Source organism: Nesoenas mayeri (genome assembly GCF_963082525.1).
Source record: "Nesoenas mayeri genome assembly, chromosome: 9".
NCBI lineage: Eukaryota > Metazoa > Chordata > Aves > Columbiformes > Columbidae > Nesoenas > Nesoenas mayeri.
In genome coordinates, this window is record NC_137557.1 from 21,387,253 (window position 1) to 21,459,341 (window position 72,089).

Consider the following 72,089-nt stretch of genomic DNA (forward strand, 5'->3'; position numbering starts at 1 on the left):
CTGACTCAGCCACATATCTGCACGTAAAATTAAGATGTAAAGGACATAGGCCAGATGGGAAATGAAATAAACAAAGAGAATCTGTGTCATGTAAAGTAAGTAGATCAGGAAAGAAAAAAGTTACACACATTCAGGTATTGTTTGGTTTGGCTGTGTGGTTTTTGTTCTTCCCCTTTTGAGCCCAAATAACACACTTCCAAACATACTGACTGCCTGCCCGCTTTGGGAAAATGGATTCCCGCAGTGCTGGCAATACCAAGGGAATTCTCAAGCATTATCTTCCTCCTTGAATACATTAGATGCCATGTAAATTACTTTTATATCTTGTATACACAAACAGGTGGACTCTTCAGTCTGGTAATCCTTCTGCTAAGGACTTTTACAATACAGCATATGCAGACAGTCACTACATGGTCATTCAACACACTGAATCACCTGTGACAAACAGGTACTTGTCACAGGATGACAGCGATGGTTGGCCAAGTATGAACTAAGGGATTTAGCTGCAGATCCCAGTTCGTTTCTCCACTTCTAGGAAAACCTATCAGTTTGTAGGGAATTCTCCAGCTAAGTGTGTTGCCTTCACCTTTCCTTCATTTCTTACTGATGAGAAACCAAAACAAAACTGTTGCTCACAGTACATTTCCCCTAGAAATGCAACAGAATCCTACAACGTAATGGGGAGGATTCAGCCTTCTGGCCCAAATTAGAAGACTTTGACATCTGGTCTTTTCCATTGTTGAATCACATCAGGGTTCAGCCTTGCTTCATTTCCTGTTAGAATCCCACTAATGGGCAGAGAAATCAGGACTGCTGGAAAATAGAGGGTGAGCCTACCTGGTACCACTAGTTTGTTTTCTGTAGCACTTGTAACTATGGCATCTGAGCAGCAAGAAATAAAAAACACATACCTTCAAAAGCGGAAGGGCTTCCACTTCCCCCGTCCTTCCCCTGAAACAAAAGAGTAATTTTTTTACATGTTTTGTACCTACTTGTTTTGGCTCTAGAGAACAATTAATATTAATAAACTGTTTAGAGAAAGTCATTTTATACATTGCTCTGAATAAAGCCATAGATAGATTCCAGTGGCCCAATTACGTATTTTTGGTTTGGTTTTCAGAGACAGCAAAATCTGAAGTGCATGGAAACATAATTTTGATTTGACTCAGTTTCTAAACATATCCTTAGAGTTCAGATCTGCTCTGAGACTCTGATGGTTCAGGAATGTAGCTTATCAGAGAACCCAGGTGAACATGGCCCTTTGTGGGTCTGGTTCTGCAGCTGGAGCTTCCTTTGCCTAAAGCTCTAAACATCAATTTTATCTCCTCCTCATTTTTTCCTTATTTTTGTCTAGACACTGAGCAATTCCAGCCTTGCCTGTTCTGACAATTTTCTCATTTGTTATGGTCACAGCTCATGGAGACACACAGATTTAAGTGCCTTCCTTTTGTGTCTCTATTTTAACAGCTCCTTATCACCATTCAACTAAACTGTTTGTACAGCTCCAAGTATCCACAACTCATGAGACATTTGTCTTCATCTCGTTCTCAAATTCTCTCTGACAAGGAAACGCTACATCTCACTCAGAGAAAGATAAAATTGTCTTTTAGCTGTTGATAAAACTATTTTTAAAAGGGTAGCATTAGGCGATTTCAAAGAAAAAGCAGTGCCCTTTGGAACTGTGCTATTATCGTCTTCCTACAATTCTTTCACGAAAGTCACAAACCAGAGTGCAACTACCCAAATGTTTCCAGAGCAGCAAACTGTCACCTTCTATATATAACCCAGGTGTCATGGTTCAACCCCAGTCTTATCTGTCAGGCTTAGAGGTATGGCAACACACAATGTTTGTAAGGCTGTGGATACATTTAATTACAGCTATTTACTCACAGTAAGCTTTGGCAATCGCTTCAAGTCACTACTATGTGTGTTGATGGAGTCTGTGAAGTTTGGGGAAGGCTGTTAGCATCCATACTCCTGGGAACTCTGCTGCAGAATAAATAATACAGATTTCTCTCCCACACACTCTCCTCTCAACTGAAAAACAGATTTTATAGCTAAAAGTCTTAAAAATCATCTTTGGAAACGCTTGAATAAGTTAGGCTGTATAAAACAACTAGGTGATAAATACCTTCTCAATTTATCGACACTTCTTACAACACACTAGATCGATCGCACTGCTGCTCCTCCTGGACCTAATTTACTGCTGTCTCATTCAGACACATGGAGAATTTACATTACGCTGGCCAAGACATCGTCATGTTCCCTCGCGTTACTTCAGTTTGTCCCCTCAGAAGGCACTATGGGCACCGTCACCATTCAACAACTTGTGAGCATTTGGACCCTTTGTTCCTGTCAAATACATTCAAGAAGACTCTACCTGTAAAGCCACTGTTGTCAGCCTAATGAGTAAAAGTTAACACCCTGAACTTCACAGGCCTATGAACAGATAATTAGGTGACAAAGGCAGCCATATTATCACTTAAACTAATTCTGTCATGGAGCGAAATCTGTAAAACCACTTACATTATGCAGTCTAGTTCAATCATTCTGCTGGGAAATCAAGACTATAAAGAGTTTGCTCAGATTAGGATACAGACCCCTTTATTTTGCTAATCGGTTAGCTAATAGACTAGCAGACAAAATTTTTAATTAAAAGAAAAGCACAACACACCAACACTCCCCCCACTCCCCCACAAACACACCCACAATAAAAACCAAACAAACCCCACAAACACCCAACCAAACAGATTTTCCTCAAAAATCCAAACCAGAAATCCCTGAAAATTACATTATTTAAATTTAAGACTTCAGCATCACCTCACAGTGGCAGAGTACATCCAGGGAACGGACTTTAGGTGGACTGGTAGGCCTAATAAAACAATGTTGTGCCCAACTGCTTTCATAATAAGGTCTTTATATTTGATCTCATTTAAATTCACTGCGCATGTAAGGCAAAGGTAATTATTATTAAAATAACATTAAATACACTGCCTGACTACATCCAAAGCTTTAGAAGCCTCCATTTGAAGCAGTTTGTAACCATCTTTTCATATGTGCATAGCTGAAGACAATGGGAGCATAATTTCCCAGTTATTTACATTATGTGAGAATCCTTCACTGTTGCCATGTGATTTTGGCAGTTACAAATTTCAATACAATTCTAAAATATGCATATTTATATTTGGATTTGTCTTTGAAAGGAGGGGAGGCGAAAGAACTTCAAGGGATTCAGTGAACAAAAGCCTTCCAGCTTTCAGTAGCAGGTGGGGTTTAGGGAGAGGTATGCACCTGCCTGGCAATGGGATCCCAGCAAAGGCACTCCTCCTCATCCTCCTCAGCCTCCCCTGCACAGAGCAGCTGGGACAAAGCCTTCACTACGCACAAGCAGGCAGAAGCTCTTCCAAACACAAAAAAAGGAGGGGCTTGTAAAGACAACTGCATATGGGCACTAGAAATAACTCCTGAACACCACGTTCTTTGCATTGTCACACCACATGCTTTTTTAAATGCACAAATCACAATAGTTAAGATGCTGCTTTTGGCTGCAGGCTGGTAGCAGGGTCTCTGTACAAAGGCCTGAAGGCACCGGCGGAGCAGCCCCAGAGCTGGGGGAGCTCTGTTTGAGGGCTGGGGCTGTTACCTTTCAGGTCTCTCTTGGGTTTTCAATACCCTGATGCAGACACATTTTTCTTCCACTTGCTTATTTCTTGGAGAGAGATTTTTTTTTTTTTTTTAAGTAATTTAAGATCTCATTTAGCCCAAACAGGAAGAGAAACAACTCTAGCAGATAGTTATTACATTGTTGTATTATTTTATTGTGCAAAGTTCACTTAAAACCACCTGATACTAAACTATACTGATTGGTACAGTAAACTACATTTGCCACTGCAAGAGAAAATGTTATTTCTTAGAATTCCGTATTGGTGCAGAACCAAACTACATATTTTAGGACTCTTGAAGCAATAGTACCTCAGCTTTGCAGCTATTGCGACAACTTAGAAGTTCATCTGCAATCTAATTAATCTTTTTCATCATGAACTCACAGTTTTAGCAAATCTAGAAATGCAACTGAAACAACAGTTTTCCAAAATATGGGAAAATAGATTTGTCAGTATACAAAATTCAAACTGAAAGGGAGGCAGGAATTTATTAACACAGGAACAGGACAAGCACTGAGCCCAGTTTATACATTGGCTTCAGTCTTTACATGCTCCAGTAATTTTGTACATGGCTCTCAAAAAAAGTGCAAACACCTAAAGGCCGGACAGATGTGGTCAGCAGGAACCCAAATCACAGCATAGAGAACGGCCTGACAGTTCAGAGAAAGTCATCAGGACAAATGCCTGTGTGCAACCACACCGTGGATGCAGCTCTTACCTGGGAAGCTGAAGGAACAGAGTCTGTCTCAGCAGGACTCGGCAGAACTCAGCCACATCAGTCCCAGCGCCCGGCTGACTCGGAGCAGAGGTAAGCACAAGCCACCCAACCCTTCTGCTTCCTGCAGCTAAGAAAACTGAACATTTGTGTTTGATCAATTTATCCAGAACTTCTGTGATTGGGTTGCTGGGTTTTCTGGTTTGCAGGTTTGGTTTTCTTTTGTTTCCCCTATGCAAAAAGGCCACAGGAGATTTCAAAGGGAGTCAGCTGGTGACAACAGAAGGGAGGGCAGTAGACCTTACCTTAGACAAGCAATGGCTAAATACATTGAAAAAAATACAGCAAATACTTTCTTGGAGAAAAGTAGAGATTTGAATTTGACAATACAACAGCAACATAAGCAGTTTACTTTCAGATCATTATAACAATTTAAAGAGTCTAATAAATTATATTTTGTCTTACTGTATTAATGCACAGGCTATAGAAGTACACCTTGACATATCCTGGACTACAAGGAAATTTTAATCCATCCTTACATGTGTCTCCTTTTACCTAGTTAAAACAAATTAAGTGCAAAGCAGTATGGCCCCTAAGGCTGATGGTGTGGCGCCTCCCCCATCAAGCCACCTACCCAGCTGCAGCAGGTGCTTGAGAACCATCTCACTACTATTTGCACTTGTATTACACAGAAATCATTGTACCCACCACTGAAAATGCATCACAGCCACACCACAGCACCTGCTCACCTTGGTTAATCCAGTGCTGACAACAGGCTTGGGGTTTGTTTGGTTGGGGTTTTATTCCCCTTTTCTTTAACAGGTGTAAACACATGCCCTGTGAGTTACACAAGTAACACCAGAAGCAAAGGGCAGCCACCTGAACTGCACATTCATGGTGCCTTGGGACATTTGACCTCTTTCATGATGTGTTCTTCAGCTAAAAAGCATTCTCTTTATTAGTGAATAGCAAATGTTTTCATACCTTCATATTGTTCACTAAAGTTAAACAGTAACTGTGTGCTGCAACAGCAGCTTCTTTTTGTCTACAACTACTAGATATAATCCAGAGCCAGAAACACTAGAATGAAACCCCATCACACACACTGCTATTGCACGTGGCAGCCTGACCTACCTCACCTTTCAGCAGATGCCAACAGAAATATGCATGATTAAGAGTTCAGTTGCCTCAGTTTCTACCCAGTTTTATACTTCTTTTTCACTTAGGAAACCTGGCAGAAACTGGTTTCGGTTGATTTTCTTGTTGATTCCCTCCCAGCCCCAAGTTGCACCAGTGAAGCCAGAATTTACTGAACACCTCATATACCACCCCTAACAATGCTGCCCTCATCCCCAGCCCCTAAGAAAAAGGAGCTGATGAGCTGTTCATTACCTTGTTCAACAGATCGAATATATTTCTCAAGCTCCTAAGCACTCATGAGCAAATAAACACTGGAATTTCCAGAAATTACACCTGTCAACATTATTCTATGTTCAAGTCGTCCGTTTGCCACTTTGCCAGAAGCACACAACTCATTTCATCATGTTCTTTCAGTCAGAGGTTTATCAATGCAGTAGGTTCTTTCCACTCTTGTTAGAAAGACAAAAGAACAATCAAGGATCTTAATTCTCAGTAAGTAAAGCACTTTTTTTCCCCTCCAAAGTCATGATGGCTATTAAATAGACTAAAAATCTGAGTATGTATCTATTTTCCAAGCATGAAGTTTGTATTTGCATCCACCATGTGCCAACAGCTCATCATTATGAGTTTTTTCATCATCTTATTTGAAATTCAAGTCACGGATCTTTCCCTTTACATCACACAATGTCATAGCAAACTCAATAGCCCTAAAATACAAACAGCTGAATAGAGGCAAGACAGGAGTGGCAAAACTGCCAGACATAATCGCAGGACAGCAGTGACGCCTAGGGGCTACTGGGCTGGGAGAAGCTCTCTGACAAAGGCTGTTCCACACAGTTCTGCAGTGTAACGCCAGCCATGATCTACGAGTGCTGACAGAAGGCACATCACCAAGGTGGAGCACAGGAATACCTGAAGCCACGTTTATCTTATACTCTTATTCCAATTCCAAAAATTTAACAGAATCAGAAATAACGGAAACATTATCTGGCAATTTATTGCTTAAAGTTCTCCCAACGTTATATATCAGTTGTCAAAACTTGCACCCAAAGGCTAGCACGACACCTCTACTGAGTTGCACAGATACTCCGTACACGTGCACACTGCTCACATTTTCAGTTCTGTAAAAGGCTTCATCAATACATCTCTCCTCTGCAGATTTAGCTGAGCAAGGAACCAAGGTGCTATTAAGACAAGAGTGTTTTCAGACTTCACATACATAGAACTGCTCCTGAATTGACCCTAAATACATAAGACTTCAAAGGCACTCGGGTGATGTGTTGAACAATCGCACTTTCATATGCATGTCTGGGAATAAAGTGCACAACACTACAAATTCTGCTGTTGGTGTGAAGGTAATTCACCTGTGTGGTGAACGGTTTTGTGATACAGAGACACCTTGATTTTGCAGCTCACAGACATATCCGGGTCTGTCCTGACCAAACTAGGGCTTGCAGTAGATTGTTGTGTTTTAAAAAAAACAAACCTCTCAAAACAGTGGTCCAAAGCAGCATCCCACACCCACTACAGTACATCACTGCTCGAAGCGAGAAAACAGAAATCTTCACACCTCCACTACTTTCTCCTCTCAGAGTATAAAACAAGAACATCAACAGGAAAGTATGCTAGGTTGGCAAGTTTTGGCAATCTGCAGAAGACACAACACTTCATGACAGAAGATAACATCACTGTACAAAGCAAATTGAAGCGGCATAACTGGAGTTCTCTACCTCTAAGCTACCAGCATAACACCATAGAGGGCTGCGGGAAAAAAGGTATCCACAGCTGGCATTAAACAAAGCAAAAAGGACAACAATGACTTGGAACAAACACACAGAACCCGGCTGCACACACTCTTCCAGACAGTAAATTCATACACCTTCAGAATGACTAGTCAATACAAAGATTCAGTCTTCCATTTGTCCAGTGAACTTACAGGTCAGACAAGCTGGCAACAATTTTACTTCAGGACAGTAAGCCACAACTAACTTTAGCTTACAAGTTCCTCAGTTTGAGTATCAGTTCACACACTATCAGAAATGTATATATTTTTGCTTTTTACATGGAGTAGAAGGCTCAAGGAACAAAAAGGCAACTAAAAATATATCTATTTTATTTACCAGTTTTCTAAAAAGCGAAGTCATAAAAATTAGTCACAAGTGGCAAAACCAAAATATATTGCACAGTGTACAGAAAACATCGTTGACATGTTGACAAAGTGTCATCACAAATAAATCATCTTACAACAGTTTGGAAAAACTACAGCTTCAGAATCTTATCTATAAATGGAGGCATGTAGATTTAAAGTTATAGGGAAGTATTTATATACCACCCTGTAAATGCAAACACTTTTAAGGATGCAAGATTAAGTCCATAAGAAAGCACATCCACAAAATGCTCTAAATATACTTTTCTCTTCCTTTCACTAAGTTATGGTTACAAGATGGTAATTGGAAAAAAAAAAAGAATAAGAAAAAAAGAAAGAAGCAAAAAAAAAAAAGCATGCTAAAGCAAATTTCAAAGTGGTTTAGAAGTCCCTGAAAATAATTTGTATAATTATGATGCACTCCTTTTACATAAAGCTTTTTTTTCCAAAACCCTGGTCCAATTGAAACTATTTGTGTTCACATGTAAAAATGGAATATATTTAACATGTTGGTATAGCTGCACTGTTCCATTTATGGTTAAAACATTTAATACATCAGACTCAAACACCAACATTTAAAAATTTCTCATTCAGTTTATATTTACACATATTTAAGTTTGACCTTACTAAACTATTAAAGACAGGAACCAGATCTTGCTAGGTAGTGCTTTGCACTACATGTAAGATATTTTTTAAATTGTGATTCTACTTGTTTCACAAGTTCACACACTCTGCTATCTGTAGAACCTGTCCCCAGTGCAAGTTTCCTCATGACACTGTCCAATTAATAACAAATTACTTGACACAAATACCAGTCACTTCCGCATGTTTCGGTGGTGTCAGATCTAACTTCACATCCTCTTCATATGTGAAGATAAAGATTTTTATAGAATGAACATAACCTTAACATTTTGGTGAACAGAAATGTTATCTGAATAAAAAAGAAAATGTGTTCCATGAAAAATATTTTGAGACAAACATATCAAAGTAAATGGAATTTCTCCATGTTTTCCGCCCAAAGACCGGCAGCTGACACCTAGCAATACAACTAAATGTCCTTTAACTAACTAATATATTAAAGTTGCTCTTTTGTGATCTCTTCCAACATCCAACAGGTATAAACAGCACAAGAACATAAAGTACACATATTCAAGTCCATACAATCTCAGAGGCATTAAAATTAAATCCTTGACAAAGGATTCCAGCCATGTTAAATTTTAGATAATGCAATTCAAATATAGTGAAAGTCAATGCTATTCTCGAAATCACTCTTGTTATAAGAACTATCTTCGAATGACAAGAAATGTCTAATTCCCTCTTGCCACATACAAGTTTGATGTTGGTTTAGCCACACCAGAAAAACTGATGGCCAACCTCCTGACAGAACGAATCAGAAATAAAGGTTAAATTTATACCAAGCTTTGTCTAACAGTCACTGGAGCACACGCAGTCATCCTCTGTGGTCTTAGTTTTTAAAAGCTTTAAGCATAAAGGTTTCTTGTGTATAAATTCTCAGAAATTATGTTTCAAGGTAATAAACAGTCCAAAGTATTGTAGTGTCCATTTAAATAAAAGGCTACAAACTTGTCAGCACTCATCTATACGTTCTTACACATTCACAGAAATATTTTAACCCAAGACCATCTTACAAAATTAGTTCAACATTTCTCTTAGACAAAAAAGGCTCCTACATTCAAAACTACAAGAAACAAAGAGGATGGGATCAACTGGTATGAGAAGGGCAAGTGTGAATTGATTTGCTTGAAGGTTTTATCTTCTTAGTATTTGAAGTGGTCCAGAATACTAGAACAATGATAAAGAGCCTTTAAGCAAAATTTTAAAACAATTTATAATGCTGAATCATTACCAAAAGAAGATTTCAAGGACCGTATGTACATAAGGGGATTTTCAGTACTCATTAACCCACTCTACAAAAAACAGTAGGCATCAATGAAATTTTCTATAGTTTATAAAGAAATAGTTGAGGCATATAAGTGCAAAATGAGTCTTTCTTTTTTAAAGAAAAGCTATACCATCTTCAACAATGTCCTTATTGGGAAGAGATTGCCACCATTTAAAAAGAGATTCATTCACAAATGACTCTTCTAGAGCAAGAAAAACACATTTGTTTTTTTGAACTGCATTCATCTTGCTGATACAAGATTAAAACCTTCATGGATCATCACTGTAGTTTTGAAGCAGCTTTGAAAACAACAGGCTCAAAGGCTATGTTTGTTCTTCACTGACTTGGCTCAGGGAAACCAAGTTGTTTTCCCCACTGTCTTCAATCATTTCATTAAGGTCCATTTCATGGATTTCTTCACCATATGATGTATAAAAATTGCTCTGTATATTGTCCTCACAAAAAATACATTCCTAAAAATAAAAAAAAATGAAGTTATAGAAACACTCATAAGGAAAAAACAAAACACACATGCTTTTCTAAACAGTCCGTTTGCATGTGATCCCTGATTTCAAGGGAACCTTTACATCTGTGCTGCAAATATCAGAAATATTCCACTCTCCAACTTTCCCCCATATAATAATTTTATAATGAGTTTTCAAATACTTGTATTGATTTACTACACTACTGGAAGCTGTTATGTCTGAGATCATTTATAATGCTGACATTTTACATACACTTCCAATCACCTTTTCCTCCATCTGATTGCTAACCCTGCAGTAATATATTGATGTCAGCTGCAGTGCTTAAGAAACTGAAGCAACGTACGCTTACACAAGTTGGATGCTGTAGTGTTAATGCTGCACTAACGTTAACTTCAGGATTAGGATTTCACTGCAGTGCTGTTACACTAACTTTGGAAACTCATCTGCAAAGTTCCTCTGCATTTGATAACGTCTGTGCAAATAAGCTACAGATGATAGAAAGCTTAGGGAAAAGAGAATGCCATCAGGTATTTGTGTGTGCAAAAGTAAAACAGACTGCAAGGATGCTCTGTTTTGTGTGGTGGTTTGTTATTGTTGTGGTTTTTCTTTTTTTAAGCCATTAATCCACTCATGGAATCAATGCAAGAGAGGGTCCTCTCTGAGAAGTCTGGTAGAAAAAAAGAACAGTGTAGTCCCATTAATTTTGTACTTTCCAGAAAGCAATGAGCATAAATTTCTGCACACAAAATGGAGATTTTTATGTAGTGAAGTTTCTGACTGTGTTGATAAAGGATTTCAAGCAGATACACAGAAATTTAGAAATAGGAAGGAAATTTCTTCTACTACTGTATTCACCAGTACTTTGGCTTTCCCATTGGAAAGATGACTTATGATAAATTAAATCAAGCTGGAAACCACTGCATGGAAGTTTGAATTAACATTTTTCTGTGTGTAACTGGCCAAGCTTCCCTAGGAACAGCAATGGGAAAGTAACATAGGCAGCTAGTAATTTAAGCATTGTTATACATGCAAAAGTAACTAACTCATTTAAACTTACAGAATTAGCAACAGTTTTTGGCAGTCCACCTTGCTGGATCCACGGATGAACTTCAATAAGCTCTTTTTTTTGTTCTTCTGTAAATTTTGGCTGTAGTTTCTGCATTTGCTTTAACTTCTGCTTATCTTCTTTTAACACTGTTTCCAAATCTCTAAAATAAAATGTATTTAAGAAACTGAGCTTAAACAGTTTCTGGGCTTCATGCCTATATAAGGTTATGCAGACAAATACTAACATTTTTAAATACTATTTTTGTTCTGGAATGTTAAGCTTACAAATCTTATACTGGAAGAAAACTAAATGTGATTATTTCAGCAGCTTTCTACATTTGCAGACAACCTTTGTATATCTCTGCCAGCTCATTGTTTTTTCAAATCTCATCACAGTGAAAAGTGTTTTCTTAAAGCTATTCAGGCACCAACAGTGAAACCACCAAGAACTCCAGTTTCCCACTGCTGCGGGAAGTTCCAAGTTCTCCTTCACTGGGAAACAACTCAAAACAGACACTAGATTCATGTATGAGTTACTAAAGCAGAAGTAGTAAGACATGTTTAAGAAGGTTATCAAGAATGGATTAAACTTCAGGACTGAGAGGAAGAAGACTTAGAAAACACCGCCCTATTTCAGTAGCCAAAGTTCTCTCTCCCCTCAATGTCTCAACTTGATTCAGAAACCTATTATAAAAACCCTGCACCACAGGAAACATTAACAAGCTATATATCTCTATAAAAGATGACAATAGCAAGCAAGTTCTAAGAAACCCAGTACTATTTCTGTTCCTTACAGCATTACCTAAGAACAGGTTGGCTTTACACATCTCTTCCTGGGCATCACACTCTCACAGTGAGCTTAACTCTTCTTATCACAGTATCCTATTTCATACTATGTTCTCTCTGGCAGGCTCTGCTACTCTTACAGTCTACAGGAATTCTCAGCTATAGTTATCAGCCTTCAGGCTAAAAAAAACCAAGAAATGCCAAGGCATTTTTAAATCTAGGCAAAAATTCTGAAGTTCTTAGGATGTGTTCTCTATTCCCATGCCCATCATCCCTGCACTTCTCTATTTTGAAAGCTTGTCTTCTTCCTTTCAAAGGACTTGTCTTCACTGAAACTTCCTATGCCTTTCAAAATACCATCCACTGCTCCCAAGAAATAAAAACAAGATGATAAAAAAAAAAATCTGGAGACTTGTCACCCTCTATCCCCCTATATCTGCTTTCTGCTAGCGAAGCAGGGCAGCATTTGATTTCTTTTTTTGGTAAAGATTTTTCTGTTAGAAACCTTATTATTTTTACCTTCTACTTCCTTGTCCTATTTGAATGGGAATTTATGGAGAGTAACAAACATGTGGAAGTTAACAACCCAGGAAAAAAAAAACACAAGACAGAAAGCAGTGTATCACAGAACATGTCATCACAGGGACAACAGCCAGGGAGTACAGATTCTTCCATGCTACCGACCATCAAGAGATTTAAGAATACTTGCCAGGATCTATTAATCAGACCACAAAGACTCCTAGGTAAATAGTTACAAGTCGCTAACTATAAAACACCTTCAAAAAATAAACAGTTAATTTCAACCTAGGTAATTGATCTAAAAATACAGGTAAACCTAAATAAAATGATTTTTACTTTTTGAGAACTTCTTGTGTAGTATACAAAAGACATAAAGGAAGCAACAACTCCTCTTGACATTGAGCTAAACATTAAAACCAATTTACTTCTATTGAGACAGAGATCCATATATATCTTTCCTTCCTATCTTTCCTTTCTCTCCCAACATAGAGACACAGTTCACGAAAGACTATGACATTGGAATTACCGTGAAGGTATCTGGTAAGTCATCATGACAGTGTCATCCGTGTTTGCCATCAATAGCCAAATAGGATCCTGAAGGACATATTTAATGAAGTGCTCACTTTCTTCTATTTCTGCCTTCATTTTGGTTTTATGATGATTTTCTGAGGAATCAATACTCCCGAAGTATTTGCTGGTATGACTAGTTTCACTACTACCTTTAAAAAGAAATTCAAAGTTTCATTATCAATTGTCAAATATAGAGGTTATCTGAATGCTTTTTAAAACAGAAAAAATTAAGGAGAACTGGAAGTATAAATACAACCACTATCTTATTTCATTCCTTAAAGAGAGGGAACTTCCACCCTTAGGTAATTGCATTAACATTTAAAAACCTTAAATTCCAACAGAATAATTAGCTTGCTTAAATTAAAACCCCTGAAATTAAACACAAAGGGTATGCTATTTTCTCTTCATTATTCCATCATACCTATATAATATCTTAACTGCTATTTTATACACACTTAAAAAAGGTTCTATACTGTAAATCAAGCACAATAGAAACTTTCACGTTATGTAATAAAAAAAGAAATAAAGAATAAACAATGTGATGAGTATTGAAGACAATAAAGATTTTTTCATAAAGCACTTGATGTTCAAGTGGTGTCTGCAATCCCTCCCACTCCTCTGAAATGCTCACAGAGCACTTGCTGCCAGTGTTACCTGTTCTGCTCCCTGACATGCCGCAGCCATTGGATCCAGACCCCAGGGACTCAGCAGCTGCAGATACACCACTCCCTGAAGAAGCTGAACCAGTGCCTGAACATGCATCTTCTTGAAGTAAAATGTCAAGCAGGACACTAGACATGGAGAGTGCATCACTATTTTGAGCATCCATCAGAGATTCAGCCTAGCGATAAGAAGGGGAGGGGAAAACACAAAATTAACAAAGCCAAACCCAAACAACAAGGCTATTTCATTACTAATCATTTACATTTAATATTAATCGATCTCACTTTATATTCTAATACATTTAAACAGTTATTCAAAGAGAGACAACCAACAATAACATATGCCAAGATGAAACGAAGAATAATAAAGTGGCCTGATAGGCAGACAAGTGGTCCATCAGTAACATAGATTTTAACTCAGCTTCTCTTTAAAATCATATATACTTTAGTAAGGAAGTAAAGGAAGGCATTTGCTATTCACTTTTGACTGCCCCTACTGTTCTGGGCAAGTCCAAATTTACCCAAGTCACCTAAGACACACTAGCAGTTGCTCCTACTATAATCTACTTCAGAAAGATTTATATCAACAGTCCATCACTGTTACTACTCTCTGCATGATGAGAAGGAGGAAGGTGTTCCCAGAAGCAAGCTTGCTAGGCGAGATCATTTATTTGTATGTTTTTAAGGGAAAGAGCACTGACTACGCTTATATCTAACATTAGCAAAACCTCACTGCAAGTCAGCTTGAAGATTAAATATTAGAAATTATCGTTGATGGAACTTAACAAAATACATAAGAGTGGAAATAAATAGCTTTATCCTTAACACATTCCTGCACAAATGCCTCTATTGTCCTCATTTTCCAGTAAGTGAGGAGGAAGTTACAGAAAATTACATTTTGCAGGTTTCTAAATAACAGTACGTAACAGTTCAGGGAAATTCAAAAGAATTTGCCAGCAAAATTGTTACTAAGTTTTTCTTAAAATCAAGCTTCTTTGAATTCGGCAGAGGCATCTCAGAGCACACAGTAGGTTACAGGCTGTCACAGATGCACTGTTATACCACAGCAGCCAGAAGTACTTGTAAGATTTCAGAGATATTATACAGTGCACAGAATATGCTAGCCAAAATATGGCATTGGATGCATACATCCCTGAAAATGTATCCATAAGTGGCATTCCCACAAATATGATAGAGAATCTTTTCATGAAAACCAAATGTATTTGTCCTCATGATCATGAATTAACAAGCATGTAACAACAGAATGTGACAAGTTTATGCACTTGTATCAAATCAATTTTGGAAGTTTCTCTAGAAAAACAGAGATAAAATACCATTTTCTGTGGTCTCCTTCCACTCGTCCCTCTTAAGGATCAGTATCAAGAATATTAGGTAAAATAAATCATCTGGAAACCAGCCATATTCATATTAAAAAAAAAAAGTGGAACAAAACTGTTTCAGGATGTATTTTCAAGCTTCCCAGTGTAAATTTAGAAGAACAACAAGGTGGTTTTAATTGTTAGAGGTTAAGACTATTCTAATGATAGGACTTCATGTTTTATTCAGTCTGCTGAAGTTTGATTTTACTAACTACAATTGTGAGTCCATCTCCTGGTATTTTATTGATTGATCACTCTCTATCACTAAAAAATAGGTTCCACAAGTGAAAGGACTGAAAACGATGTAGCAGAGATGGGAAAACAGAAAGAGGGAAAAAAACAAGCATTTTGGGTATCCCTACATATTAACAGCTTCAGATACGTTCAAGAACGCAAAGACTTAAAAGTAACCAACATCAGCATACTTACTGGTAAGGATCCCTTTCTACTACAGTTATCAGTTGTCATGATTTGGCCTATGGCTCCTTCCTCACTTAAACCTCCATGTAAACCCGCAGGAGCTCCAGTTTCAGCGGTTTTTGTGGTTTCTTCCAGCTGTAGAAGATTCAGAGGAGAACTGCACCTTGACTGGAACAGAGGTGGGGAAGCCTGGTCTTGAGGACCCACTGACTGCGGAGTGCAGGAACGGGATGGCTCATTTCGTGGCTCTGTGACAGGAACCTTTTCACTCTCTGCTGGTGGATTGTAATGGAATGGCTGCGTTGGAAAAAATGCCTGTTGTGGGAAAGGGCTGGGTGTAGTGAATGGTGGCTGTGTGGGAAATACTGTCTGCGAAGGGAAAGTGGAATGGGCAGGGAAGTTGGGTTGGCTGTGGTAAAGTGTTTGAGGTACATTATTGTTCATCTCCGGGTAGACATAGTTGGGGAGCACAAGAGCTACGACAGGTGTCATGAGGGGTGTGGAGAACTGGGACGGCTGCATAGGGCAACTACTTCCAGAGTCTGGCAACTGATTAAAACCAGAGAGTGAAGTCTCAGGAGCTGGTGGCACGGTCCCTGCTGCTGGAAAAACAGGAAGAGGATATGCAGGCATAACAGCAGGAAAAGACATTGCTGAATAGCTTGCTTGTGAAGTGTCTGATGGTGACCAAGCGGTAGTATTTAAACCTTGAAGAGGGAACCGATGGGGGAATTTAGTTCCAGAAGTTGTACTGTCCGAAGACTCCTGTGGTTTCATGCGCTTTGATTTCCTGTTCTTTCCATTTTTCTTCCAAGATTGATCCATTCCAGAAGTGCCATTTCTTTGTCCACGGCCACCTGCAAAAAATAAAAAAAGTCAAGAAGGATCCTATTTGCAATCTGATGGATCTCTTTCACCTTGTCACCCCTACAAGTCACTCAAAACCCAGCTCTGGACTTTGTCTACCCACATGGAAGCATTCGGTAATGGGTCAGGTTGACTTTTACCTCTAGCACAAGAGCTAACTGGGTAATAAAAACCATACTGACACACCATCAAGAGAGCAGCAGTAGATCAGTTCAGGCTCAAATGTGTATCACCCAAACAGCACAAAACTGCGAAACAGTGGCTCCCAGAGGAGCTAACTTCTAATTACTCCAGCAATTACAATTAAAGCAATATGGGACATGACTGAAAGCATTTCTAGACAGTTAAGGTCATGCAGATTACTAATTGAAAAGGTAAGAAGCAAAAAAACCACCAACAACACAAAAACAAAAAACCAAAACCAAACAAAAAACCAAAACCAAACAAAAAAGCTAAACACATGAGGAGAGGAAGTAGACATAAAAATAATTTCCTGAGGGAGGGGGAAAAAGCATGCTACCTTTATGACCTTATTTTAGGAGAAATCTGCACCAAGTCACTCTTCCCTAGGTAAAGGCTGTCAGGTTCATCTGATTACAGACAGGAGGAAATCCATAAAAAAATCTTCTGGCACTAAAAGCTGCTCAAACCTTCAGTTTGTCTAAAGCTTATTTAGATAGGTAAAAACTTAGAGTACAAAGGTCACAAGGGTACTAAAGGGTTCCAGAACAGGTTTCCTAAATCAAGGACCTGCACAACTATTTAAATAAAATATGAAAGATAAGAATCTGCAAAAAAATGCTTTACAGTGCCTGACTTCTGTTCCAAGTCAAGTCAGGAAAGACACAGGAACAAAGTCAGATCAGTATCAAGCACTTCTGAAAATGCCATCCGGAGTTCCTAGTCTTAATAAACAAAACAATCTCACTATTGGAGCTAGTCTGTGCCAGTTCCACCCCACTGATCATATTATTAGCTTAAAGATAACCAAGCAATTATCAGACTGTTTCACTGATTACACAATAGTGGCGTGGTGGAAACTGGATGTAAAGCAAAAGGGGCTGGAAAAAAACCCAAAACCACAAACATGAAAAAGAGATAGATGGAAAGACAGAAAGAAAAGGGAATACAGGCACAGATACAGTAGCTAAAGCATATTTTTTGTCCCTTGAAAGTAGCTGCATGACAGTAATATTACAGTGAACTGATATAAATGAAAATATTAGTTACTAAAATGTCGCTTATAACATTAAAAGCTATATTCCATTCTCAATTTTCAACCAAGACTTACCAGAACGAATTTTTCTGTGGGACTTTAAAAATAGCATGCAATTGTCACTATTCACAGTGGCCCCAAAATACAGCTAAAAATGGAAGTGTCCTCGCAACAGGATTTACTTTCTATATAAATACAAATTTTATCACGAAAATCATTCCCATACCACGTTCGCCAGGCCGTCCTTTTGGTTTATCTTGTAAGTAGTGATTGCAGTGGGACTGAAAGATATTAAATCTCTTGATTTCTTTAAACTTATTCAAAAAGCTCTGCTCCTCTTTTTGCGTATGCACTGCAAGGACTTCCTTTGTAAGTCCCAGTTTTTTAAATGGCTCCTTTTCTTGATTTACGTGTGCAGAGCTGGATGGAGGAGCAAGAAGTTGGCCATCTAACAGTTCTGCTCCACTTGGACCATCTTCTATCATTTCTACAGAAACAGGAGGAAAAATATAAATCAAGAGGAAGCAAAAAAAAACAACAAACAACTCTATGTGCATTTTAAACTATTACGGTTCTGTAATAATTTTGCTGTAAGTTTAAGATAGAAATTATGTTCTTATTTATTCCATAGGAACATTATAGCTGTAAAAAAATATCAAGTCACAAATAGATATGAGCTGTTCACATATCTGAGGATTCTGAGGATTGCCATTTTGGAGAAAATTTATTAGAAAAATCATACCTAATTCAGGTTGCGGTTTTTTGTCTCCAACATGAACAATGGTGCTACTGTAGCTGCACTGACTTGTGAGAGACACAACACTTTCAGGCTTGCCAGGTAAAGCCAAAGATGTTAAGTGTGCACCAACCACTGGGGGACCGTTTGATTTACCAGATGCCTTCAACATAGCAGGATCTATCAAATAAATAAATAAATAAATAAATAAAAAATAAAAAAGATTTATACTTTACTGAACATAAACAAAAGCAAATACAAGCTTTATGCTCCTACAGTTGCAAAACAATAGAGGCTAAACTGTGCTTTACAAGACACAAAATGAACTGTTTACTTTATGCATTCCACCAAGAACATTTTAGGAACAGAACAATTTCTGAGCAACCAAAACCAATCCTCTGCTTTCACACAGAGCCATGACAGATCTTTTCAATGAAGGACTTTCTGCTCTTTCCTGGTCTTACCTCTTCCTTCACGGCACAATTTTGGAAGAAACTTTCTGGCCTCTTCCAGCCTAAGATTAAGTCTCACCCAGCTCCCATACTGTTGCACACTCATCACTGTCATTAGCTGGTTATCCTTAGAGCTTTGCTCTGAGCATCCACCTATTTAAATTTTCACAGCTGAAAGCTATACACAATAATCCAGCAGAAATCATACCAGTGCCTCATAAAACAGCATTTAAACATTCATTCTCTAGTAAGCATGCTTGGCATAACACATAAGACCTGAAGTTTGCCTTTTTCTGACTAGAGTACATTGGTGGCTTCATTGTTCCCAGCCATCAGTGCACCAAAAAGCTACCAAACCCACATCATCTCCTGTCAACAAGAACTGCATAAACTCCAAATGACAGAAGAAATTGTGTTCTTAATTGCATGGTGCTAGTTCCATAATTTCTTCCTCTCTAGTTCTCAAGGCATTTCAATTCCTTCTACAGGACACTATGTTCCCATGTATACTGAAACCTTCTAATTTGATTCTAAAAGCTGCATTAGATCTTCTTTTTGAAGCTTATCCAAAGGAAATACAGACAAGATCATTCCCAAGACCAATTTCTGAGATATTGCACCAGAAACTCCCCCTTCAGCCTCATAACAATAAGGCTGAATCAGCAAGTATCTTAACTTACGCATAGTTCTTCATCAATCTTACAAATTTCATACTAACCAAACAGTTATGTCCTTCACTTTAGCTCCCCATGCAAACAGGGACCATATCAAGTGCTGGACTTACATCCTAACTAAGTTAAAGATTTTGCCTATAGCCGACATTTTAGATAGCTATCCTCAATAATTCCCATCTCTTCTTTTAATGGCTAGACATTGCCTTCAAATTGGTTCTTGTGCCTCACACAACACTGAGAGCAGCCCGATGCAGTATTTTACCCTCTTGGTTTTTTGTGGGTTTTGTTTTGGTTTTTTAATGTGCACAACGAAGAAATGGAAGTGTTAGATGCATATTTTTGTTGCAATTAATTAACTGCCAGGTTCTTCAGCTGGTTATTCTTAAACGTTACAACTCAAACACACTTTGTACATTTGATAATGATTCAAATCCTAAAACTCAAAATCCTGAAGTATTTTGTACAGTATAAATAAGCTTATTGCATCTACAATCCAAATATTCAATCAACTACTCAGTGTTTTGGTTGTAAGGAAGATTTTCATGCTAAAGTTAGATCACCAACATGTAACACTGAGAAAACAGCTATGAGGTCATGCTTAAGCTACACTCATCATTATTCTGCAAAGAGGTAACATCCAACTGGCTGCTAGCAGAAGTCAATCAAGAAGCAGCTGTGATGTAGAGATACCTTCCAAGGGCCGTATAGCATTATCAGCTGTTTTTTGTTCATGAACTCCAGAATTCAGTGATGCAACGCTTGATGAAGGTTCACATTTTCTTTTTGCTGTACCAGGCACATTACAACTCTCCAAGTACCTAAAATACAATGTTTTAATAATATTAGATATACAAGACTTAACTCTGGAAGTCAAGAGTAATTTACAAGCTGGCTGGTTACCTGATGACACTGTCCAAACAGCTAATTTGTTGATAAGAATATACAGGTTGTTCTTTCCAAGCCAGCTCTTCAGTAGTCACATTTTTGGGAGCAGCTGTTACTGCAGTATCCTTTCCCACTACATCTTTCACCTGACCACCAGGACCATTTTGTTTTTCTGTGAAGAGAGATATCACTATTATGCAATTACAGCATTAAATTCTTGCAAATTCCTCTAAAAGCTTATAAGTTATAACCAATTATTAGAAGAATAACCTATTAACATATGCAGAATTTCAATCTCATTAGTAAGATTTTCTTTTATCAACTTAAAAATTCCTGAGGTTACAGCACAAACAGGAAAGACAACCACCATAACACTTTCATCCACCTCACACAAAAGAAGTTTGACTTGTATGAAAAATTGAGCTACAATTAAAGTACTTCAAAACAACAGCTCTAGAACATGCTTTCACTGTGTGTTACGCTATTTTAAATCGAGATACAGCTGAACACAATATTTGCCTGAACACAGTGGAGATACACAGCATAATATAATTTTAATTTATAAAAATGCTGCATTTGTTAGAACTAAACTAGAAAAAAATCCTACCATCATACTATATGAGGCACCAGTGCAATAGACTAATACTCAACTTGCTAATGTCTTACCTGCAAAAGGCTCTCTCTTATATCCCAGTTTTCCTTTATTGTCACTGAAAACACGCTGTCCTTTATTTTTTACCTTACGGGCATCTTGACAAACCTCCTGAAAGGAGATCATTGAAAAGATTTGTTATTACATTCTGACATAAAATACCATGCACAGAGATTCCTCAGTAGAGTAAACCTAATCTTAGTTAATCTCTACCTTAAAATTAGCCTGATCACTGGTGAAATTCTGATGTACAGAATTTTATTGTGCAACAGCAGAATTTTGGCAAGTCCGGTCAGATGCAGGAATCAGATTTGGGAGAATTAGCCTGTAAGCAATGTAACTAAGAAAAAGAAAAATTTGGCTTTCAGAATTAAACACAGCTTGGGGAGTTACAACAAATTTGGGAAGAACAACATGAAAGTCAAAATGACTAGAGATATTAAAAGGTGCAGCTCTTTTGACTGCATCCACATTCAGTACGTTACTGTCTGTCAGATTTACTTTGCGTATGGAACAGTTCTGTTAAGCATAGATACAAGTTTAATGCTGCTGTTTTGTTCAGGCTAATGGAATTACAAAAGTTATATCTCATTATCAACTAGATGTAGCAATGGCCCAATCTACAGTTAAGTTTTAAGCTCAAAAAAAAGAGTTTATTTTATTTCATTACATGTTATATAGTGTATCTTTGCAACATAAAAAGTGATCAAGGTCAAACTATCACTTGGTTATGCAGGTATTACTGCATTTTATCTTATTGGCTTTATTTGAGTAAACAGTAATTATAGACTTTCTCTTTCAAAAAGAAACTGCTTTCAAGTATCAAACTGGTGTTCCCAGAAACACAACACGTAACGTATAACAGACACTAAAATAAGTTAACACACTGTACAGCTTTACATTCTTTATACACACCAGCTCTCACACCTATAACTGTGCTTCAGTACCCTGAGAGTTCATCTACAGCAGAAGAGTTTAGTCCCCTACACAGAAAGGTTTTTTTCCATGTTAAACAAAAAAGAAAGACAACTTTTACTTTATCCCATTTCTAATTTCAAGGAGTAGTAAAAGAGGAGTTTTTTACTTTTAGCATAAGTTTGTTTTGTGCCACATACTTGAATAAAAAAAAATAAAACCTACTGGTTTATCCTTATGAGTGTCTTCATTATTATTTCCTGTGCTGTCACTGGAGGATGCCACACTCATTAAGTGTTCATGTGAACCGTTGCTACCCAGACTCCCATAGCCACTGGATCCACTGTTGTGTACAGGCTGTTAACAACAACAAAAATATATATGCACATATCCCAGCATGCCAGCTTTAAACAAAACTGAAATTGTTACTAATAATTCCATCTGAGGAAAAAAGGATTTATTTTGGGTGGTGGTTTGTTTTGACTTTTTTTTTTTTTTTTGGTGAGGACTCCATAGCTCCTTAAAGTACAAACTGGACCTTTAATGTACTTCAGTAAGACTTGTCTGGTAATTGTGAGTGTAAGTCATTTCCAGGATTGTGTCCAGAAATTCCCATACAGTAGTAGACAGCTAAACAAAACATCACACAAAGATAAATGCCCTTTTTAGAGTGGGAAATTAAAATGGTAACATTAAAGCCCATGCTGTACCTGCAGTAATAGCCGATATATTTGTTCTGTGATTTCCTGAACACTGGGATGAAGGATTCTATCCTCTGTATAGTTGGGGGCAGCAAAGACATCTTCATTTAAGGGACCTCTGTATAAACCAAACATATCCCAGCTCATTACAAGCGCAAGTACTTCAATCACAGAGAGACCACAAGTCCAATTTACCACTTACATATAGTAAACAGAATCTGATGCTTATTCTATTTCATCTACAACCTTTGAATCTAATACACACCCTTACTTGCTTTGAGCATGACTTCCCTCTTCTGAAGCAACTCTTGACATTGCTGGCAGAAATTTAAGGACTTCATACTTCTCTTTGAAGCAGTTACTACATCACAAACCCCAAATTTAAAAAGGAAGCAATATGTATAAGTGATGGTTTTACCCCTGAACATCTCTTGTATCTTTCTTAATGATCACTATGTAAATCTGAGGAAAATAAAAATAAATAAATAAATATATTTAAGTCCCAAAAGTTTGACTTACGTCCTAACTTTGTGTCTTCCAATAATAAATGAAACTTTTCGACTCCAAGGGTTGATGAAACTGGACCAGCTAGTGTCCATGGTTATATAATCTCCATTTCTAGTGCAAAACCTGATGGGTGAATAGTCAAAAGGCTGCCCTCCATACTGAAGTACTGTAATGAAGGATTAAAAAAAAAAAAAATAAATCAGATTAATATTTGCACAATTCTACTTAAAGATTCAGGATTTTACAATGAATTGCAAAGGAGGAAAATGGTATTTGAAAAAATAGCTGGTATGCCTATATGTTCAGAAATGCTGGGCTACTAGAATAAGCAGACCTTCATAATTTACTGGACTATGTCAAGAAAATCACCTTCAGAACATGACAAGCTTAAGATGACTGAAGAAATAGCTTCACTTTTTCAAAGTTTAACAAATTAGCATTTCCAGAATGAATCTCATTTTCTTCTCCATCAGTAAGACAGACTACCATTTAAAGTATGACAACTTCCATCACTCCATTCTCAGAAAAATTTATGTATGAAATATTCGTTTACAGTCAGTTTGTTTACAGCAGACACACATGCTTCATATCAAACATGAAATAGAGTGATTTCTCAGTTTCATCTACATGCATGAAGAATAAAGTTGTAAAGGACTCACTATTTACTTGCAGAAAAATTCATAGTCACAATTAATTTTCACCTCCTACTTGCTGATGTCTTTTAGTCATTATTATTATTATAGTAACTTTTAGAAAAACAAAATGTTTCTGCCACAGTAAGAAATTACATACTTTTTTTGTGAATTGCTAGCATTAAGGGTCTGTCATTTGGGTGAAGATGCACCAACACTGGTGTTCCTATTAAGTCCTGAGGTAGGTATCCCAACAGAGGTACTGCCCTGTGGAAAGAAAAACAAGAAAAAAGAAAAAAGGTAGAATAAATGCATATGTAACCTTTAAAATGTTTCCATTTTACATTTTCTTTTCTCTTTTTCCTATAAAGAGAACAAAAAATGTTAAGTTTAAATTTATGCAAATAGTAGTGCCAAATTAATAGTAGTAGCACTCCTTGAACAAGAGGGTTTTCATTTGTTTGTGGGATGGTTGGGGTTTTTTTTGGTAACTTTACAAAACATGATCAGACCAAATCAAGGAGTCTACTACATCAGTTCTGTCCTTTCTGTGCTGCCTATTTCTAGAGGATAAATACCCTAATTTCAAAAGAGCATTAATGAAGTTTAGTCTTGTAAAACACTGATGAAGGTAAATAGTACCCCAACCTACGGGCTGCAAGCCAAGGCTAAGGATCACAGGATTCCTGTAGCTGAACTAGCAACAGGGCAGTTGACGAGGACTCAAGAAAACTTTCTCACAGGCAAGTTAACAGTTTGACTCATAAAAGAGCTGCAAGAAAGCAAGCTTATTAATTAAATCAGAGAAACAAAAGTAATGTTACCAAATTCCCGCACATCAACGACCACTTGTAATGATGTGAGCAACTAATTTTTTGTGATGAAATAATTTTCATTGATCCTTAAAGTATTCATATTAAGGAGAAAGAGTGAAAGTTCACAAATACCACTTTGCACCTTACCCTGAAAGCTAATTGCCAAAAATATGCTTTGGACCTGTACACCTTCGCCCCAGCCCCCTTCACTGAGGAAGGCCCAGGAGCAGAAAGATACTCAGGCATTTGGTCAGCTCTAATGAAGAACTCAGCCACAGTGCACCAGAGACACAGGATCTGTGTTGTGTTGAACCTCAAAAGCATTATGGGGCAAATGCCTTCAACACTGCACTTGCAGTAACCCACTGGAATTAGATCAGTTCTCCAAAACATCAAGCATTCAGGGGAAAATGAGGATAGCAACCAATGCCTTATTATTGAAGCAATTAGTTAAATAATGAGGATTAAAAGCTTGTGGATGATCTAGAGCAAAAAATTTACAAAGCTGAAACTGGCATGAAACTCATACCAAATCATATCATTTTGACACATTAACATTTAAAAATGCTGCCAAGTTCAAAGCAGGTAAGAAAAGTTATGTCACTAGGATTTTAAAATACTAGTCAACTCTGAATTACTTCAGTCAGGATTACATCAATTAATGTTGTAAGTAATAAAAGAAAACAAGAGGTTTTGTTCAGTGCTGTTCCTATTCTTTGCCAGCTGTTTTAAGAAAAGCCTGGCAAGCTCCACATTTATGCTGTGACACAACAACTACCCTAAAAAGGATAAAATTTTAAACTGTTATTTATTAACCTAGTTATAAAGATGTAAATTCAGTCACTTCTATTAAAAAAAAACCAAAACAAAACCAAACATACACACACAAAAAAGCTACAAAAACCACTCCTACACATTTTTATATTGATATGAAGAACACTGAAGAGTCAGCGATCTAAAATATAGGACCAATGAGCAGAGACTGATCTGGGCTTGCCTGTTTTGATGAAGAGGAGACTAAGGGATTATCCAGGAGCTTCCCACAACTACTGGAAAAAGGATTTACAAAGATGGAGTTAAATTTTCTTCATGGTGTCAGACCATAAAACTATGGGCAATGGCCCCAGAGCGCTGTCTGGAAATCTTATGCTGCATGTTAGGAAAAGTTTGTTAACAAAGTTAGTACTGCAACACAGTAAGAGTTTCCCATACAGATTGTGTAATCTCTGTCCTTGGAGGTTTTCAGGCATTATTGACACAAGGTCACAGATGACCTAATCTAGAACTGGGCAAGGATTCATTTCAAGCAAAAGGATGGAACAGAGACCTCCAGCAGTCCCTTCCAACCAGCATTTCTGTGATCATATAATGCTATATTTGAGAATACTTGATTCACTATCTACTACAGGCAGTACCCCAGCATCATTATGCTTCCTCATAATGAATAACTCAAAATAATTCAGAGTTTAAGTTAATAAACTCATTTTATGAACACAAATGCGCATATGGCATAAGAATGGCTGATGAGGAATGGCAGCAAATTTAGTTTCTGTTTTACAGAATGACATTTGAAGTGTCACAACAACATGGAATAAGAAGTCTCTTTACATTCTTATTGCAAGTTAAATAGGAAAAGTGCTTTAAATTCATTTACTAAGATAACTCTACCGTGAACTATACAGAACTCCTTGCACCCATCACACACATCAAGTATCAAATACATTTTAAAGACAAATATATACAGGAATGATCCATTTAATTTCAGGAGAATAGTTATATGTACTTAATATATTCTGTGCAGTGATCCACCTGCAGAGTTAGGACAAATAATCATTTTTCCAACCCATGAACACATACTGATTACAGAATTAACTTTATTTTATGCAAGTCAGGCAACGGTTTCAGCTTTATATTATGAACAATTCTCATTCAACAGCAGGTGTTCAATATCAGACTCTACTTTCTTTAAGAATGTATGTTTTGTGTACTCTTCCTAACACTGGAGAGCTTTGGAGTAATAAACTGCATATGCATACCTTGGTAAATGTTTGTCTGGCTGCCAATGCTCTCAGGAGCTAAATAATTAAAAGTAAAATCAACCACACAGATTGCAAGAACAGAAAATAAATGAAGAAAAGTCCTGATACCAGACCAAGATGTAATCAAGCCTCAGAGTGTTCAGAAATGGTATTTGAGAATAAATTATAACAACAGACTAACAGGAAAGAAGCTTCCATAGAAAGGGATTTACTGTACTCACTCCACCCAAGCCCGAGAATAAGGGCAAAACTCTCCATTCAGTAATCTTGCCATTCCTGTTAAGCAACCACTGGAAATTAATGAATTGGGGTGCATGGAGGAAGGGAAGCTTTACCTTGTGCCATCAACCTATCTGAAAAGGTAAATCCACCCTGTTGGAGTTCGCTTGCAGCATGTGTGGGAATGAGGGAGAGAGGAAAATCCATGAAGAGGACAGAACTATCCCGGACTTCGTAGTTATTCTGTTTATAGACTGCATAAATAATACCATGGAAAAGCAGTTTGTCAGCATGACACTGTCTTCTATCCTGCAAGAACTTTCCATGCTAATCCACAGAGTGTCCACAAGTTAGCCAAAAACAGCTGTACCCTAAAGTTCAAGCTTACCTTCACCGAATAGCCATTGTGATCTTGTACAGTAATCTCCAATAGGTACCTTTTCCAATTCTCATTTAATAAAGAACGTGCACACTGCAGTAGTACTGATGTGCCTGACCTCTCTGCAGATAAATTGCCTCAGAAGTCAAACTAATTTTTACCTTACTGACTCCAGCTTAGCCAAACTTTGCAATAAGCACCTTTCCCCAACCCCCCTCTCTTCTGCCGCAGTTAAAGATTTTTGCCAAGAACAGCGTATTTCTTCAGAAAAATGAAGATTCTCACCCAAAAGATACCATAGGAATCCAAAATTATCCATTAGACTGCTACTTTGTCTCCAGACATCCTCCTCATCTAGACCTACAAAGACAACTTTAGCATTCTTAGAATGCTTAAAAACAAGGGGAGGGGAGAATCTCAGAAGACAGATGCTACTATTGTAGCCAACTTAGTTTTCAACTAAGGAGAAAAAAAACACACCACAACACACACCCATCAAAATAAAATCCCACATATAGCCCATCAGAAATCATCACTAAAACAATGTAAAGTAAAACAAGGGAAAGGAAGAGAAAGAAAGGAAAAAGGAAGCCTGTGTTTTAAACTCAGGAACAAGTGAATTCTCTGTCAAGTCAAGTCTTCAAAACACCAGGATATTTCAAAGTGCGTCCCTGCCCTTAAAAGCTTATTGAGATTACTATCTCCTCCTCAGCCAAGTATGCTCCTAACTGCAGGAGTATCTCCTATTCTTTTATAGACCTCACATTTCCATCACCTAAACACCCTTTGAAAGGCCCCAGACAGACACAACCCAAAATACTAAAGGAAAGCTGGGTTTACACCTTAGTTCCTGAGCCTCTGTGTATGACTCCAGATCACAGGCAGCGGATCTGGTTCTACTTTGGAATGTGAATACTTGCTCTAGTCATCTTTCACAATTGCCAAAGCAATGTGAAGTTTTCAGACAGTACAATCTGAGCAGTTTTGTGTACAGACAACATCAAGAAATGTGAAGACTGTAGTTTTAACTAAGAACACAGATTTTTTTTTTCTTTAACATCTAACATTGTTTAAAAGACACATCCCTAGTTATATCTGAGCCAGCAGAAACTGACAGCAGTACAGTGTTTGTTATTAATTGAATCAAACTTCAAACTAAAATCCTCATACAGGAGACAATGGTTGGCACAGGAATTTTCCTAACCTTGGGGTTCATTCTTTGAATTTATGTCTAGATCTGCCCCAGACGAAAGAAAAATGGACAAACAAGTTATTAGTAGGCAAATTAACTTCCACTTAAATACCACAGTATAATGTGTTTTCATGCTTAGTGAAAATTGGGGGGATGTACTTTTCTTGGGTTAAATGCTTTTCAGTAGTCATATGATTTTTAACTCTACACGGACATCTTAATTAAATCCTAAAAATACTTGTAAAGATACTGGATAGCTTGCTTCTCAGTAAATTGAAAAAGAATATTTTTTGTAAATTACCTTTCATCTACATCCTGGAACAAACAGGTTGGTGTGTGCGTAGTTGTAAAAATTCTTTTATCGGGAGGAATTCTGGGTGCTGAGAGAAAAAGAAAAGCAGATTAACAAGTGTGGTTTTTTGCATATGTAAAATACTTCAAGCTACATGCTTCTATTAAATACTGAGTAAAGTCTAAAAGTCTAAGAGCATATAGGAAAGCAGCTTGCTAGCCTGCAGCCTCTCAGCAAGGGCAGAGAACAGAAACAACTACCTTTCACTGTAATAAAACTTGAGAACACTGACAGTAGCTCATAAGTTGGCTATCCTAGGCTGAAATTCAGTCATGCTACACCACATGGAAATTCCTGCAGCAGAACATAGAATAGTTCTTACTTTAAGGAAACCAAATTAGTCTTTATGTATTCAACGGATTACCTTCATAACCAGAATGTACTTTTTCTGCAAGCAGCACACAGCAAAGCTGGTCCTCTGCTATTTCGGGATCTTGCACTTTGATAAGGTAAGGAGTCATCCGAAATGGGTGATAGCAAATCTCATTTTCACGCTCCTTTCCCGCACTAATAATTAAACAGAGTTAATTATTTCAACAGTTTCATTTTATGCTAAACAAAGTTTTAATTTATCTATTGTAACTTCCTCATGACACAAGGACTGCATGATAGCTCCTAAAATACCACTCAAGAATTTAACTTTCTGCATTTTTTTTTTTTTTGGTAGAAGAGAACCTAATTCTAACAACACCCTTTGTATACCAACTGCAGTAAGAACACATTGTCCTCTCTACTGCCTGAAGTAAGATCATCCACAATTGCTTTAAATGGTAATTTGACAGAAGAAGAAAAACCAACCTCCTACAATAAATTATCTTGTTCATCCAATAATCTTCATATGTGACACTACACCCTTTAGAGGGATGAATTTACTTTATGAATATAGCTATATCCCCTCAGTTAACAGACCTTCTTTTACTCAATATTTATCCTGATTTAAAAAGAACAAAGACTCAGAAATTCTTACCTATAATAACAGTTGTTTACTTAATAAAATCCAAAGCATAGTAAAGAAAACAACAGCCATTTACCCAGTGACACACACAAATATTTCAGTTGTAATAAGTTTACAACAGCGCAAGTTTATAAAGCTAAAGCTTTTGGAACCAATGTTAGTTGGACAAAAGAGTCTACAATAATACCAGCAGTACCTTTGCAGTACATACAATCCAACACCCTGGAGTGGTGCATTGTCTGAACATGTTTAAAGTTTACTGGTACCTTAATGATAAGTACTTATTTGCTCCAGAAGTAATTAAGTAATAGGATCCACAATTTTTGTTTTCAGAAATGCTACCAGAGGCAATGAGCAGCAAGAAACCAAATTGCACAAGAAAGAACATTGAGTAAGTTGCCAGCATTTCCTAAATAAAAGCAACCAAAGGGAGTGGGGGCAGGAAAAGAAGGAAGAAAATCAAAACCAAATTACTAGTGTCATCTAGTAACTGTAAAAGAGACAAGTCAAGTTACCCTCACATATCTTTCTCCATGGGACACTTGAGATAAATTTAAGATTTGACATTAGTGTTCTAGAATGACAGAGACTCTGTAGCAGGTGCTGAACACGACAGTTCAATTAACATGAGACTTTCCACAGCAGTAGGAAATTCCTTATCAGCTTCCTTCATGGTACAAAGGTCAATATTAACACAGATCAACTTCTAAGATGCAGCTTCTTGAAATCACTTCGCAGTTTTCTGTGTAGCTTCTAGGAATTCATCAACTAGAGGACATGCATATGTTTTGCCTTATGTTCACATTATGGAAAAGGAAGAGACCTACATACCATACGGTTCTTAGAAAAGTCAAACACTTGTAATGCATGGCTTCATAATACAACATTAAGGTTTATAATACTGTCTTACCTGATGCGACAGAAAAATGACTTCTCCTCCATGCAATCCTGGGTGGAAGACTCTAGAAATAGTAAACATATTTCATAACAAGTTTAAAATTTCAAGATTATATTAAAAACAAGAGTTTTCTTCCTTAAGTGATAAAGGCTGAATTCTTTAAAAAGTTGGTTTCCTAAATTCTCCATATGTATTTGCTAAACATTGTATTTCATAAGCAACTAAATCTGAATATCGCTCAGATTCCAAGGCTGGTGTGTGAATCACAGCTGCTTGCTTATTAAGCCTTTTCCCGAAAGGCTTAATCTCTAAACAGTTCTCCAGTTCAAGCTGCTATTTACTCTTATCAGCTTTTCTGCTGTACTTTATAATATTGACCAAAAATGTTTGATTATTTGGGACCCCAAAGTTTGACCTTTTACCTAGAAAGGCATTGGGACAGTTAGATCACCAGATCCACTTACTGAAACCCCCTCCAAAAGAACAGTATTTTTCATGAAGGCTCCCTCTCACCTTTTAAGCCTATTTCCTTCCTTTTCCAGAGTGACCACAGACTAATTTTCAAGGCAAGCTCTGGTCTTTCAAAGACCTCAGTCAGTACACAACACTTTTGGATATTATATTCTATGACAGTTGATATACAGCATAGTGTGCATAGTTCCACTTACTGAATTTTTGAAATGTGAAGCTATACACAAACATAATTAAACTACAGAAAATGTTAAAAAAAAAGAAGGGATAACAGAATAATATCTATAATTAGGATCACACGGTCAGAATTCACCATTGACCCTGTTTTGAGCCAGAGGTTTGATTACAGACCTCACAAGGTCCCTTCAGACCTGCTTTGTGTATGCATTACTTTAGATATATTTATTGCCAAAGATTTTTTCAGATTAAATATGTTTCATACTCTGACTTAGATGAACAGACTTAGTTTACAATGGATTGGAATTGCAACCATTTAGAGCAGACCTTGAATTTCAAGTGTCTGGTTAACACAGTTGACAGCTATTGCTCAATTCCTAACAGCTGTAGCTACACTAGTAAAACAACCCTCCCACAAACAAATATCAAGTGCCTCAAGACATCATCCTTCAAAATTAGCATGCCTAAAGTGGTTTTTAAGGCTAAAAGAAGAGAGAGATGACTCCACCTGGTGAATGCACAGTGATGGTAGCTGAAATACATCTTTCTACATTGTAACCAAGGTGCCCATTATTAAAATCAATCATTTTAAAAAGAAGGGGGTGGGATGTTATCCCCCTTATATCTGAAGAAAATAAATTTTAAAGAAACTGTGGTCATTTGATTGCTAGTAAGAGTGGAAAGCAAACCCACTATTCAGCATGAATACCTACTTTGTTTTCATTCATTTGGACGAAATGGACATGAGAACCAATAAACAGTGACATTCAGAAGACTTTTAGCCAACAGACAAGCCTTGCTGACTTGTAGAAATGTGACTGACATCTAGTACTGCTCAGAGATGTTCTAATAGTGCATCCGTGTTATAACCTCAGAGAGTGATGGAAAAGGATGAAAGGATATCAAAAAAATCAGTTCAAGTATTTGCATGTGCATGACTGAAAGTCAGAAAAATATCTGCTGTTGAGACTACTCACCAGCTCTATTGCAAATATTCCACGATGGTAATCTATACGGGGTAGTAGAAGTATAGAACACACTGACATCCTGAGGTGCCAAGAACTCCACAAACTTGGCATTTTTGAAATAACCCCTCTTACAGCGGAGAATAGAAGCAGCTTGATCGGAGATGTACAAAATTTTCCCAGTAATCAAAGAAACAGCTACAGCAAACATATCCTAAAACCAAAAATCTCAAATTATTTAGACAGTTTAAAACATTCTTCAATCTAGTATCTATTTCTTAGAAAAACACCTAAGATATAAATCACTAATAAGTTCAAAATAAAAGTTAAGGAAGCAGTGTTAAACCACATGTGTTTAGGGAGCAATAAAGTTAATCTGTTTATGAAGTAGACACAGACAGTACACATACTGAACTACACAATGACATGCTAGCATCTTACCAGATTACAAGCTCTAAATACCATTGCCTAGAATTTTACGATGCAGAATGAATTTACAAATTAAAAATTAAAGAGCTTCCAGCTATAAACCTGCTGTTTTCCTTGTGCTTGTTACAGGTGTATTTACATTTACAAATTCAACTACTTTTCAAAAAAATGTTTACGTTATCTTGTCCATCAACTGTAAAATGAAAAAAAGTGCTCTAAACCACCTGGTAAAATAATGAGTAGACAGGTTGAAAAAAAGTCCTAAACAACCACAAACACACTTCACTTGTGTCATTTCACGTGGGTTTTCTTCTTGACACAGAGGGCCTTCCTGCGTCATAACATGTAGTGCTCTATCCCTTAACACTATATACAAACTTAAGAGCTGTCGTCAGAACACCAGTTTCACAAACCCAGATGCTTCAGATGAATTTAACAATGTTTATGATATTTGGCTAAAGTCCGCAGTTGTACTTTAGACTTCCTATTTATTTAACCTTTTGGGCAACCTTTACTATTCACAGATAGAAAAAAACCAAACACGTACTTCAAACTAGGGAACATCTCCCATCAGGCCATTATTTTATTGATTTCAGAACTTCATACATTCAGGCAGAGGATTCAGGAAAAAAAAGTAGTGGAAGGCAGTCTAAGAAGTTCATATGTAATTATTTTTATGGAAAACTCCTTAAAATATCCCCAAAACACTGGGAATGTGGAAAATAAATAGTAATAATTTTAACAATTGTTCAGACTATCATTTTACTGCTAAAAACTATGCTGAACATCATAGCTGTTCTTATCTAGAGGAGAAGACACAGTATCACTGGATCACACCATAAGCCTTTCCCAGTTGCAAAGACCAGACAAATACCAGAGAAGACACACCACACAGTGATTCCAACACTTGCATCACTTTTCAGCCTCATTAACACAAAGAACTGGTGAAACGTCAAGTAACCCTTACTGACAAAGGTAAGCTAAAACAATTCGCAACGTGCCTTGACTAAAATCTGGAAAGAATTACTCTCTAAATTTAGAAAGTGTTCTAAAATGAAAATTAATGATGTCTCACAGTGCATTATATCACATGGATGCTGAGATATGTCACACCATCATCTCTAAGCACAAGGTACAATTCACAGGGCCAAAGAGTTTAGACTCCTTATTTCCCACCTAACTGCAGAAAAAAAAACTCAGATCAAGGTGCTGTTGGCAAAGTTCGCAAAGGCTCAGAGTTTCTACTCAACATTCTCTGGAAGGTAAAAGCTTCTTCAGGTTATTTGGCTCAGTATCACCTCCTACCTTGTAAAAAGAAAGTATGCCTGAGAATTCCAGTTCTAGAAAACATTTTCAATACACAGTGTAGACTTTGGTCACCATACTCACCGCATTTTTCATGATGTATTCCGAAGTTATAGTCTCAACTTCTTCCACTGTGTAAGATGACACATTGAGTCCAGCAGGCTGGGATTCATTAATCATCAAGAGTTGGTAGTACTCCTCATTGGCTACATGAAAACATTAAACAACTTACATTCAGAATTTAAAATCTCATCAATAAACATCCAGCCTGGAGTGGTAAAGGGACAAAATCTTTTTTTGGCATAAGCACGAAACGGGCAGTCATTGGGAAATCTAGGTAATACTCTGAATTAGTTTTTCCTCAGTAGAGCTTCCTCATCAGTAACACAAATAAATTTACCCATCTTAATATACTCACATCTGTGTGATCATGTTTTTTGGTCTGTTTGATAGTTCAAATAGTATAAAATTGTAAATAGTTCTCAAATTAATTTTCTAACTCAACAAATATCAGTAAAATATCAAGCATCTAGAAAGCTGCTTTAGCTCCCAAAGGAACACAAGTTAACAGAGCCAACAAATAGGAACATCATGCAAATGTGTTTAAAGAGGTTTTCAAACATAATAAACTTAGCCTTACACAGACAACCACATTTAAATTCTTATTTTAAATGTTTAATTTCATCCAGGTCAGCATTATCTTGGTAGTATCATACTTTATTACCTTTAACTTGTTTAATGCTTTTAAGGGCATATTTCAATGTCGTTAGGACACTAGATTTGCCTTTAATTCTCTTTTCAGGAGGAAGGTGAGCTTTCAGCTCTTGTAATGTTTTCAGCAATTCCTTTTGTGTTTTGGCTTTAGTGGACTGCTCACTACTGTAAGATTAAAAACAAAAAATAAAATGTCATTTGAATGCTTGAAGTGACACATCATCCACACAGAAGCCCAAATACACTCTGAAACTTGTCGCATACCTAAATTTGTACAACTAGCCACATTAACTTTTCCAGTACTTACTATCAACATTCAGAACTTACAATAATTCTTGAATTAGCTAGAATCATTTACAATGAAATTATTTACCACCATCTGAAGTCTTATTGTAAAATATACCCTGTATATGCAACAGTACATATACCCAAGCACCAGAAAACTTTTTTTTTTTGCCAGTCTCCCTCCTCCCTTTTTAGTGGTATTTTCCTTAGTTCCTTTCAAATTCAAACTCATAGAAATGTTCATGGACTTCAAAGGAGAGAAGCAGGAGGTCCATTCAAGTCTTCACCTCCTGTTCGAGCAGGTTCTCATAAGAAAGGTCCCTGAAAAGGGAATGGCAGTGGGAGAGCATCAAGTTAAAACAAATGGAGAAATCCTTGGAACAACGCATCCTAGTTAAGCATGGCAATATATTAAATAAGGAAACTTGACTAAATATGTAGGGTAAAGAATCAGAGGAAGCTGGAGACAGAAATTGCATTCACTTTTCTCAGGTGCATGTTCAGAAGTGCTGTCTCAGCATAGAAGGTCAAACTCAGAGATTATCAGTGCCAACATCAGGAAACTATCACCTGCCTTTGCAGTTCCTGTATCTCTCCCCATTACTGAGAGGTGCTGACAAAATCAAAAAGGACGTGTAAGGAGGTGAGGGAGGGGAGGATGACTAAGATGGGTGGCAGGTAAGTAGGAAGCAGTCAAAATGAAAAATCACCATGTCTTTCTCATTGGAATAGAAATTGGTTACAACAATCAAGAGAATTCTAGAGCTTTTATTAAACCTTCCTGAAAATAAATTCTCTCCCATTAAAAGAATGGCCTTCTCTTAGCAGCCAATTGTCACAGCTGGTAGTATCTAAGAAGTTAGCATAGAAACAATAGTCTTGGCAAACTGCAGTGTTCTGCCTGAAGTGCTCAGTAAAGTGGCTTCAGCTTCCAGGTAATTTTCAAGAGGATTTCTGAACATTTTTCTGGGAAGTTTGAAAAGTTCTTTGGGTAGATCAATCATCTGACAGGTGTTGGGTGTATTTCACCAAAAATACTTGGAAAGCAACAAAGCTGGCTTGTGCTAGAGAATTGTTCTTGCTCACCTCAATGTACTGCGATAAACGTAGCATTCACTTAATCAGTGGTCATTTTGTACTGAGAAACAATGGCAAGGGATAAGACAAAAAAATATAGTACTCCCCTGGGAAACATTCTGTTCATGCTGTGTATTAAAATCTCATCTATAACACAGCTTGACAGTTTGGACTTATGCAATAAGACAGGGCCTTGTTAACAGAAGAACCCTCTATGCTGGCAGTAGGAGGAAAGAAAGGGAAACTATTATGAAACAACTGGGCATGCTGCTGGTTTTGTACTCTCTGAATATGCGTCATGAGAGCAGTCAGACTCTCTTGCAAGAAAAGAAACCTTTCCAAATTAGCTTACAGCAGCAGCAAATATTTTCCAAAGAGGCTTGTCTTCTATAAGTTATACAACTTGAAAAAGTTTTTCCAAATATCAGTAGCACCAGGCAGAGCAGCCAACCACAGGGAAGACTTGACTTGCAGAAGACAGAATAAGCAACTTCTATAAAGATAGGAGCTTTTCATTTTGCTTTATGTGGTTGGCAAACTGGAAAGGTACCAACAGATATTAGACTAAGTAGATGGTTGGTATCAATATTGAATCCAAAGCCTCTGAATGAAAGGCTAATCTTATAGCTTTATCAGCCTATTTTAGTGTTTTCTTTAGAGATCATTTTCTAGATCTCCTCAGTCTCCCATTCCCAAAAGATCATCAGATTCGACTCTGTAATGCCCAGCACTGTGCCTGACAACTAGGGAAAACACTGTACCCTCCAATTCCTACTTATGAGCAGAGCTATTAATGAAATTTAATAAGTAACCCCTCCAAAAAAAATCTTGCAGTGAAAACTGAATCAATGGGAAAGTAAGATTAAGAAAGGCCCTTGGTTCACTCCATCTTCAATACTAAGCAACACTTGGAAATACAGCATGAACAAGAACTCCAGGTGCCTGCAAGGCAGACACAGACAATAAGTTCATCAAACACCAAATGGTGCGAAGAGGTAATCTTAATTTACCACTTTTCTATGAACTGCATCAGGTAGAAACAGTTTCAGGTCGGTAAAAGTAGATGGGGGTTTTAACATCAGGATGCTATAGTTAGATATCATTGATCTACTCAGGATCAGGTTTTGTTCTCCTGATCAGAAGCTGACTTAGAAACCCCCAACAAGTACAGTAGGGTCAGAAGCAGCGTTTATACAGAGGGATTCCTGCAGCTGATGTTGGTTTATCCTTACAGACTTGAGGCTTCAGTCCTGGTGAATGGAACACAGGAATGGCAGATTATACAGCTGCTGGACATTAGAACACATCCAACTCAGTGGGTGAATTCTGATGTTAAAACACTACTAGGTTGTCCCCAGGTAAGGGATTCAGACTAAACTGAGAGCAGAAAACTCAGAGCTTAAAAAACAAAACAAAACAACAAAAAACCCCACACTAGAGCTGAAGCAATATTTGAAGTAAAATTACAGACTTAAGCTACCAAATCAAAACAAAGTATGATGACTTGAAAGGTTATCGCACAACTTGCATGGAACAGCAACAAAAAGCTCTAATTCAATCAAGTGGTTAATAGGACATACTAATGATTAAGGACAGAAAGACAATCAAACATAGGATTTCTTGTGTATTCCTCCAGGTTTAGCCAGAAATAAAAAAAACCAAACCACAACACTATTTAGTTTTCAGCACCTAGCATTACATACATGCAAATTACTGAAAATATATGCACATTAATTTACCTGCATCCACTGCTAGACTGATTGTGTTCAGAGTTTGCAATCATCAGACTAAATGCATTTGAGCTTGAACTAGAATAAAGGAAGATATGAAGAGGTTAATGTTAGTAAACCTAACAGACAACTTTTAGTTCATTTTAGTTTTATATTTTCCTATTAATGACTGACTAGCTAGGAAAAACAAAACACCACAAACAAAACCCAACAAAACAAAAAACCCCACAACTTGAAAAGCTTCTGCCTGGTATGACAAATGGAAACTAATGGCTCTTAAACACTTGTGTAAGAAGGTTTTTCTTACTGTAGCTTTGCTCTGTACACCAAGCTGTGATTTAAAAGATGAAAATAGCACAGTTGCATCCTTATGCATAAAAACAGACTGACGCTTTCTGATATACAATTATAGACATGGGTTTACAAGAAAATATGTATATAAGGCAAATTAAACACACAACGATGAGAAGAAAGATGTAAATTAAGCTGGTCTCACAGAACACTAGACCTCTTCATAAATTATAATATATTACACAATTTACATCATACGAGAGTACAAGTTAACTAAGCAGAAAAGAACATTCAGGTTCAGTCTGAAGATATGCATTATACCATAGTTATTTTTCAGAAATTAGATTCAAACGGAAAAATCATTCAGTGACCAAAAAAAATGAAATGTATTTAATATTAGCTACTACCTTTTATGACAGTCTGAAGATTCCATGAGCATTGCCGAATCTTTCCCATTTTCATCAGATTCGTGGCCATGAGAATCATGCCCACTAGAGTAGTTTTCATTTGTGTCATTTCCACTGAAGTCATTTCCACTGGATCCACTGCTCATTTCGATATCTTCCTGAAGAACTCCATGAGCGTGTTCAGGCTTTTGCTGAATTTCTGAATCTTCAGCAATCATCTGGCTGTGGTTATTTGCAAGTCCAGAATAATCACTCATTTTCTGCTCCTCTTTTAAAGAGAATGACAAAGAAACGTTTTCACTGATACCAGGTTGCTGCTCAGGGTCCTGCTCCTCAGTGCTAGAGTAGAACCCTCTGAACTTGATAGAGTCCATGGGATACGCATTAGAAACAATGCCAAGATCAAGAGCAAATCAAGCCATATTCAGAATTTTCTCTCTGTACAAATTCTGTTCGGAAGTACAGACCCACAGATCTGAGGAGGAAGGGAAGGAAGAAAAAAAAATTCTTGTTTGCCTTTGCTGAAAAGCTAGATTCTCACTGCCTGGTGAAGCTAAAAGCAATAAGTGATATTCAATGGTTATTATATTCAGCATTTGAACAGTGGAAAGTTTAATATATTAATAACTGCAAACCTAACAATGTTTTATTGTGGAAAAGGTATTTATTTTTTAGTTACAAAAACAACCAAACAACAAAAACCACACCACAAAAAGAGAAAGTGAAACAAACATGAAAATATTCAGCTGTTTTTTATCCTCCTACATAATACTTGACAATTTAATTGCCTGGATCTGGGCAACAATTATTATTTTCAGTGAAACCACTTCCCTGGCTTCCAGTTTACCCTGATCAAACCAAGATTCCATTCAGGCATCAGAGGATTCCCCACCTGGTCTGGAGGTTGTTAGGGTTTTAGGTATTTTTTTTAAATATAGTGTGTTCTGACATTTTGACCAATTTTTCATTTCTTTCTTTGTATAGGAGCCACATAGGTAGATTGAACATATAGTAGGGACAGGGAAACTAAGTACACAAATCCACTAGTTTATCCACAACAAAAATTCTGAGAGACAAATGAGCCTGAAAATCATTTTATCTACTGATCACCACCAGTTGGGGAGACGGGGAGGGGGGGGGAGCCAGACACAGACTCTTCATTGTTTAGAAAAGTGAGATCCCTGATTTTAATGCAATTTTTAATGCACTGGACTCAAAAGTGTACATGTATACACTTAAAGCGTACATAGAAGTGAATTAAGAATAGACTAATACTGAAGAGCCGAAGAAGTAGTATTAGAAGGCAGTTCAAATTTATTAATAAAATGAAGATATTTCATCTGACTCATTTCCTCATCTATTTCGGCAACCCAGAGACAACAGCACTGCAAAACCCTGAACAGGCTAATTCATCATCAGGAAAAAAAAAAGGTTGTTTTTACAACAAGAGAATCATGTTTGTTCCTTTAAAATACTCAAGATTACAACTGTTGACTAATAAACCTCTGACTGGAATAACAAAGTCAATTATAAAGTCTGCAACTAAGTTTTGCTAATATTAACTCCAGCAGCTTCCTTTTAAACACAAATAAATATGTATTTTTTTAAGGAAAGCCCGTAACAGAAAACATTAACTTAATATTAATTTCAAACACACTATGATTTAACTTCCCTCCCCCCCAAAAAAAATATTGAAACTATTTTCTTACCCTCCTATTTGCTGTTTTTCCACACATTTTACATTTATTTTGAGTTTTTCAGAAGGAAATACTACTTGTCTCCTTGTTTGGCCAAAGTAATATGCAAGATATCTGTTTTCATTTGAAAGAGGAAGTGTAGTTTAAAGACATTTATTTAAGCTATCAGTAACGGTATACAAATATTTTTTTTTTTTCTTTACAAGATTATTCACTAGTACTTCATTATAGGTAACAATACAACAACCCCTTTGCATAGAGTAAAATATACTGATATTTCACTTCTGCATGTAGTCACTTCAAGGCATAGTGTTGCATTGAACATCAGATACAGGCAGTAAATGACATTTGAGTAGCTCTAACAGTTTTTTTTCTGGACTAAGTAAGCCACTTGTCTAAAAAAAAAAAAATATACCTATAATTAGAACACACAATAATATTTACTCCTAATTGAAACTCTAGTATCATTACAGAATGGCACATATTCCGGTGGCCAATGATTAACTAGATCAGCCAGTTCATCGCTGATTTAAACTCTCTGGTAGACAGAGCTCACACTTCACTCGCCTAACTTAGCTGGACATTTTAATGAAGTTCTGTCCCTGTACACAGCCCACTATCACCACACACGCTCCTAATGAGCCCAGCTGGTTAGCAGTACCCATGCTATGAATCCTGCCTGCAGCATCACAGCCCATGCTTACCAACGCAGGGCTAACCATGACTCATTTTGTTTGAGAGCGACTGAAAACGTCAAAGGACTCAAGAATGAATATAGATGGTGGCACTGAGAATACCTATATGGACAGCACATTAGACAAACCTCCTGTTACTGTAAAGGTAAGGACTGAAATATAAATCTGTTAATCCATTCTCACCCAGGAAATGCTCTTACTACTACTTCAAGTACTGCAGAAATAAGAGCATCTGTCTGGTTAAATAACTGAACCCACTCTCACAAAGCCACTTCTCAGGTGTCACCTGTACTGTAATATTATTTCTCAGAGGGAACTAAAGTTGTAAAGTTCTACAGAGAATTCAGTGAGTAAAGGTACTGCAGCAAAGTACTCAGCTAGCAATGCAATGGCTTTTTACCTTCCCTGTAAAGGTTAAAGATAACCTTGGAGATCATATACAGCATTTTGTCCACTTATATAAATGCCTTACACACAAGAATTGCACAAATTAACCCCATCATTATTAAAACGAAACTTTTGGAAGAAGACAGACAGCACCATCTGAATAGAAGGTCTGACATGTAGGAATTTAAGCTGAAATCTAACATTCCTCATACTATATTCGGTGCCTAAGGTAAGTGTTTCCACCTATTTTTCTGACCACATGCTACTTAGAAATTGCTTTAGGTACAAAAGAAAAACATACTGCCATAACCAAACAACATTATCTGCTAGTAAACTATGTTACATGATTTCTTTAGAAGGGAAAAAAAACAAAACAAAACAAAACAAAAACACCAAAACAAACCACTCTCAGAAAAACCCACAACAAAACACCGCACTTTACACTGCTGAACTTAAATCCCTTTAAGAAAACTACATAAATCACTATTGATAGGTTCATAAGCATGAACTGCCAGCAGACAAGGCTCTTAGCATAGCCCTAAATTCTCCAAGGATAATTAGCCCAATATTAGAGTAACACACAGATCAGGAAAATTGTGCTGTCTATGGGAAGAGCAATGATTGTGTCACAGCTTTCCAAGTCTTAATGCAAACATTTTGTATTTCAGTCTTTAAGCACAAGAAACCTCTTCTCTTGAATTCTGAAGCCAAAGTATTACATATGCCATAGTATTTTCAGCCTCAAGAGCTGTCTGCAAATATTTTTTTAACAACCTTTCCTTGGAAAATTATTTCCCCAAAGTCTTTTCTGTAATCTTCGGAAGTTAAGACTCAATGAAATTGCACCATAGCTAGCATGTAGAGTCTTATAGTTTGAAATTCTGAGCTGTTAAATCACTGATGAGTAATTTTTTCCACCTCCAAATATCATCTATTGTCTCAACTCCTCCCTTCTTTCCCTGACACACTAGCTTCTGCCAGGTATAAGTAGCAAACGTCAACAGTGCTTCCTTAGGTGGGAGAGAATCATTCCCTAAACACACATACATATATATATAGATATGCATACATACACATATATATATATAAGCTGCCCAATAACTTTTGAGGCATTTCCTGTGCCTCCCTGAACAAGAGCTGAGTAATTCAATGGCAGTCAAGATTTCAGGGTTTTTTTACTTTAAGCAATTAATTCAAATTAAGAGAATCACCAACAGAAAAGAAACAGGTACTGGTCTATAGGAGATACCACATGAATTTTGTTCCTCTTGACACCTAGCAGAAACTTGTGTCAGGAACTGCTCAAGTTGTGTTACTTCTGTCTCTAACTAGCAAAATGCCAGAGCTTCTGTAGCTTTTCCCACAGTAACTACCTATGCAGTCTTTATGGGGTTGGTACAAAAGTAATTGCAGTTTTGGACTGTGAATTTTTCATCATTATAACTAGGTTCAAACACATCTTTATTAATCAAAATAGGAACCATTACAATCAACACAGTTTTGACAAAGAGAAATAAGTTTGTCAAATCCTGAAGCATGGATTTTTATGCTACAGGAATAAACAAACTCTTGGAAAGCATTTTCTGCATCCTGCTGGTTGTAGACGCATCATTCCTCTGAAAAGTCGAGATGCTTGAAAAAGTGGTAGCCAGTTGGCAAGAGGCCAGGTGAATAAGGCAGATGAGGCAAAACTTCATAGCCCAATTCATTCCACTTTTGAAGTGCTGGCTGTGTGACATGCAGTTGGGCATTGTCGTGGAGAAGAATGGGGCCCTTTCTGTTGACCAGTGCTGGGTGCAGGCATTGCAGTTTTTGGTGCATCTCATTGATTTGCTGAGCAGACTTCTCAGATCGAATGGTTTCACTGGGACTTAGAAAGCTGGACTGGATCAAACTGGCAGCAGATCACCAAACAGTGACTGTGACCTTTTTTTGGTGCAAGTTTGGCTTTGGGAAGTGCTTTGGAGGTTCTTCTTGGTCCAGCCTCTGAGCTGGTTGTCACAGGTTGTCATATAAAATCCACATATCATCACGCATCACAATCCAATCAAGAAATGGTTTGGTGTTGTTGCACAGAATAAGACGACACTTGAAAGTGACACTCTTTATTTTCAGTCACCTCATGAGGCACCCACTTATGGTGGTTTTTTACCTTTCCAGTTTGCCTCAAATGCCAAACAACCATAGAGTGGTCAATGCTGAGTTCTTCAGCAACGTCTTGTGTAGTTGTAAAAGGATCAGCTTTGATGACTGCTTTTAATTGGTCATTGTCAACTTCCAACGGCCACCACTACACTCCTCATCTTCAAGGCTCTCATCTCATTTATGAAACTTCTTGAACCACCACTGCACTATACATTTGTTAGCAGCTCCTGAGCCAAATGCATTGTTGATGCTGCAAGTTTTCTCCACTGCTTTATGACCCACTTTGAACCCAAATAAGACAATTTCTCAAATTTGCTTTTTGTATAACATCATTTCCATAGTCTAAAATAAATATAAAATAAACAGCAAGTAATAAGTCAATAGCAAAAAACCCCACATACAGTGAGAAGAGTGCATTAAAATGATTTATAACCTAACCACATTTATTTAAGGATGTATTCCAATATCAAATGACAAATTTCAGCAACGCAAAAACTGCAATTCTTTTTGCACCAACCTACTACACAACTACATTACAGTGACTAGAATTTGGAGCCCAAGGACAACAGTGACAGAAACAAAAGAGTATCCCAATAATGGAGAGGATACAAGTTTGAACTTTTAAGAAGTATCTTTCTAAAAAGAACTGGCTCAACTCCTCGAGGTGGAATACTGTTCTTAGGCAGGACTGGAAGATTAATGTCACTGAAAGTCAGTCTTGCACAAAAGTTTTTCTGTTTCAAAATTTCAAAAGCCTCAGTGCCAGAGGCACATACCAGGATAAGGAATACAGGAACAACAAATAGGAAGGAACAAGAAAAAGATTATGATAGACTTTTAGGAGCTTCCAAGGAAAGATAGAAGAGGAGTATTTCTAAAATAAGAGCTTGTGTAATAAATAAAACCACCAAGATACCCAAAAGCAGCAATGGTAACACATGCCATAAATTTGGAGATATTTTGTACAAACAGATTGGAATAACTGTGAATAAAAGAACAGACTAGCAAGGACCCTACATCATGCTCCATGCCTGTCATTTTAGGTAAGAACTGATGCATCTGGCTAGACTTTACTTTCTGACAGAGGAAGACCTTAAGTGGAACATCTGCATGCATACACAAGCACCATGCAAACACTTCAGGAGCACAGAGGGTCAGTCATCCCAGAGAGATTAATTAATGTTGAAACTAATCTCAGTTAAAGTGCCATAATAAATGCACACATTCATCCTGCTTATATGTTTGCATAAATTTCCAGTCAATAACCAAACAAGAATGAAAAGGCAAAAGCTAGCATGCTTTCCCAGTCTCATGTCCTGTCCTGTTACTACAGTTAAAGGGAGGAAAGTGCATCCCATACCCAGATTGGTAAGCAAGTGCAGACAGTCACATGGATACAGAGAAAGAGCTCTTTAAGGTTTGATCTTGAGAGAAGTACATTAAGCATGCTTTTTTTTTTTTTCTGCTACATCTTTCTAAACTTTTAAGGGAGGTTATCTATTTTGACTTATCTTTGATCTTAAATTGGCACCAGTTAAGCTTGATTTTAAGGCACCTCATTCACAAAAGGCACCTCACTCACCACTCTTCTATACAGAGCAAACCTCCCAAAGTCACTCTGGCAAAGACTAGAACTCTCTAAGATCTTGATGCAGTGTATGAAAAGGGCAACATGCTTCCACTGAGCACTAAGGACAAATGCAGACATTAATATGCCAGGTTAAATGTACAGAAAATGTCTTCTGGTTATTCATCAGCTACAGAAGCCCTTTTATCTTGCAGTAAGACAATGGAAACAACCTGGACCTGGACCTTAGTGTCCTCAGAAAAACATACCAAAATATGTATGGACAAACCCTTGAAGAAATAATGGTTTTGATGCTTTTGAAAAACCTTCTTAATCAGGACTGTAGAACATCAAGAAGGCAAATTGATTTTGAAGCTATGACATTTAAACTCAATCTTGCTTCAGCAGAAATCAGGTTACATTCAGAGAACAGATTTTTCCAGATTTCTTTTCACAGAAAAACTATCATGTCTAGTACTGACATTTAAAGCACAAAAGCTAAAAATCAAGAGTCAAAATTATCTAATTCAGTAACTGAGTTAGAGGAGAACAACTAAAGATTTAAGTCTAAATTTGCAACTAATATGAACTTAGTAATATTCACAAATGAAGCAAGAGGCCCACCAGAGTTTATGATTATCCTTCAGATGTGAATATTTGGGGACTCTTAACTGTACTAACACCAATAGGAAACCTTTCTAATAGTCAGGATTCAATTTTACTGAAGATCTTATCAAGAAGAAGAGTTTCCACATGTCTTCTGGATGATTGCTCTGCAAAATGGTAAAAGTTCTCTCGTGTATGACAGATAACTAGCAGAGATTTAATCTCATCATGCAATTTCAGAGAAAATTGAAAATTACCATCTACAATGAGTGCATTCTCCCTGTGCAATTAGACAGTAATTAAATGCTTGACAGCAGCAAAATGTTAGGAAAAAATGTTGAAAAACAATAATTCAAGAAGTGACTGACTGTACAACTTCACCAACAATACCAAGAGCTTCATGTTTTTGTGGCAAGACACAGAACAATTAACAGAATACCTTCAGTAGGACACTTTCTAGGAATGAAGGAGGGGAAAAAAAAAAAAGAAAAGAAAAAAGATGGCAGTATTCTCAGACTTCACTATGAGAAAAAAATAACAAAAGATGCTTAAAAATTTCCTGTAAGACTTCTTGAATTAAAACTCTTTAATAAATTCATCATCTCACTGCAAGTCATCGTAAAAAAATTTTCTTCTTTTTCTTAACAAAGAACGAGGTGTAAGTCAATTTTACACCAATGAAATAACCGACAACATCTAGAATATCACAAGTGCTTCCATGAAATTTGAATTGCACAGCATTCATTTCACACTTTGTCGATAAGGATTAATCTTTCAGTTCAAGAGAATCCTGTACACAGGACTGTTAGTTAAATAAACGTTAGTATTATCTTTATAAAGGGGATCCTGATTACAACAGAGGAACTGACCAAGACACAGCCTTGGTCCAAAGCCATTCAAGTGCCATCATGAATTTACAGCAGCACCTATACAGGACGAGGTCATCATAAGCACCAGGCCAGGGTCCTTGCAACCATGGCAAGGATGCTGCCAACCAGATTGTTTCCTCAGTGAAGAAACTAAAACCTGAATTTAAGAATAAGTATGGTTTTAGACTAAAACCATCTTAGCTTCAAATAAGGTAATTCCCAGCTTATACCTAAAATATAGTTCTGAGTGAGTATATATATGACTGAAATCACAGTTCCAAGATAAAACAAACACAGAACAATATATTTTCTGCATAAACCCTAGGGGGTGGGGGAGAAGAATCTACTAATGTGAATCATAACAACTGCACATTTTTCTTACCTGTTTTTCTGTGAAAAGTTGGTATAAGTGTTTATCAAGCTCCCTCCCAGCTAGCATCAAAAGCATGAAGTGCCTAGGTCCAGAGTCTCCCACATGCATTTAATTCTTGTCTCATCCTCTTCTACTGGAAATCTTTGACCATTACAGAGTCCGGACACCTCTACAACTATAAAATATAAAAGAAATACCTGGGCCCCCCAACAGTGTCCTCTTCAAACAGATAGCAGAGAGATGCTCATAGATATGCCATGCCTACGCAAATAAATGTTGGTTAAACATGAAACTGTCATCCAGCAGAGGAACCAGATAAAAATTTGCATTTCAAATACTTTCAGTCTAAAGTAGGGTCTTATAGAGCTTTGAAATAACAGACTATTCTAAACTAGATAAAATAACCCTTCCAGTTCACAATTGGTATTGTATCATAGTGTGTACGTGTATGGTATGTACACAGTCTGCAGGGGCTGACACAGACACCAAGAACAAAGGGCCAACCTCTCCAGAGCAAAATGCCTGATGTAGTCAACAGCAGCTTCAAGTGCTTAAGGAATTTGGTTAGAATACATCTTTAACACCTGATCTAAACTTATCTACATCACTATAGGCTTGATATGAGCATTAAAGAGTTTACTAGGCTGCTACAAAAATTGGTTGAGGTCAAAAGGGACCTCTGGAGGTCATCTTGGCCAGCTCCCTGTTCAGGCAGTCACCTAGAGCAGGCTACCCAGAACCACTTCCCGATGACTTGAATATCTCCAAGGCTGGAGATAGCACAGCCTCTCCGGGCAATCTGTTCCAGGGCCCACTCACCACCACAGGAAAAAAAAAAATAAAAAAAGGTTTCCTTACATTCAGAACTCAGTACTAACAAAGTCCATCCACACCATTATTCTTCCTAGGAAAAACAGTTTTCCAAGAAAGACACTGGGAATTTCAGCAGAAAAAAGAAAATCTGAAAACTATTAAATCTAGGAAATTAAGTCTATTGGTACATTCCACTGCCATGTAACACAATAAAACAGTATAAAAAACAGTAGAATGAAAATTAAAAGTTCAGATGATAGACATTTGTGTGGTAAACAATTACATCACTTTAAGTGTTTCATTTGAACATGCAGAAGGAACGTTTGGAACAGCGTTCAGATCGCAAGCCAACTGTTTTGGAAGGCAGCCCATGTTAACATGCCTTAATTTAAGATTTTGTATGTCTACCAACCATTAAAAGTACACTTGTGTTGGCCAGACTTAAGGAAGAACTTATTCATAACATTCCACTCTGCATGATGTGTCACAAAGCCAATATGAGTTCTAGAAGTCTCAGATTGTGATACAAATCTGTGTACGCTGGTTCTTTAAATGTTTTATGGCTGTCTATCATAAATTGATAAAACAGGATTTAAATTATAAGCTCTGTATCTCTGACCATGAGAAGTGTTAGAAATTGCCTTATCTAGAGCTACTTACAGATTTTGCAATTTTTAGCTTGGACACTAGAAATGTGGAATTTCTTTCAGCACTACTTAAATCTTGGCTTAAAGAACATTAATTTATCTCCCCGTAATCTGTATTTCCTTGATGGAGTTAAGTGTCTTCACTAATCAAGATCTACAAGAAATTAGCCGTAAGATCCTGCCTGACTACTAATGAAGTGACACAAAACTTTTCTACTTTGATGACCTCCATCATGACATTTTCATAGATTAAAAAAAATGAAAAAGGTTTGAAGAGGGTATTCACAGTAGCAGCATGTACCACTTTAACTGGGTGTAACATTTGCTTCATCTACTTAATGTATTTAGGAAGACATTAAGAAAAAACAGTCCTTGTAAACTACTGAAAATTCTCATGATAAGCCTTTATACAATATAACTGAAAGCTAAGATAAATCTAAGCCAAAAGGATTTTAATCTGAAACTAAATACAAGTCATTCAAAACAGGAATTTTATCAGTTTGAGTAGAATTAGAGGCCATCAAATCTTCTGATCTTCTATTATTTATCAGAGGAAACATACAGGTGACTGAGTATGTCCAAATCCCAAAGAACTAAAAGAGTTCATCTATGTACGGAATCTCAAAAAGGTCTTTTTCACTGAGACATATCTATTCCAAGCATAGAAGAATTCAAATATTAGAAAAGAATGAACAACCTGCTTTAGTGAACACACCTGTATTACAAGACCCCACCAAGTTCACTTGCTGTGGAGAACTGAAGTCACACCTGTAGCATACAAAAGAGAACACTGTCAGCTACATTTTGTAGCCATAGAAACACTTTAATTTTTTTCAATCATTTAGACAAATCAAACACTATAGCATTAATCCTCAAAATCTTAGCTACTATTTCATCTGTATTGCAATATTACAGTACTATCCAGAACTGCTACCCTTCCCTTTCCTGTCTTGGGCCAATATTGTCCCATCATCAGATCACATGTTACAAGACGACCTGGACAAATTTCTTTACATCACAGATGACATGCCTCCACCATTCTCACTGAAGGTGTCAGCTGTTTCCTTTTTTTGCTCCAATAACAATAATTTTGACTGCCTACTCTGCTTTCTTAACCCATCACACATTGCACCTGAGTTGTGATCAGCTTCTCACACATTGAACATAAACATATATAAGTCAGTACCCCTGATGTTATCTGGTCAACTTCTCAGAGACTAGAGTAGTATCAACCTGTTAGAAAGTAGATCACAACTGATTGAAAAATATTGTTGGAAGCTATGACCTGCTTTCTAAACCAAAGCATAACATTTTCCTTTCTCCCCCTGAGCTATCACCCTGATTATCTGAACAGCACTAGCAACTCTGTTTTCTGTTCCCTAGAATTTTCCTCATCATTAAAATTTCTCAAAACACCTGCAAGAGCAACTGGAAGACCAAAAGTTTATTAATAAACTTCTGCCCAGCAAACAATGCAGATTTAGTACTTGATACTGGATGGTACATAAATTTCAGTTTCCTCAAGATTTAGAGAGGCCACACCGTTTCCATTTGCTTCACAATTTATAAATGTCCCAAATATTTTTTTTTATTTTTCAGCATTCAGACATTACAGCTCAAATTAAACACCCAAAGCAGCAATAACAACCAAAACAAAAAAATCAGTTCGGACTCACTGAGCAAGACTTGCTATTATAAATCACTTTCTTAATGACAGCATAAGACACTCACCTTAAGGAATGTACCAATCATGATCTTTCCAAATCTGAAAGTGTCATCAGTATATTCCTATTAAAAAACAGGGAGGTTGTACAAGCAAGATTAAAAAAATTACTTACGAAACATAAATCCATATAATAATGTAATACAAGTCCAACCATGTAAAATATGTATTTCATAGATGAATAATGGCTATAAAGACCACAAATACAAAATGAGAGCAAATGTAAGAAGTTTTACTGATACAAATATTTACTATTATTGTAACCCAACTCCTAAATTGGTTCCTTGAGCAATGAACAGAGTAACTACTCACTGAATTCCGTTTCTTTTCTAAATGTAAGAAATCGCAAAAATTCAATCTCCATTATCTTAATTTATTGTTAGGACACTGTTTACATAATACAGATAACAACATAGCATACTTCAAAATCAACCATTCACTCATCTGAGAAAATTTAAGAAAAATGAGCATTATCTAGAATAAAACTTGGGATCATATATTTAATTCAAGTTATGTTTCTTCTTCCACAGATTACAATCTTAAAACATTTCACCACTGAAGTACAAATTCCCAGTTAGTCTTAGCAGATAAAAAAATTTTAAAAGGGAAAAAGAAGCATCTCTAGCTATGTCCCAGAGGGCCAAACAGGAAAAATAAACCTGCAGTCCTCAAGTGATGATTCCTAAAAGGACCTAAACTAATGTCACCAGTCACTTCTATTCCTGAAGCACCCACAGTACCACTGTGATTTAATTTCCTTCCACTTTTCGATTGGTTTTCTTGTTTTTAAAGCTGCCTATTCTCCCCATGGAGTAATTAATAGCAAAAAGTTAGCCTGAGGTAACAGGACAAAGTCAACTCAGTTTTACTATGAATAGCACAGCACCGGTACGCTGTTGAACTTATCAAGTTCACCTCATGCCGGGTCAATCTCACCTATGCTGTGCTGACCAACCTGGGCCAGCTCCTAATTCATCATTTGCTTTCCTGTGAATAGCCAAGAACAAATAAACAAACAAACAAAGAAGCCAAGTACCAAAGTAATCTCCACTTCTTCCCCCACTACCCCCCCAAAAAAGCAGTTAGAGCCACTCCACCACCATCTCCCAAGAATTGTTCTCTTTTCTGCCAGACCAGAAGCAAAGCTTATTTTACCCTTTCAGATAATTATTGTTTTGTTAAGCCCACCACCTGTGCTCAAGTCTCCACAGTGGATCTGGACTGATCACCCCAAGAGCCAAGGGAAACTGTCTTTCTCAAGTCTAATCCTTCACCTTGAATAATAAGCTATGCCCCAGAGCTAAATTTAATTGCCAACAGCTTGGGTATTTGCCATAAAGAGAAAAAAAAAAAAAAGTGAGCACAGACATATACCCCTGGCAGATAAGATTATTACAGACTGTGCCAAGACATCCTGTGAAGAAGCTAAACACAGCCTCCTTTACCCGCCCCTTGCTAATTTCTGGACATCCTTCCTTCCATACATACCTTCTTAAAGGTGAACTAAAATTCTTTGTATTAGATGTGAATTTAAAGAGATAGTTTTCTTTGTAAACAGAAAACACTATTCCTGAGTGGAACTGGAAATATTATTAAGCAGATGAGTAGTCAGAACTCTTTGATATTTGTATGTGTCAATTCTTGTCCTTTTAAAGAAAATAACAAAAAGGATACATTTGAGGGAGTGTTGTCACAGAAAGTAGAAAAAAATTATCATGTCCCCCCATGTAGTCATATATTTCACCCTTATCACAGGTGAAACTAGATTTAAAGTATCTAAAACATCATATTTCAACTTTAATATTTGTCAGCATCTCCATTAAGCAGTGTATTTGCATGCCTAATGCTCTCCTTCTTTAAATAAAAGTGGAGAATTTCACCCTGGGTATTACACTTACAAATGTTCCACACTAATGCTGCTTTTTAGACATTGCTGCAATTCACATCCCGTTAAAGACTTCGGTCAGAAAGAAAGTTCCACTCTGGAAGACTCTACACCAAAAAAATTAGCTGAGTATTACCAACACAGCCGCCACATCAGTAACACACTCCACAAAGCGTGGCAACCTAACAAACATGATGTACTTGTCCTTTGAGTTAGCTATATTAGTATCGAGAAATAAGAGCTCAAGTCACAGAGGAACCCATGGTAGAGATGTAATTGAAATTAAATAAATGCTTTATATACTAAAGATCTTTGTACAGTTAAAGAAACTAAGCAGAAACACAAAAGCACTCGTCATGAGGCGTCCTGGTTTTAACTGGGATATAGTTAATTTTCTTCCTAGTAGCTGGTATAGCGCTGTGTTTTGCATTTCGTATGAGAATAATATTGATAACATGCTGACATTTTAGTTGTTGCTGAGCAGTCAAGGACTCTCCAGCTTCTCATACTGGCCTGCCAGCGAGAAGGTGGGGAGTGCACAAAACGCTGGGAGGAGACACAGCTGGGACAGCTGACCCCAACTCATCAGAGGGATATTCCAGACCATATGATGTCATGCTCAGCATATACAGCTGGGGAAAGAAGTAAGGGGAGGACATTCAGAGTGATGGTGTTTGCCTTCTCAAGTAACAGTTACACATGATGGAGTCCGGCTTTCCCTGAGGGGCTGAACTTGCCTGCCCATGGAAGGAGTGAATGAATTCCTTGTTTTGCTTTGCTTGCATGGCTTTTGCTTTACCCATTAAACTGTCTTGCCTCAACCCATGAGTTTTCTCACTTTTCTGATTCTTTACCACATTGTACCAGGCGGGAGGTAGTGAGTGGCTGTGTGATGCTTAGTTGCCAGCTGGGGTTAAACCATGACATCAGGTCAAGCACAAAAAACACACTAAGATACAAAAGCTGCAAATAATAAGGAACATAGAAAGCAAAATGAACTAAAAAGAGAAGTACTGGACATCCTCACCACTTCATCTTGTCCCACTAAGCCTTGACTACGAAAAATTACAGGTGTTATTAACAGCTTCTGTTTTAGGACAGGAAGTTTGAAAGGTAATATAGCTTTAGTTCTTCTTTTAAAAAGCCAGTTCTACTTTTAAAAGCCATCTATAACAAGGAAATTTCTATCTATATGAAAAATTAAGCATTAAGAATTAACATGGCACACTCAAAAACAGCCAGAAGCAAAATTTTAAAGTCTTCTCCAGACATTTTGACATACAAATGAGCTTTCTTCCCCATCATCACATCTTCTCAGGATGTACATCAGTACTGCTTGCACCAAACTTCTGCAGCCTACTCACACAATCTGCAGAATAACTTCGTACTCTTGCCCCAAGAAACACGCCTTCTGTGTATTTCAGTCCACTTGTCACGTAAACAGCATGCTGAGTCGCTACCCCTTCAGCACCACCCAATAAGGTTTTGCTTTCTACTGGGAGAAAATGAAGGAAAAAGGAAAACCATACTCCACAATCATATATCTAGAGAAAGGTAAATTTAGCCTAACTTCTTATTGTGCCCTACAAACAAAGTTGTCTAAATCAGACCACCAAAAGTCAGAGAAATCAGAAGTCTCCTCTAAAATTATCACTACTTCAGCAGTACGTCAGCAGCAGCTGAAAACATCTGTACAAACACTTTAGTTGACCTTACAATAGCTTTCAAACACACACACACAAAAACTCACATAACCACACTTGTCTATGTGGATAAGCAGGGAAAATAGGCACTGGCTGTGCAACTTGCATGAAACTTAGTATACTGCTGCTGTCCCTCGGGACTCTTCAAGAGGGAGAGAATCACAGAATCACAGAATGTTAGGGATTGGAAGGACCTCAAGAGATCATCTAGTCCAATCCCCCTGCCAGAGCAGGAACATTTAGATGAGGCTACACAGGAGAAGACCAGGAGGACTCTGTACTGGACTGGCAGAAGTTGGCACAGGCACTCAGACAGGATAACCTTAGAAATACAAACCAGAAGCACAGAAGCCTTATCTACCCATGTTCCAGCACTGCTGGCAGGCAGAGCACAAGCAGGCTGCACAAGTATGCCTGGTGATCTACTAAGCCACTTACTAGAGTACCAGATCACTATGCGTATGCTCTGGCATGTGGATTCCCATGTGTTCAACTGCTTTCCTACTACATATGGTTGCTGGCTCACTGTCAGGGTGAATAGAACGAGCTCTAAAGAGTAGCTTCAGAGCCCCTCCACAGCCTTTGCAGACATACCCAAACCATCTGATCCTTCTTAATTTTGGTCTTCTCTATCACTCTTATTTCACAAAGCCACACAAAATCCCAGCAACAGGCTGGGATTAAAAACCATTAGCACATGAAGTTGTTTTTGACAGATGCCTTCTCTTTTCCCATGTTCTTTAAACATACTTCAGAGAAGGAAGTATCCCACCTGTAGCTAAAAAGAAATGATCCCCAGAAAAGCTCTATGTGTCAGAAGGTGGAGTTCTATTTACTAACCACCAACTAATAACCAAAGGGTTTGTCTTACTACCAATGACACATGCAACATTAACAGCCTGGCCCCCACTATAGCAGTAGTTAAGTTTAAGGCAGCAGTTAAAGCAGGAGAGGTGACAAATACCTTTTACACAGTACACAAAACATCAGTGGCATTATATTCAAGACCACCATTTTCTGCATCAAACCTCATCTGTACCCTAAAGCAATTCAAAGCCCTTCAGAGTAATAAAACTACATCACAAAGAATACTACAGCTATTAATTGACCCATTTGCTGCTCAGTGCCTGACAAGCTGGGTTAACATAATAAATATTGAAGCATTTCAAAACTCACACAATAGGGATGTAACTGGATGTGGTAAGTGTGAATGCAGCAAGGCAGTTAAAAATCTCTGTAACCTACCATCCTCATAGAGGAATTCCAGGCCATGCAACCAAAACTGGACACAAAAATTCCTTTTCTGAAACACCTGATTATCTAGTAATTATGATGTGGTAACGTTATGAGTATAATACAGTGTCTATGGGACATTCATGCCAAGTATTACATAACACCCTGCTATGAACATGATGTTCCCTTTTAAGATAGGCCAGCTATAGCAATCCTATATAAAACAGTACAGTTGATCTAGACTACTGATAACGTACTTGTTCCACTGGCTAGTTGTAGTCTACTTGCTTTTAAACCACACCAGGTATACCTCATCCCACAGTAACTCATTCATGTGCTTATACTTCAAGGGGTTAAAAAAATGCTTATCTGCAATAAAGCACATTTTAATAGTGTAAAGATGTCAGAGAAATAAGGGTGTGGCAAGAAGCCAGGAAAAAGAAAATTGGTTTATCAGTCTATATCTAAACCAAACACTTCCTGGTCATAATAAAGCCTGAGGTAGAGGAAAAATCCAGAACTCTACTTGAAATCAGTTTCCCCATTTCATTCTATTCTCATACTATGGCTGAACACCATCAAAATCTCAGTTTACTCAAAAAATGTGATTCTTCACATTGGAAATCTATTACTACAAAAATGCATTGTCCAGGGACCAGCTCAAGTAGGCCTATTTGATGAACTGAGTTGATATATACTTTAATCTCATGACTGCGGGGAAAAAAGTGGAAAAGGTATTATTCCAAAAGCTGCCACAATATTCTGTCTCTTTAATGCCTCTCCATGGAATAAGGAATAAAAATAAAAGGAATAAGAGTGAGCTATAAAAATGAAGATTACTTAGATTTTCACAGACCACATTGATGTGTTAGAATAAATATAGGAAGCCTACAACAAGTCACACTAACAGACAAATAAAAAAGAAGCGCAGCAAAACCATGTAGTCTTTGGATCATAAATGAAACCAGAAAACTTGCAGAACCTGAAGAAAGTGCACAAAAGCCAAAATCCTGCTTTCCGTGTCTTTACCTTCTGGACTATGTCAAGCTGAACTACACTTCTTCGCAGCGCAGGACAGGCCACACTCTTGGACTGCACAGTGTTGGACACTTATGCCAACTACAGCAGTCTCCTTTCTGCCTTGAAGTAAACACCTGAAACTGACAAAAACCCACCCAAACTGAAGAGAATAGCTTTTTTTCTTCTACTCTAGACCAAAGGCCCTCTTTTTTCCATTATGTCTTACTAGCAAGGTAAGTAACCTCCACAGTCCAGAACAAGAGCTCCACACCTCAGGACAGTGCCCCAGTCAGAAGGCTAACAGTAAGCCTTGGATGAACCAACAACACAGTCCAGTTCTCTAGTGAAACTTCCTCACTTTGAAGAAATAATACAAGTTTCAGTAAGAAAGGGCAAAAAGAAAAATCACAAGAGCATGCAAACACAGACAAGCAAGAAGGAACTTGATGTTACAGTGCAACAATGTGGGCACTCTCTCTAACATGAATCGAATTCTAGACACCGCTCACAAATTTTGTATTCAACAGCCACTGTGTAAAGCACTGTGCCCAAGGCTGAGAAGATCAAGGACACATACGGACACTGAGGCACTCTAGAAGGTATGAAAGTTTGAGTTTCATCAAGTGCAATCTCCTCAAATCATCTAATATACAATGGGATCTGTTTATGGAATAAGGCCACACCATCAAGACCGTCAGCTTGACATCCTTAAGTTTTATCAACAGCCCCACATTGCTAAAACTAATCATTTGCATTCAAATAGATATTCCTGACTGCCATCATTGTGATTAATTGGAATTTAACCTTGACAATAAGGAAAAGCCAGCTCCAAAAGACAGCTGCAGTTTTGACAAACGTTAACTAGCCAAAATTAACTGTGATCTGTAAACAAACTCCATAGTTAAAATGATGCTGACAACTTGAAACAGTTTCTCACTATACAAAACCAGCTCTTTACTTTTGACTTGACCAATCTTACCACTATAATCATCACAGAATTTCCACCTTTCCCCCTTTACTTGTAAATACATAAGCGGTAGGTATTCAATCTCAGATGTACAAGACAGTAAACCTCAGAGTCTTACATTTGGAAAAGAAAAAGACACCTCACAGCCTAAAAACATAAGCCAACATGTTTCTTCAATATCCTTCATGTGCATTATCTCAGCCAAGTTACTGTTTCATTAGAATACAATTGCAAAGTGCTTCAGTTTCCAAGTACCAGAGAGCTCATACTGACCTCTCTGAGGGCTTTTTAAGCTCCTGTAGTACACAGAGAAACGCTGCACCCTATCCTAACCTATTACAAAAAGTCAGTTGTAAAGTATCAGCTTGACTGTTACCATACTGCTCATCTATTTGCATGAAATTGTACTTACATAAACTGTTTTGTAATCATGCAGGTAATAGCATGCAACTAATGACAACAGCAGCACAAACACAAGATCTAAGAAACTAAGGCGTTCTTGCAACCACGGGCAACACAGAAAAAAGAAAAAAGAAATCCATCGCACCTGTTGCCTACTCTACCTGTAGCTCACCCATCTCAGCAGCACGCTGAGATTCCGCTACTCACTGCCACACAGCCCTCATGTGAAAAAAGCCACTCAGACAGCTGCGTACAGCACTGTCTCCTCGGGGGAACGGCGGAGTGCGGGGCCGCGGTCCATGCTCACCGGACCGGGACACATGTGCTCCCCGAAGGTGCTCCCCGCGTCTATTTTCGCTCCTTCCCAACCCCGCAGCTGACCTTTCGCACAGATGAGGCCGCAGCCCGCGCCCTGCAACCGCGGCCGCCAGGGACGCCAGAGCGGAGCCCCGCGGCAGCGCCGAAGGACCGGCCCCGCCGCCACCGGGCCCCCACCGGCCGCGGGGCGGGGAAGCCACAGCCGCCCCGCCGCACTCCTCCTCCTCCACACCGGCCCGACCGCCGCCTCGCCGCGCCACCACCCCGTCCCGGACGCGGGGCACAGCCGCCCCGCTCCCGCTCTGAGGTTGGTGGCACCACTGTCCCTCGGCACCCCGGCCAAGCCCCACACGGGCAGGGGAAGTGGCGCTGGCGTGGCACAACCGCCTCTCGGAGCACTCGGCTCCTGCCCCGCTTGAGTTGAGGGGTCTGTGTCTCCCAGCCGCAGACACCCCGTCCCGGTCTGAGACGGGCGGGGGACGTGCCACACTCCCCTCCAGAGCACCCACCCCGCGGCCCGGTCTGAAGAGGGATTCAAAGCCGGCGCCCTCTTCCCCCGCTACGGTCTGAGATGGAGGGGCAATGTCACGGCCGCCCCCTCCCCAGCTTGGAAGGAGCCCCAGCCGCCCCCTCCGCGACGGGCCCGACCCCTAGGGCGCTGCCCGCCCCACCGGCGGCCCCATCCCGTCTCCCCAGCAACGGGAGAGCCCCGGCGCGGGGGTTACGTAACCTCGGCCCAGCGAGCGGGGAAGGCGGAGGAGCCCCTCTTGCCCCCTACGGCTGCCGCGCACCACCCCCTCCCGCCCCGCCAGCGGCCCCCGAGTCCCGACCGGTCGCGGGAGAGCGCCCAGCGGAGCCCGACTCACCCCGCACACCGCATCCAGCCAGCCCGGCGCAGCCCGGCACCGACTTCATACAGGCAGAAACGTGACTGAGCCTGGAGAGCCCGCCCTGCCCGCACGGCCATTGGCCGCGGGCATGTGACGCCAGCGGGGGACAGGGGCGAGGGCGGAACGCACGCCTCTCCCATTGGCGGCGCCGCACGCCGCTCACTTTACATAAGCCTCACGTGTGGCACCATGTTTCCACCGGCAGCCACAATCGCCTCCGAGCTAGCCCCGCCAGCCCGCCCCTCCCCCCTACCTCCTTCCCCGCCGCAGACGCGTCCCCGCGCGACTCGCGGAGCACTCACCGCCGGCACGGCGCCGCGCTGCCTCCCGCCGCAGCCCCGGCCGCTCCCCTTCGCCTGCGCCGCTCCTCCGCTGCCGGACCGAAGGGCCGACGAGGGCAGAGGTTACATCACGCCGGGGGAAGTGGCTCCGCCCCGCCTCTTCGGAGCCACCCGTGACGTCAGCGCGCGCTTGCCCGCTGGGCCGGCGCGGGGGGGACCGTTGGCGGCCGGCCGCGCGCCCGGCAGCCGAGGCGGAGCGCAGCGCGCGGCCCGGCCGTTAACGGTCGCGCCGCGCGCTCGGCCCCGCTGAAAGAAGAAGCGTTGGCCGGGAGCGGCGCGCACAGTCCCCGCACAGCGCCCGGCTGCCTCGCGGCCCCCTCGGCGGCGGAAAGGTGCAAGAGGGGCGGCCGCGCCGCCCGCCGAGTGCCATCCGAGGGGGATCAGGAAGCGCTCACGCCCTGTCGGCAGGAAAAGGCCGCTCTGGGAGAGGTTCCCGAGCGCCGCCGCCGTTAACGGCCTGGTGGGAGAGGGAAAACAGCCCAGGCAGCAGAGCCTCGCCCTCCCGAGCAGCGGGTGTTGACGCGCTGCTGGCGGTGTGGAAGCAGCAGCTGGAGCCTCCGGGGATTGCTCTGCCGGGCCAGCCAATGGCCTGCCGGGGCCCCGGTGCGCTTACATAAGGGAGAAGCGCCCGTATCCCGTTTCCTGGTATTGCCAGCCGTGCGGGGTGCACACCCTGAAGTTTCGAAACTGACCCCATGTAGTGTTCACAAGTTGCTGGGTCACAAACCAAAGCATAGGACAGGCGAACATAAAGCTTCACATTTCTCCAGCACCATCCAGTTAGCATCAGTTTGAATTACTACAAAAATGGCTAAACTAAGTTTCTAAGACATTAAAGGTGAGTGCTGTTCTCTGCAAAACTAGTTCCTCATACAGTAATTACCATATGACTATTTTCCCTTCAAAATGTACAGGGCATTTGAAAAAATGGACCCAATTTGAATTCCATGCATCTTTGAAATTAGATACATCTTTTTGAAACACCCTGTGCAAGAACCAACTTTTCGTGTTTATTCAAAAAAATTAAATCTTTTCCCCTTCTGTTCAGGTGAGGCATTCAGAGAGTATTGGCATTTCTCATCATATGGTAAAAAAATTTAAAAGTTGCTTGTGACATTGTCCAGTCCCCTGCACCATCCTGACTTGTGAGAGAGAACCTGAGATTTGAGTTGCTACAGTTCAGCAGTGAGATTACCCCCTCTTAAATAATTCAGCATGTTGAGCTGCACTGCTCCAGTCTCCGTGTGTTCCAAGGCTGTGCAGACCAATCAGTAGCTGAGAAATTAACGATAACATATCCATATTCTGAGCTTCGTCTTCATAGTCATACATGGCTATGCAAAGGAGAAATAAAGGACATGCCAAAGCTCTGTCAGTCTTGGTGTGAATACACCACTCTGGTGCAACAGCATGTTTACACTCACTGCATACGTGCAATTGCTCCATAGGATGTAACACAGTAGAGAGGCATCAGGGCTTCCACTGTTTATCTGCAAAATGAGGTTAATGCTGCTTCCCTCCCTCACTGCGGTGTTACAGATAAGTCCATTAGGTACCTAGATATTTAAGCTGTGACTGTTACAGAAACAGCCTGTGAGTAAAGTACTGTAGAATAACTCCTGGAGAGGAGAGGGGGTGGACAGCGGAAGCATTAGGACTAGGTTCTGCAACTGGATTTGTTGTGATACTCAAGTCAGCTTATCAGGATCCCATTCTTAGTTTGCAGTCCTCTGAGGAGTCTAATTTAGAGACTAATCCTAATTAGATATTCTCCATGTAGTCAACTTACTGATGCTGTTAGGACTCCATATGCAAAATTTCATCTTCTTTTCTGTTTCAGTTCTCTGCTTTAGGGTTGGTTGGGTTGGAGTGATGTAGAATTACATCGTTGGTTCCCATGGGATGTTGTTTTCATGGCATGTGCCAAAAAATACTTATCTCTGGCTGTGTGCTAAGGGCTCTCTTACCACAGATTTTAAGTAAGGTACTGCAACCAAGGCAAAACTTTGAGGTTCCCCTGCAACACACCCCATAAGAGTGCAAGCATGAGGAGCTGGAGGCAAACTGTAGCTCTGCACCAGGGCTGGATCAGTTTCCAGAACAAACAGAACAGGAGACACATTCATCACTGTAGCAGAGCATGCCAGTTCTAGCAGGCAAACAGTAATCACCACCACCAGAAAAAGCCAGTACCTTTACCATCCCAGTAACTACCAGAGGCATTACTTGACTTCTGCTTATTTTAAAAGGATACTGAAAGTTACTTTGGTGAAGCTTAGAGGAATAATTTTTAGGTTCTATTCCTGCCACTTTTTAGTGTTTGTAACTTTCCATTTCACTTACCAAAACAGGGGAAAACGTCTTTGAACCAGTTCAGTCCAAATTTTTCTATTTTGCTTATTTTCTGAAAGGTACAATCATGTATACAGGTACAAGTTATTCCAGGCAACCAGTATGAGATAACAAGAAGGCAGGCACGTGGCTTCTAGAGGAGTGCATATTACTACTGACAAAATGGCTCATCTGCTAAGAAACAAAGCAAAAGGAAATGGTTGCAAAATGCTACTGGAAAAAATTGTTTGTTTTGATTTTAAGATCATTCTACCTAGTAAGCAGCTATAGCATAAGAGTTTTAATAACAGCATGGGTAAAATATGCTTGTGTGTGTACACAAAGTTTTAAAGAACACAAAGATTATAACAAAAACATTAAAATTATTTTGGATTTTTCCAGCTTTGTTTATATTTTTGTATTCAGTTGTAACTCTTGAAACATGGTGAGAAAAGATCATTCCTGTTTAAGGCAAACTCTTGATGTATGTCTGTTTCAGCATGTAACACACCACATCTCACAGTAACATTCATCCAAAGGAGTTTTTGGTTGGTGAGGTGGGGCACTGTCCTGCTTTAAATTCTACCTGGCTTCCCCCTTTGGTTTCGCAAAGCAAATACTGTTCTGTGTGAAACAGCATGGAAGACGGCAGGTCTTCTTAAGGAGGGTCCATTCATAAGCAGGCAGGTTTGGGCCTTGCGGTTTTCTTTGAACTGTACAACTATTATAGCATTCTCAAACTGCACTGCTAATACATAGCCACCTCATGCTATTGAATCTCATTCCTCCCTAGATTTTTTTCTGAAATCACAAAAGATGGATTGGTAGAGCTAGGCCTTTTTTCTTGCCCCCCTCTTTTGAGTGTTTTTTTGTTGTTGTTGTTTGTTTGTCTGGTTTTTATCGCAAGGATTTTATTTGAAAAAAGTAATTTAGAAAAGGTTTTGGTTGTTTTTTTGTGGTTTTGGTTTTTTGTTGTTTTTTGTTTGTTTGTTTGTTTTAATGAAACTCACCCTGCCTCTCACACTTTTCCAAATCAGCAGAACTTCTCCTGCCAGACACACACACCAAATGCTGAATCTTTTCCCAGCATACTTTAAAAAAACAATTTTTGCTCAACAAAAGCGTTTTAATTGGTTCTGATAAGCAGGAACATATTGACAGTATCCATATGAGTGGTGGGGGATGAAATCAAGTCTTTCAATGTTTAAAAAAAAAAAAAAAAAAAAAAAATCATTTGAGACTTCCTGAAAATCTGCCCGATGAATGCTTGCTTGGGTTTGCTTACTGTTAAAAAATAGAGCTTATATTTTTCAAGTAACTATGTTTTGCTATCCACTTGTCCATTTGCAGACGTGACCTGTTACAAGTTGTACCACAGCACTGATGGAACTGCATATGGTTAAAAGAAAAATAAAATTAAAAAAAAATCAATATTTTGCAGCTGGAGCCCACGTTCAATTCTTCATTTCCTAAGTCTAATTCCTCATCATTTACAATGATGCTGACAGTCATTGATTCTTGCAAAGATCCGGAAAGGCTTTTTTGCTAATGAGCAAAAGGCGTCACTGTTACTGTCTGTACAAAGGATGAGAGAAGGAAAAAAAACAGTTTCCTCATTACCAGTGAATATATGGACAGGTTTTTCTAAAAGCACTACACAGCATAGGAGAAAACTGTAAAACTTTAACAAGCAGAAAGATAACAATATCCATACAGTATTGGAAAGTCTTTGATTAAAATTTTAAAGAAATTTAACCAAGATAAAGAACTCCCAACTGAACAGCAAGTTCCTGAGAAGTGCAGCAGCTCAGAAGTCCTTTGCAAAGGTGTATGGCTGTCAGAAAACCCTTTCTAAAGATATTCCTGAAGAGTTCTGGGGAATGCAGTTTTCCATTCTTTCCCCATTCTTTCTGTTTTCTAGTTATTTTTATTTAATTCAGTTTCTGTTGGTAACTTCAGTGTAATTTGAAGTTCCAAATATCTTGAAAAGTGACATGTAAAGAAGCCTGGAATTGTTTGGTTTTAAAATTACTGGAAGGATACAAAATGGAAGGCATGTATCTCATCACTGTAACTACAAATGCTGATTCCCAAGTCTGTTAACGTGATTTCAGAAGCATAATACTGCTCTGAGCACTACAAGTCTGTGACGCTGCTGTTTAGTGTGTATGAGCAATTGATTTTTTGCAGTCAGCCTCACAGAAGGCTGAAGAGAGCCTGAAGTTGAATCCACAGTGTTGAAAGGGGGTTTTAAGTTTCCTGTGTAACTCATAGAGCTAGTTTGTGATTTCACAGTCTACCTAAGGTGACCAAAGACCTGACACATCCATCAAAAGGGTCAGTCATACCACCTCCACTGAGTTAGAGATTATGCAGCTGTACCATCAGCCAGATTAGGAAACTAATTTGACCAAAAACATCCCATGAAGAAGTTTTTGGTTGGATCACATCACTGCTGCTCGTGCACAAAAGCCAAGACAAAACAGGATGGAAGAACACTTTTGGGTTGGAACAGAGGGTCCAAGACCTATTGTACATGGAAGTACAGAGTTAGACTCTTAAAATGAAATGATCATATTATTAGACTAGCATAAGAGAACTAGTAAGAGAAGCCAAACAAACAAAAATAATGTCTTCTCATTCCTGCATACTGTGTTGGATTTACACACCTTCTTCTGCCCTGAAAAGAGACTACATCAGGCTGGGGTTCAGCATTCAAATCCGTCCAGACTGGGATGCCAAAGACAGCTTTCACAAGGTTTCTGAGCTGGTCTAACATTTTGCTTTCATCAAGGTGGGACAGTGCTTCTCTTCACCCCATCCCTGCCACCACTACCACCTTGCTACCATGTACTCATGGGGGTATGGTCTTGATCATTCCCTTTGCCCACTGTGGTACTCAAGCCAGTTCAATTTGTTGACCTGTCAGAAAGCTTTCTTAGTTTTCTGCCTGTTAAACAGCTAAATCTGATCCCTTGGTGAGCAAGTACATTTCCGAGTCCATCCATGACATGGACAGGGCGTGGGAAAGCTCTTTTCAAGGCAATGAGACAGCAGAATAACATTTCCACAACTTTTGATACCTGAGGCACACTTCTCTCTGGATTAAACATGGCCACATATAGCAGATGTCCTTGAGACACCTGGATTCATCAACATATACCTAAGCATCTGGGTCTATGACCTGTTGCCAGGCTTGTAACACAGTGTATCCTAACTCTTGGCTCCCTGCAACCACTGATTTCTGGCACGCTCTTGGTGTTGGTTTAAACTCTGTATTTACTGACCTGAGTCAGTTTACTGACCTCCATGACATTTATGATCACCTTTTGGTCACACTTCAGTAGAGTGAAGCATTATCAGTCTCTTACAAAAATGGAGTGAGAGACATACCTTTCTTTAAAAATAGAATAAGGACAGAGAGACAAGATATGGGTACTGGCTTCCTCATCCACGAGCATTTATGCAATTTTTATTAAATATAATTACATAAAAAGTTGAACTAAGTCTTGGTACAGGATTGGATCTACACTCTTTCCTGTTCCCAGGTAAACTCCCAAAAATGAGCCACTGAGTCATGCTGCTGTTTTTAGCTACTATGAATCCAGAGCCACACTTCTTCCTTATTTTGTTCTCAATTTTAAGAAACAGATTATAACATTAGCAGATAACAGAAACATTTGTAAGAAGTTGGATACTAAGTAGCTAGCTAACTAACAGATAGAATCTCTTCCAACACACCTACAGCTCTCCTCATTCCAGTCATAGGCATAACTTAAGCCAGACAATCAGGCATTCCTTCTAAGAATACGAATTAGAGATCTGTGATTTACAGTTGGTGAAGAAGGCAGAGCCAAATTTTAAATAAGACCGAGCCTCTTTCTGTATCATTTGAAAGACTGTCTCTTAATTAAAACCACTTCATTTTCAGATTGGGTTTCCCATTACTGTTTTTTTGCCTCAGTTAGTTTTCTAGCTTCTCATTCAGACATGAGCTGTTTTGAACTGAACATTGCAACTACTGAAGTCAGTGGAAGCTTGGTTTTGTTTTCAGGAGAGGGTGTATACTGGCTGGCTGAGTTTGCTTCAGCAAGAGCATCTGCCCTGAAAAGCAGCCTGACATACCTGGCCACGCTATTGGAAAACAAAGTGGCGATCTTAATAAGCCTTTCAGGCACTGCAGAAGTCCCTCCCAGACAAAGTCACTTTGAGATGCTTCAGTAAATAAAATTTTACAGACCGTGTCCATAAATAAATCAGACATTTCTGATAAGCAATCAGAAATTATTTTAACTTTAATAAATTAAAAGAAAAAGGAGAGCTCACTTTACACCCTGTCATTGATCCACAAAGCCGCATAGTGAAGGATTGATACAAATTCTATTATGATAAATCCCTTTGACTTAAATAGCTTCAAGAACTTGCTCTAAAGAAGATAGTAACAGAAAAAAAGGCAGCAGAAATATTTCCCATCTTCGTGGATTATCTGGTGTTTAATTGGTATGAACTTAACTACAGCCCTTTCCCTCAGCGCAGCTCTAAGGATACTTTCCTCATCTACCTAGTTTCCCAGGTATATAATTTCTTGGAAATTATGTGGCCCAAATATCCTTGGGACTTCTTCCTATCTGTGACATTTGTAGACACCAGAAAATAAATTTATTGGGTAAATGGGGAGAGGCAAGCAAGCAAACATAATCAAAGTGATCACATGAGCCTTATTTACATAGGAAAAACACTAAAATATAGTATGCATTATCATAATAAGACACATTCTGTCCACTTGTAACACGTGATACTCCATTAGCAGTAGGAGTACTTTGGAATTCAATGCTTCTATTGTGTAACTAAACAATAAAAGAAATTAAACAAGCAGTTTAATTTAGTCAAAAGGAAAAAAAAAAAACAAACCACACAAAGAACAAACCAACAACAAACCCCCCACACCTTATGTTCCTTAAAGGAGAAAAGTTAAAGGTCATAAATGGGAAGCAGAAATTAGTAATCCCAAGTAATATTAGCTAACTGTTGCTCATTAGAGGAAATGCTTCTGTCATCTTAAAGCACTGTGCTACAGGAAAGCTAAAGAAATATATTTCAGAAAAAAAAAAAAAAAAAAGGTGTAGTTAGAGGAAAAACAAAAAAAATGACGGAAATCTTACCTTGCCAAAAATCCAGACACATGAGATATACCTCCTGTACGCAATTACAAAAACGCTGTAGGGTTCATGGTTTCTTGGTGTCTGGGCAGAAAACTAGGTGAGCACTAGGATTTTTTTTTTTTTCTTTTTTTCTCGTGGGTCTGAAAAACATATCCAGCTGCCTTTCAGCCCTTTTATTGATCTGGGTAATTTAGAATTATTATTTTGTGTTTCCAACCCTTCTCTTTCACAGTGCATTACCAAACAGCTATTGTTGTTAATAATGCTGGTAGCTTTTGCTGGCTTCATTTAACACTGAAGAAAGCAGCACTTAGCTAGGAAGGCTGATTCCTCTCATGCAGTAAAAGCATTCTTGTTCTTTTTAAAGTTAATACAGTGCAGGGAAAACAGTGACTTGGGACAGCCTATGAAGGCATATCTGAGCCAGCTTCAGTGTAGATGCAAAGCCCACCCAAGGACCTCAGTCAGTGCTAAGGCATTTAGCCCATTCTGCTGGAGCATTCCTGCAGCTGGATAGCACAAAGCAGGTTGGGACAAGCTGGTCCCTGCTGCAGTCCTTGCAACTGGTATCTTCCTGAGTACTGGTGCCTAACAAGTTTGCTGAACTATTTCCTTATGTGTTCTCCTGCAACTACTAGAAATTGGATAATTTCTCTTTGCAGAAAAACTTTATACCTTCACTTTGTTAGTCTGCATATGGTCCTTTCTAGGGTCTACTAGCAAGATCTATCTCATCTTAAGAAGAGCGATAAAAGCAACATGTGTTTTGACTAAACGTAACGACTTGTAATGAGTTGCTAAGTTTTGTTATCTCTGCTCTTCTAGCCTGAATTAGTCCAAGTCCATCTCTTCTTGCAGCATGGCAGGCAAATTTGAGTTTCAGTAGAATTTTTTACCCTCCTTATATATGTATATATATATATAAAATAAGTTACCTATTGTGGCATTTAAGCAACTTTACCAAAACTAAAAATGGAATAACTTTAAAACCAAGTTGTCAGTTTGCTCTTATCTGCAAGTCGAAGAATTTTTAAATCAGTCAGGCCAATTTAAGCCCTTCCTTTTCTTTACCTCTAGAAGTAACAAGATAGGTCTGAACACCAGCAAAATTTGAGGTGTTACAGCATAGTCAGAGAGGATGCCTGTGCTAATCTTCAAGGCACTTCAGAAGGCAAACCAAGAAAGGGAGAGTTTTTTAAATTACAGATTTTATACTTTACTGGAACCTAATAACCAATGAAGCAACTTTTCTTGTCGCACACTGACTGTCTACTGAGACAACACCTCCTCTTCTCAAGCTCTAAAATGCAATCAAAGTGCATTGTGTCACTATCTAAAAGCCGTTACCTCACTGCAAACTTGATCATTAGAGTTGGACTCAGGTCCTTTAGAAACACAGATCAGTGCTTGAGACCGGAGATGTGACACTCCACAACATGTCATGAGGCCATTACAACTAACCATGCCACAAATCTTGAGATGGTGCACCTTGTAATTCACATGGAGTTAAGGCAAATATCAGTGACAGCCAAATCTATTTCATCAAACCCTTTCCCCAGCCATGTGATGGATTAAAGTCCAAAGAATTGTTTAGGGAGACCATTAAAAAATATACTCGAAAATTGCACTGTGCCCATCTAGACACAGCAGTTACTGGTGAAGTGAATGCAGTCCATTGTTTCCAACTTAGAATGCCATTGCCAGTTAATTATGTAGGATCAGTCCACTACAATCAAATCAAAACAACAGAAGACCTAGTATGTGGACTAGTGTATTGCACATTCAGAAAATTATGCTGCTATTTGCATGCTGTAATAGCTTAATCTGAGATGAAGCCTCAGTTCCACTTATATAATCAAGATTTTTTTGTGGTGGTGTTGTTGGCATTAGTGGAGTTGAGATTTCATACTGCTAAAATATGTCTCAAATAAAGTTCAGATTTTCAAAGTTTACCCTGACATAATTTCTATTATCTGCTTTCTCAAAAAGAGCTTTACCAAAGTGATTATTGATATACCACAAGATGGAGAAGCAAAGACCTAGTGGGAATTAATTTCTTAGCATCTTGTTAAGAAAACTGAGTGTGGAAGATGAGCACTCTTGGTGTTAAGTCACATGATCAAGCCTTCATCTTTGATCAGACTAGATAGACCCGAATCTCTTTATTTGCAGAACCCTATTCTCATCTTAACACTATTATTATTATCATCACCAAGGATGATGACCTCTCCTCAACACACTCACTTTTTCTATTTTTAAAGCTTTTTGCTTTTAAATTCAGGACATAGATCTGTTCATTCATTAGTATTGTTGATACTGGCACGTTAGTATCTGCTGCTAGAGATGATTACATTATGAGAGTTTGGACATCATCAGAGGAGATGTAATTGTGGAGGGAAAATTGTTTGAAACATACAGTATGTGTCAAATGTACTCCTGCAGTGAAGTAAGTGGCATTTGAGAACGCTGTGTAGAGCTGACTGAAGAACTCTTTGTTTTCCCCTCAGTTCTAGTTACTGACTTTTGTGAAAACAGTCATTAAAAGGGAAGGTAAGGAATGTTCCTAAATGAGTCATGTTTGTTCTATGACTGTCAGGCTACATCTGTAACCGGTTCAGTAGCTCTATTCAGCTGGTGATGTCACCCCCATGCAACACATGACACAGGGAGCCTTTGTACAGACAACTGCAGGCAACATGCTTCAGATTGGCTCCTGACTTAAAAGATGTTTCATGAAGGGATTAACAGGTACTTCTCCACATTGATGCAGTGTTTTCTGGTGCTTTCAAGAGTACAAGAAATACCTAAAACACATGAGAAACTTAGAGACTTTCCTTTTAAGACAAAGGCACATTTATACTGTAGACTTGTTTTTTACACAAGAATTGAAAGAGTTTTTTAAGGAGGCAGCCTCAGAAGCATCAGGAGAATACAAAGACCTTGATGGCTTAGTTGAAGTGTGCAACAGTTTTGGATAGACACAAATCTTCCCATTTATTTTTTCCATAGAGGAAGTGGTGAACATAAGAGTCAAAATTATTTGAGGAGTAATAGCACTTGTAGACATGAGGGAGAACAATATTTTATTCAATGTCATGAAACAGAGGACAGGTGGGATGAAGCAGAGAGGGAGAATGAGACAATGCCAAAACCACAAAGGCAAAATTTTGTTAAGTTTGAGAATGCTTATGAAATTGTGAGCAAACTTGTTTTGCATTAAAGATTGAGCCTGACACTGTTAGTCTATGTTGGCACCATTAATGAAATAAATTCACTAGAATAACAGTGCCTGTGCCATCACAGGGTGATGCTGCCTGCACTGGCTGCTTCTGTTGTGATCTGGTCACAGCTCTGCTGGCTGGATGCCTCCCAAGCCTGGCACAACCTCCCTTGGGGCACTGCAGCAAGCAGGCAACTGCACTTTTGGCCAGCTAAAACCTGAACCTCTTTGTTCCTTTTTTTTTTTTTTCCCATTAAGGCAGGTTTACAAGCAAGACTTCTTTTCAAATATTTATTTATTAAAAACAGTTTAAAAGACAACCTGCTTTCTGGCATTGCAGGTACTTAAGAGATGTGCCCTCTTGTCAGCACATTTTAAGAAGGGGGAGAGCAGTTCCACAAATCTCTACTGGAAGCTCCCACAGATTCTGTTATGGTCTGCAAAGAGAAAACAATCAGTAATAGAAGCTGCCAGTTTAGGTGGGTTGCAGTTTGATTCCTCCCTCATGTTTTAGTCAAATAGGAGCAGACAGGCTATGTGCTGAAGGGCTCCTGTTCAATGATTATGTGTCTTTTTGCTGTTTCTTTTTCAGACACACATCATGTACGTATGATGTGTTGTACAGCTATACAAGGCTGAAGAAGAGTTCACACTGCACTTAACCATGTATTAATGATCTAAATTCCCAAAGACCATTTTTTAATAAAATCTAGACACAGGAATACTTGTAAAACGGCATTGTCTTAATAGTGTCAGAAGACACTTCAATATCATATGTAGGAGCCAATAAGTCTATGTACAGCCAAGGGAAACTCATAATGGGCACAGCACCATTGAAATTCAGCAGTGCTGCTTATACAGCTAGCTTGGCTTTTTCACTTCATAGGGCTTCAAGTTCTAGCCTCAGCTGTGAAGACCATGTGGGCTGGCTCTTAATCTAGATTAAAGACAGACCTTGAGGATACTGCTTTTGCCTAGAGATGCCTTTTCTCCTCAGAGAGTGCTACTGTATTTTTCCACCTAGCTGCCAAACCTAGGCATCTCAAAAATAATAGCATTTTTACTGGCATACGAGTTCAAAGGGAACAGAGACATCTGAGTAGTCAAGAACTGATCAAGCTAGTAGTTGCAGTAAGCAACGGTTTTACTTTTGGTATACTAGCACCTCTCGGTTAGGGGGGAAAGTCACTCAAACTTCGAGACTTTTGAGTGAAACAAAAGACTGAAATGAAAGTATTAGTTCATTGCCTGCCATAGGCAATGTCTCAGGCCACCTAGCTATCATCTGGCTAAGCACTGGATGTATCAATAGGATTTGTTTTGGTGGAAGAGGCAGCAACATTTGGATCAAATTAATCCTTGAGGATATTGCTTACTATTGTTTCACCAATGATAATTTTGTTGGTCCTAAAATATGAAAAAAGCAACAGGTGTAACACAGGATAATTAGGATGGGTGCCTTGGGGGTGGGAAGGTAAATCAGTTGAGAGATGTACTAATATTGTAGGAGGATGATTCAAGTTTCTTTCATAAAGACAACAAAATGTTTGTGCCACCATATAGAGCATTTTATGAGCTTTTACTTGGACCAGAGCACTGACTGCTGCTCTGATCATAAGTGATGGAGCTGGCAATTGTGCAGAGATGGACTGTCAGGATGACTAAGGAGAATATGGTTTAGTCAAACTGAAGAAAATTAACAAACAAAAGAGTAAGAACTAGATATTTTCTTGGATAGTAACTAGGACATTAGAAAGAGTTTTATGGCCAGTTCAGGAATTAAGTTCAGATTGAGCTTTCTAGGGGACCAAAGGGGGCCATGAGTACATGTGGTTATCAAATGGTGCCTGATAAGCAGGTGGAAGGTTGGCAAAACTGATCCAGACAGTTCCTGGTGATAAAAAAGATTGACCTTTGCAACTGGAACTTGTAGGTGTCTCCAAAGTTGTTTGAAAGGACATGGCTTTATTCTTTTTCAGTACAATATGTACATTGTAATAATCCCATATTTCAAGGCTCTTTTTAGAAAGCTATATAAAACTGGTTTATTTTCCCAGCTCCTGAAACACTATTAAACCTAGTGTTCCTTGTGCCATTAGTTTCAGATGCCTGGTTTCTGCATCCTGTTCAGTTAAACTAACTCACTGGATTCTGAACTGAGAAAAGGAACTCCTCCCCACTCCCCAGTCATTTGACACAGACTGGGGAGAAATTTTGTCTTCTCTCCTCCGTAGCTTTCTTAGATCATAAAGAAGGAAGTTTTAAAAAGCGTGGGTTGGTGCAGAGCTATATGATACCGGCAACACTCTTGATCTATGCAGCTTTTTCAGTTCACTGGCATTATGTCTTAGTACAGATTATATCAGAGAGGCATGTGCTGTATGGTATTGGGAAATCTTCCCAGGCTGTGGAGCAGGTGTTTTCTAGGCTAATCCAGAGAATATGTAAATAACATGTTGCTGTATTGTACAACTTCTAGCAAAAAGAACAACCTGCCAGTTATTTGATAAGCACTAGAAGTTTAATTATCAAATCCACTGACTACATTCAACAGAGTAAAGCTGCATTATGGCAAACAGAAGGTAGAAAAGCCAGGCTTACTTGCCTTTGTAAAGCAGTTCAGCTAACAGCTGTTAAATTATAATTAAACTGTACAGATGGTAAGGGAGAAGGCAAGGGTGTTATTTCTGCAGAATCATTCTAAAAGCTGCCTCAAAAGTGTAA

The 72,089-nt window shown here is 38.7% G+C and overlaps 1 protein-coding gene across 4 annotated transcripts; it reads right to left on the bottom strand.

Moving 5' to 3' along the window:
* Positions 1-7,596: 7,596 nt before the first annotated feature.
* On the bottom strand, positions 7,597-58,739 carry PER2 (period circadian regulator 2). 4 transcript variants are annotated; one of them, XM_080349572.1, is made up of 26 exons: positions 58,614-58,739; positions 49,902-49,958; positions 48,886-48,938; positions 46,720-46,879; positions 38,372-38,639; positions 37,683-37,751; positions 34,592-34,746; positions 33,952-34,073; positions 32,146-32,347; positions 30,533-30,584; positions 29,032-29,174; positions 28,617-28,695; positions 23,832-23,938; positions 23,052-23,205; positions 22,542-22,650; positions 22,057-22,188; positions 20,931-21,027; positions 20,280-20,436; positions 20,070-20,197; positions 18,260-18,433; positions 17,744-18,004; positions 15,444-16,291; positions 13,628-13,814; positions 12,930-13,122; positions 11,109-11,259; positions 7,597-10,039 (listed from the first exon to the last, which is right to left on the bottom strand). In XM_080349572.1, exons 5-26 carry the CDS (start codon positions 38,626-38,628, stop codon positions 9,890-9,892), a joined length of 3,927 nt encoding a protein of 1,308 aa, XP_080205698.1. In that variant the 5' UTR covers positions 38,629-38,639; positions 46,720-46,879; positions 48,886-48,938; positions 49,902-49,958; positions 58,614-58,739; the 3' UTR covers positions 7,597-9,889. The 4 variants fall into 4 exon arrangements, with proteins under 4 accessions (XP_080205698.1, XP_080205699.1, XP_080205700.1 ...); XM_080349573.1 differs by lacking the exon at positions 46,720-46,879; XM_080349574.1 differs by lacking the exons at positions 46,720-46,879; positions 48,886-48,938.
* Positions 58,740-72,089: the final 13,350 nt, after the last annotated feature.

What these genes read in the sequence shown, in the direction of transcription:
- PER2 (XM_080349571.1), bottom strand. Translation starts at nt 38,745, where the DNA reads ATGGACTCTATCAAGTTCAGAGGGTTCTACTCTAGCACTGAGGAGCAG. An exon ending in AAGCATTAAACAAGTTAAAG is followed by an intron (nt 34,074 to 34,591) that starts GTAATAAAGTAT and finishes GTTTTCATGTAG; the next exon opens with CCAATGAGGAGTACTACCAA. An exon ending in TAAGAGAGAGCCTTTTGCAG is followed by an intron (nt 20,437 to 20,930) that starts GTAAGACATTAG and finishes CTCTCTTCACAG; the next exon opens with AAAAACAAAATGGTCCTGGT.